At 34.8% G+C, this 72,089-nt stretch overlaps 5 protein-coding genes across 5 annotated transcripts; 3 read left to right on the top strand and 2 right to left on the bottom strand.

Moving 5' to 3' along the window:
* The first annotated feature begins 40,797 nt into the window (after positions 1–40,797).
* On the top strand, positions 40,798–41,130 carry LOC139888079 (uncharacterized). Its single transcript, XM_071871112.1, has one exon. It carries the CDS (start codon positions 40,798–40,800, stop codon positions 41,128–41,130), a length of 333 nt encoding a protein of 110 aa, XP_071727213.1.
* Positions 41,131–42,115: 985 nt separating this feature from the next.
* Positions 42,116–42,553, top strand: LOC139888078 (uncharacterized). The gene has a single exon (XM_071871111.1). The coding sequence runs from the start codon at positions 42,116–42,118 to the stop codon at positions 42,551–42,553; it is 438 nt and encodes a 145-aa protein (XP_071727212.1).
* A 702-nt stretch (positions 42,554–43,255) lies between these two features.
* Positions 43,256–43,900, bottom strand: LOC139888077 (uncharacterized). Its single transcript, XM_071871110.1, has one exon. It carries the CDS (start codon positions 43,898–43,900, stop codon positions 43,256–43,258), a length of 645 nt encoding a protein of 214 aa, XP_071727211.1.
* A 965-nt stretch (positions 43,901–44,865) lies between these two features.
* On the top strand, positions 44,866–50,619 carry LOC139891164 (glucose-6-phosphate/phosphate translocator 1, chloroplastic-like). Its single transcript, XM_071874112.1, has 5 exons — positions 44,866–45,597; positions 45,766–45,991; positions 46,080–46,302; positions 49,329–49,542; positions 50,291–50,619. Exons 1-5 carry the CDS (start codon positions 45,121–45,123, stop codon positions 50,300–50,302), a joined length of 1,152 nt encoding a protein of 383 aa, XP_071730213.1. The 5' UTR covers positions 44,866–45,120; the 3' UTR covers positions 50,303–50,619.
* LOC139891163 (tryptophan synthase beta chain 1-like) lies at positions 50,486–55,516 on the bottom strand. The gene is made up of 5 exons (XM_071874111.1): positions 55,205–55,516; positions 52,604–52,960; positions 51,628–52,070; positions 51,439–51,533; positions 50,486–50,917 (listed from the first exon to the last, which is right to left on the bottom strand). Exons 1-5 carry the CDS (start codon positions 55,514–55,516, stop codon positions 50,742–50,744), a joined length of 1,383 nt encoding a protein of 460 aa, XP_071730212.1. The 3' UTR covers positions 50,486–50,741.
* Between the last annotated feature and the right edge of the window lie 16,573 nt (positions 55,517–72,089).

The raw sequence follows: 72,089 nt of genomic DNA, 5'->3' as shown, positions 1-72,089 counted from the left end.
CAGTTGGCTTTGCAGTTCTTTCATCTCGCTGGGTGCGAGTCTATAAGGAGCACGAGCTATTGGTGCAGCTCCTGGTATAAGATCTATTTTAAATTCAACAGATCGATGTGGAGGTAGTCCCGGTAATTCTTTCAGAAATACATCGGGAAATTCTTTTGTGACGGGAACATCATTGATGCTCTTTTCTTCAGTTTGTACTTTCTCGACGTGTGCTAGAACAGCATAGCAACCTTTTCTTATTAGTTTTTGTGCCTTCAAATTACTAATAAGATGTAGCTTCATGTTGCCCTTTTCTCCGTACACCATTAAGGGTTCTCCTTCTTCTCGTACAATGCGAATTGCATTTTCGTAACATACAATCTCTGCTTTCATCTTCTTCAGCCAGTCCATGCCAACTATTACATCAAAACTCCCTAACTCTACTGGTATCAAATCAATCTTAAATATTTCACTACCCAGTTTAATTTCTCAATTTCGGCATATATTATCTGCTGAAATTAATTTACCGTTTGCTAATTCGAGTAAAAATTTACTATCCAACGGTGTCAATGGACAACTTAATTTAGCACAAAAATCTCTACTCATATAGCTTCTATCCGCACCTAAATCAAATAAAACGTAAGCAGATTTATTGTCAATAAGAAACGTACCCGTAACAAGCTCCGGGTCTTCCTGTACCTCTGCCGCATTAATATTGAAAACTCTTCCGCGGCCTTGTCCATTCGTGTTCTCCTGGTTCGGGCAATTTCTAATAATGTGGCCCGATTTTCCACATTTATAACAAACTACATTGGCATAACTTGCTCCGACACTACTTGCTCCGCCATTACTCGTTCCGACACCATTTATTCCTTTCGTTCTGTTAACTCCTGGTCCGTAGACCTCACACTTCGCCGCGCTATGACCATTTCTTTTACACTTGTTGCAAAATTTGGTGCAGAATCCCGAGTGATACTTTTCACACCTTTGGCATAGCTGCTTCTGATTGTTGTTGTTGTTGTTGTTGCGGTTGTTATTGTTGTTGGGATGATTGTTGTATTTGCTGTTGTAATTGTTGTTGTTGTTGTTGTTGTTGTTGTGGTTGTTGGGCCGTTTGTTGTAGTTGCGATTGATGTTGCGATTGTTGGGATAATTGTTGCGATTATTGTTGTAATTGCTGTTGTTGTTGTATTGGTGATTCTTATCACCGTTTTCCTCCCACTTTCTTTTGACTTGCTTCACATTGGCCTCTTCAGCCGCCTGTTCTTTAATTCTCTCCTCAATCTAGTTCACTAGTTTGTGAGCCATTCTACATGCCTGTTGTATGGAGGCGGGCTCGTGTGAACTTATATCTTCTTGGATTCTTTCCGGTAATCCTTTCACAAACGCATCGATCTTCTCTTCCTCATCTTTGAACGCTCCCGGACACAATAGGCACAATTCTGTGAATCGTCTTTCGTACGTGGTAATATCAAATCCTTGGGTTCGTAACCCTCTAAGTTCTGTCTTGAGCTTATTGACCTCGGTTCTGGGACGGTACTTCTCGTTCATCAAGTGCCTGAATGCTGACCACGGTAGTGCGTAAGCATCATCTTGTCCCACTTGCTCTAGATAGGTATTCCACCATGTTAACGCAGAACCTGTGAAGGTATGCGTAGCGTACTTCACTTTGTCCTCTTCAGTACACTTACTTATGGCAAACACCGATTCAACCTTCTCGGTCCACCGTTTCAATCCGATCGGTCCTTCGGTTCCATCAAATTCCAAAGGTTTGCAGGCAGTGAATTCTTTGTAGGTGCATCCTACACGATTTCCTGTACTGCTAGATCCAAGGTTATTGTTGGTATGTAGCGCAGCCTGTACTGCGGCTATGTTTGAAGCTAGAAAAGTACGGAATTCCTCTTCATTCATATTCACGGTGTGTCGAGTAGTCGGTGCCATTTCCTTCAAAATAGTCAAATGGAACAAGTTAATCATACAGAATATTAAGAGTAGTTAATAGTATTTTGTAGCATAATATGAACTCATTTATAAAAGCTTTTTCTTCATATTAGCGTTTTATAAGTTTAAATTCGGGTAGTACCTACCCGTTAAGTTCATACTTAGTAGCTATTATACAATTCAACTACTACAATTCTATATGAAAAACTGATTATAATAATATTTCGCGTTCAAACTTTTATACAATATTTTACAAACTTACAATACCGCTTATTTTACATAAAGCATGAAATATAGCACACAATAACTTTGATACAAGATAGTTGTGAAGATAATTCTAGCTAGTACACAAGTCGTTCAGCAAAGGCAATAAACACACGTAATTCATACGTCCAGAAACAAGTCATGCATTCTGGTTTTACTAGGACTACTTCCCATCCTTGGTCTTGTGGAACATAACCGTTATGGCCGTTGATAAGACAGCGTGTTGTAACGTCGTCAAAGGGACGAGGGTTACGTAATGACCAACAGTCTCGTAATAACCTAAAAACCTCATTTCTTACCCCAATTACCGACTCCGTCACTTGTGGGAACGTTTTGTTTAATAGTTGTATCCCGATGTTCTTTTTCTAACTTTGGTGAGAAGCGAACATTACTAACCCGTAAGCATAGCATGCTTCTTTATGTTGCATGTTAGCCACTTTTTCTAAATCATGAAGTCCTATATTCGGATACATTGAGTCAAAATAATTTCTTAACCCGTTGCGTAAAATAGCATTTGGGTTCCCCGCAATATATGCATCAAAGTAAACACATCGTAACTTATGGGTTTCCCAATGTGATATCCCCCATCTTTCAAACGAAAGTCTCTTATAAACCAAGACATTCTTGGAACGTTCTTCGAATGTCTTACAAACTGATTTCGCCGTAAATAGTTGTGCCGAAGAATTCTGACCGACTCTAGACAAGATTTCATCAATCATGTCTCCGGGTAGGTCTCTTAAAATATTGGGTTGTCTATCCATTTTGTATTTTTATACTGTAAAATAGACAAGAGTTAGATTCATAAAAAAAAATACTTATTAATACAAGCAATTTTTACATATATCATAAAGCATAAGCACACTATATTACATATATTACACCACACGAATACAACTATCTTATTCCGACTTGCTCGTTTCTTCTTCTTCGGTTTTGGTTCGTTTTGCCAAGTTTCTAGGGATATATGATGTTCCCCTAATACGAGCTGTCGTTTTCCACAACGGTTTAGAAAAACCTGGTGGTTTAGAGGTTCCCGGGTCATTGTTACAACTTAAGGACTTCGGTGGTTGACGATACATATAAAGTTCATCGGGGTTGGAATTAGATTTCTCTATTTTTATGCCCTTTCCCTTATTATTTTCTTTTGCCTTTTTAAATTCAGTTGGGGTAATTTCTATAACATCATCGGAATTCTCGTCGGAATCCGATTCATCGGAGAATTGGTAATCCTCCCAATATTTTGCTTCCTTGGCGGAAACACCATTGACCATAATTAACCTTGGTCGATTGGTTAAGGATTTTATTTTACTTAACCGTTTTATTATTTCCCCCACCGGTTCTATTTCCTCCTCCGGTTCCTCCTCTTCCGGTTCTGATTCTTCTTCCGGTTCCTCTTCGGGAACTTGTGAATCAGTCCAATATATATTCGACTCTTTGTTATTATTAGGTGAGTCAATGGGATTTGTGCTAGAGGTAGACATCTATCACACAATATCAAACATGTTAAGAGATTAATATATCACATAATATATACATGTTAATAATATATAGTTTCCAACAAAAATGTTAAGCAATCATTTTTAAAGAAAACACGGTCGAAGTCCAGACTCACTAATGCATCCTAACAAACTCAATAAGACACGCTAATGCAAATTTTCTGGTTCTCTAAGACCAACGCTCGGATGCCAACTGAAATGTCCCGTTCTTATTGATTAAAAACGTTCCATATTAATTGACTTCGTTGCGAGGTTTTGACCTCTATATGAGACGTTTTTCAAAGACTGCATTCATTTTTAAAACAAACCATAACCTTTATTTCATAAATAAAGGTTTAAAAAGCTTTACGTAGATTATCAAATAATGATAATCTATAATATCCTGTTTACACACGACCATTACATAATGGTTTACAATACAAATATGTTACATCGAAATCAGTTTCTTGAATGCAGTTTTTACACAATATCATACAAACATGGACTCCAAATCTTGTCCTTATTTTAGTATGCAACAGCGGAAGCTCTTAGTATTAACCTGAGAATAAACATGCTTTAAACGTCAACAAAAATGTTGGTGAGTTATAGGTTTAACCTATATATATATATCAAATCGTAACAATAGACCACAGGATTTCATATTTCAATAAACATCCCATACATAGAGATAAAAATCATTCATATGGTGAACACCTGGTAACCGACATTAACAAGATGCATATATAAGAATATCCCCATCATTCCGGGACACCCTTCGGATATGATATAAATTTCGAAGTACTAAAGCATCCGGTACTTTGGATGGGGCTTGTTGGGCCCGATAGATCTATCTTTAGAGTTCGCGTCAATTAGGGTGTCTGTTCCCTAATTCTTAGATTACCAGACTTAATAAAAAGGGCCATATTCGATTTCTATAATTCAACCATAGAATGTAGTTTCACGTACTTGTGTCTATTTTGTAAATCATTTATAAAACCTGCATGTATTCTCATCCCAAAAATATTAGATTTTAAAAGTGGGACTATAACTCACTTTCACAGATTTTTACTTCGTCGGGAAGTAAGACTTGGCCACTGGTTGATTCACGAACCTATAACAATATATACATATATATCAAAGTATGTTCAAAATATATTTACAACACTTTTAATATATTTTGATGTTTTAAGTTTATTAAGTCAGCTGTCCTCGTTAGTAACCTACAACTAGTTGTCCACAGTTAGATGTACAGAAATAAATCGATAAATATTATCTTGAATCAATCCACGACCCAGTGTATACGTATCTCAGTATTGATCACAACTCAAACTATATATATTTTGAAATCAACCTCAACCCTGTATAGCTAACTCCAACATTCACATATAGAGTGTCTATGGTTGTTCCGAAATATATATAGATGTGTCGACATGATAGGTCGAAACATTGTATACGTGTCTATGGTATCTCAAGATTACATAATATACAATACAAGTTGATTAAGTTATAGTTGGAATAGATTTGTTACCAATTTTCACGTAGCTAAAATGAGAAAAATTATCCAATCTTGTTTTACCCATAACTTCTTCATTTTAAATCCGTTTTGAGTGAATCAAATTGCTATGGTTTCATATTGAACTCTATTTTATGAATCTAAACAGAAAAAGTATAGGTTTATAGTCGGAAAAATAAGTTACAAGTCGTTTTTGTAAAGGTAGTCATTTCAGTCGAAAGAACGACGTCTAAATGACCATTTTAGAAAACATACTTCCACTTTGAGTTTAACCATAATTTTTAGATATAGTTTCATGTTCATAATAAAAATCATTTTCCCAGAATAACAACTTTTAAATCAAATTTTATCGTAGTTTTTAATTAACTAACCCAAAACAGCCCGCGGTGTTACTACGACGGCGTAAATCCGATTTTACGGTGTTTTTCGTGTTTCCAGGTTTTAAATCATTAAGTTAGCATATCATATAGATATAGAACATGTGTTTAGTTGATTTTAAAAGTCAAGTTAGAAGGATTAACTTTTATTTGCGAACAAGTTTAGAATTAACTAAACTATGTTCTAGTGATTACAAGTTTAAACCTTCGAATAAGATAGCTTTATATGTATGAATCGAATGATGTTATGAACATCATTACTACCTCAAGTTCTTTGGATAAACCTACTGGAAATGAGAAAAATAGATCTAGCTTCAAAGGATCCTTGGATGGCTTGAAAGTTCTTGAAGCAGAATCATGACACGAAAACAATTTCAAGTAAGATTTCCACTCGAAATAAGATTGTTATAGTTATAGAAATTGAATTAAAGTTTGAATATGATTATTACCTTGTATTAGAAAGATAACCTACTGTAAGTAACAAAGGTTTCTTGATCTTGGATGATTACTTGGAATGGATTTAGAAAACTTGGAAGTAAACTTGCAATCTTGGAAGTATTCTTGATTTTATGAAACTAGAACTTTTGAAATTTATGAAGAACACTTAGAACTTGAAGATAGAACTTGAGAGAGATCAATTAGATGAAGAAAATTGAAGAATTAAAGTGTTTGTAGGTGTTTTTGGTCGTTGGTGTATGGATTAGATATAAAGGATATGTAATTTTGTTTTCATGTAAATAAGTCATGAATGATTACTCATATTTTTGTAATTTTATGAGATATTTCATGCTAGTTGCCAAATGATGGTTCTCACATGTGTTAGGTGACTCACATGGGCTGCTAAGAGCTGATCATTGGAGTGTATATACCAATAGTACATACATCTAAAAGCTGTGTATTGTACGAGTACGAATACGGGTGCATACGAGTAGAATTGTTGATGAAACTGAACGAGGATGTAATTGTAAGCATTTTTGTTAAGTAGAAGTATTTTGATAAGTGTCTTGAAGTCTTTCAAAAGTGTATGAATACATATTAAAACACTACATGTATATACATTTTAACTGAGTCGTTAAGTCATCGTTAGTCGTTACATGTAAATGTTGTTTTGAAACCTTTAGGTTAACGATCTTGTTGAATGTTGTTAACCCATTGTTTATTATAACAAATGAGATGTTAAATTTTTATATTATCATGATATTATGATATATAATATATCTTAGTATGATATATATATACAGTTAAATGTCGTTACAACGATAATCGTTACATATATGTCTCGTTTCGAAATCATTAAGTTAGTAGTCTTATTTTTACATATGTATTTCATTGTTAATACACTTAATAATATATTTACTTATCATTTAACATAATTAACCAAGTGTATCAATATCTTAATATGATTCATATGTACCTAGTAAGACGTTGTTATAACGATAATCGTTATATATATCGTTTTCGAGTTTCTTAAATTAATAGTCTCATTTTTATGTATATAACTCATTGTTAAAATACCTAATGAGATACATACTTATAATAAAATCATGTTAACTATATATATAACCATATATATGTCATCGTATAGTTTTTACAAGTTTTAACGTTCGTGAATCACCGGTCAACTTGGGTGGTCAATTGTCTATATGAAACCTATTTCAATTAATCAAGTCTTAACAAGTTTGATTGCTTAACATATTGGAAACACTTAATCATGTAAATAACAATTTCATTTAATATATATATAAACATGGAAAAGTTCGGGTCACTACACAATTACCCTTTGACCGTGTTCGACGATTCACGAACAATTATGTGTATATAGATATGTATATATAATATATAATATTAACTGAAAACATTAACAAAGTATTAGATATATGATACTTTACATGAACGTATTTGTTTCGATATATTTATCGACAGAATTAAGAGATAATATCAAATGATTGAATTATCAGATACATTATGATATGATTACGGGCCAATGTTACGAGGTCCACTGTGATTTAAGAAATCTATTCTTTTTGACAATATTCGGAAAATGGTAAAGTGATCTATAAGTAAGAACGTGGAGTGTAAATAACTTAGATGTTGGATATCGACAAGTTAAGTAACTCGACATTTTTTATTAAGATGATTTCATACGTTTATTAAACCTTTGGACTTTATCCCATGCTTCACCAACAGACTGTAATTTAAAAACTTGAAACCTATTATGAATATATATAATTCTACATTTCTAAAATGTTTTATGATATAACGATTTAAATTAATATTAAATATATTTATACGCGTATTATACGTACATAGTTTTATACTTTTACTATACTTTAACTTTACTTTACTTTTACTTTACGTTAACTTTAATAATTCACTTTAATAATTCATACTTTAATAATTCACTTTAATAATTCATACTTTAATAATTCACTTTAATAATTCAAAAATATATTATAAATAGAATTCAATAGGTTTCATTATTTCATAGAAACTTGAAAATATATTTATCTAAACTCTCTCAATCGAATTACATATATATATTTACTTAGTATTATTTCAAGATATTATTAGTATACATAAAATACTACGACGGAGTTATATTCAGACGATTTCAAAATAAGTTTTCAAACGGGATAGAGCTAAGGAAATTATGGGTTATAGCTATGGAGGTTATGGGTATTTTTCGAGGGTATTGCTCGTGAGGTCAACCTAACATTTATCATTTTCGTTGCGTCTACGTACTTTCCTGCAATATTGAATCACAATATTGATACGTGAGCATTCATATCTTATCTTTTATATAATAATAGTGTATCCCTGACTAGTGCTAGAGTATATATGATTATGCATGTTTGTATGCTTAGTTTCGTCGTTAAATAGTTTAAGATAAATCACGAATTTGATACATATGCTACTGAGATAAGGTATATGATATGCATGTCGTTGAAAAGCTAAAGAAAAATTAATAACTTTTCATTTAGAAATCGTGTGGGTTCGATGAACGGATTAAAAGATATGGTCAACTGAATTATTATTAATTTTAATATTATTATTAAAACGATTATTATAATTGTTATCAGTTGATGTTATTACTAAAATTATCTTTATTACTAAAAATTAATATTTTTATTGAAACTATCATTTTATTATTTTTATCATTATTATTATTATCAATATTATTTTATCAAATAAATATGCATACAAAGATATTTTTACCACACATAATATAATTACATTAATAATACATATCACTATATTTTTATGATATTAAGTGAATTTTATAAATTTTATTACTTGAGATATATAAAAGTATATTTTTATCATATATGAATTTAAATATAAATTTTTATTTATTAATAAATGACTTGTATTATTTAGTATAATAAGATCTGATAAATATATTTAAATATATAAAACGACTATATATAAGTTATATAATAAACATGTATAGATTTTGGAAGTCATTTTGGGTCAAGTTGACTTTTGTTGACTTTTGCATGTCGGTCTCGAGCATTAGGATTGTGATACACTACGACCTGACCTAAATTGTTAGACAGATATTGACCAACATATAAATATATATACTTAATATAGGTTCGTGAATCCGAGACAAACCCTGCATTTGTTCAGTGCCGTCATATACATAATTGCTACGAAATACAGTATTGTGAGTTTCATTACTCCCTTTTTATATATATTTTTGGTCTGAGAATACATGCACTGTTTTATAACTGTTTTACGAAATGGACACAAGTACTAAAAACATATTCTACGTTGAGTTGTACCACTTTGTATATTTTTCCCTAATAGCTTGGTAACTACCATTTACATGCGGTATTGTAAACGTGAATCCTGTTGATAGATCTATCGGGCCTGACGACCCCAACCGGACTGGACGACCAGTATTCAACGGTTGCACAGTACTTCGTTTCAGTGACTACACTTGGTACAGTGTAGTGAGATTTCATAATAAAGGGAATATGCGACGTTGATTAAATGTGAAGTATGGTTACCAAGTACTCAACCACTTAGAATATTTTTATTAAAACGTTTATGTATATGAAATCTTGTGGTCTATTACTATTACGAAAATGGTTGATTATGATAAACTAATGAACTCACCAACCTTTTGGTTGACACTTTAAAGCATGTTTATTCTCAGGTATTAAAGAAATCTTCCGCTGTGCATTAGCTCATTTTAAGGATATTACTTGGACTCATTCATGACATACTTTGAAAGACGTTGCATTCAAGTCGTAGAGTTCATCAAGATTAATATTAAGTCAATTATAGTTGGATGTAATATGAAATGGTATGCATGCCGTCAATTTTAGATGTAAAGAAAGTTTGTCTTTTAAAAACGAATGCAATGTTTGTAAAACGTATCATATAGAGGTCAAATACCTCGCGATGTAATCAACTATTGTGAATCGTTTATAATGTATATGAACGGGTCCTTTCAGTTGATATCAGAGTGGTGGTCTTAGCGAACCAGGTCTTGCATTAGTGTGTCTAACTGATAGTTGTTAAGATGCATTAGTGAGTCTGGACTTCGACCGTGTCTGCATGTCAAAAAGTTTGCTTATCAATTCTAGTCGGAAATCATTTACTTATCATCCTTATAAAATTACCTGCTTATCATTTTAAGTCTAGACGCGTTTTCCTGCATTTATTGCATAATAGTGTATAGACGGATTCTTATCTTAGCACATCTATTACTGTGAACTTTGACTGACATCTTTTCAAAGATTCTCCGTAATTTACGGAATTTTGGTATTATATATACATATGCAAATTATGTAATTGAAGAATACCAAATCTAAATTCTACTATCTATTTCATACCAAAAATTCTTTCCCTGATCCTACGAGATGGATCCCTCAACCAGTTCGAATTCCTCAGATTCCGACAGCTATTCCGATATGGATATCTACCTGAGCTCCGAAAGTAGCATCACCGGAATGGATCAACCAATTTCCCATCATCTATTTTGGATGAATTGGGGATGGGTCCGTAGTCAACTCAACCATTGGAGACAAGAAGAAGGTGATCCCTTTCATCCACCACATTGCCCTCTTGGCGATGAAACTGAAGCACTTACCGGCGAACCTGTTCGAGACACCATTTTCTCACTCATTGCTAGAGTATCTCGTCATGATTATATACTATCTCATATTGCGAATCTTATTCATCCGCTCGTTCCAACCGCCAATCATCCCGGTGTACTAGCAGAAATTAACGAACTTCCCGCCTGAGTAGTGGCTTTGGAACACATGGTGCAAGGATTACAAACACCGTCAGCAGCACCAGCAGCATAACCAATACCGCCAGTAACATCCACATCGCAAGCCTCAATACCACAAGCTTTAGCAGCATCACCAGCAGTTACCGGCAGTATCATCAGCATCAACAATATTGTCGGCACCACCATCACCATCAGTACTGTCAGCATCATCAGCACTAACAGCACCTATAACATCACAAGTTCCGTCAGTTCAAGAATCGCCGTGGACGTCATCATTGATCAACAACGAGTATTTTGTATCAACGAGTTATGAAGTATTAACTCATTCTCCTAAAGAAATTATATATATATATATATATATATATATATATATATATATATATATATATATATTTTATATATATGAATGCTGAAACTATAAAAATCTTTCGTACTAAGCTATTGAATATGAATTGAAAAAGGGTAGATACTACTCAGTTAAATTCATATTACTAATATGCTATGATGTACATCCTTTGTTAACAACCTAACCATCATAACTACAATCTTTGATTCAATTAAATGAATTCGGTTTCATAATAAACCAAGTGTATCATTCAATAACATGTTTGATTTTACACTTTCATCTTCAATGTACTCGAAACTTACTAGAAAACAACATTCGTATCTTGTGAAGTTAGCAAGAGTTCTATGAGCATCAGCATAATTCACTAAGGAAATATCTATAAGAATAAATATTGAAGTATTGATTACATTAGCGAAATACTCCGCGAAGATTATGTAATCTCTAATGTTTTAGAGATTATTCTTTGCTAATCCAAGCTGAAAATCAAATGAGCTTAATATGATATTAACTCATTAAATCTGTATTACATCTGAAGAAAATATACATACATATATTTTCATAAAGACTGTAATGAAAAATTTTTGTTCAAAATATTATTTGTGACATTTTTTTTAACGGGTAGGTAATACCCGAGAGATATATAAATGCACAATTAATATGTTACATTCTTCGATTCTAATTCAGTAAATCATCAACTATACTCCCTATTTTCACAACAGTATACCTTCTTTTAAAAGAAATTAAAACAACCATACTCATTCAAATTCAATCACCTATTCTGATTTTTGAAATCTCAGAATGCAACTCGAGATATAAGCAAAACCATCACTCTTAGATCCTTACATTTTTTTCAAAGCTATACTTTGACTTCAAAACTGTGATAGAACATCACTTTTAACTGTAACACTCAAAAGGATATGAGAATCAATCGAGATTTATGACGAATTTATCCTTTGGATATTGACAATGACAAGCTGCATTTAAAACGCTTTGAAATTTCGGAAGACACTTCAAATAAGGAACAATCGAGATGATGATCCAATCACACATTACCCGAAGTCTTGTACTTGAAAAACTCTCGAACCCAAAGTCATAGTTTAACACGTACCCGCGTTGAATTCTTTAGCATTTATTAGCAAAAATAACCTTACGATTCTTTTCAAAGTAGCCAGTTTTGTCACAGCTCCAACAAGTCAACTTCGACTTTTCAGTAAAACTAATTTTATTATAACTTCGATAGATACGCTGCCCTTTCACCATCGTTACTGGGGAACCTTTCATATCTCACCACATTAGAAGTAAAATTATCAACAACTTCATTAACCTTCGACTTAAACCTCTCCGAAAAGTCACTATACTTATTCATTGAAACTCCATCTCTTACTCATCCGCATCTTGCAACAAGAATTGCCATACCAATTACTGAAAATCACCAATCAGTATTTTGAAATCTCGCAGCGTTTCTACTTCAATAGTTATATATACATATAACGTCTATCTCCTAAACTTACACACTTCGAACGTGAAGTTTTTGAAAAACATCTCAAACTGTGAATTAGTTCTCGAAATGCTAATGAAACAGCAGAAACTGTAAACAACTTTAACAGTCAAAAGTTTGATGACAAAGAATAATGTGTTGGTAAAGCCCAGAAAAAGAGAAGAGTTGGTACTGAACAATGGATTGAGCAGACCGTGAAGGAGACCAAGGACAAATACAAGGACCAAAGTCTGTATTTAAAGAATCTTGATGATTCTGTTTCTGACGAAGTCATTAACGAATACCTTGCTCCTGACTCTAAACCTTTGCGGACCTTATTCTTCATCATCATCTTATCTTAAATATTATAAGATATCTTCGTATCTCTCATTATACATATTCTCCATATTTCTGGAGATATTTTCACAACTATTCTTATCTGAGATCATTTATCTCTCCATAATATCTGCAACATAAAAGAAACTGTGTTGGTTTCTAAATTCTGAAAAAAATTCAAATATGAATGTTTTGAAGTAGTGTTGGGAACTGAAGCATGAGTTAGTATAATATAATGACACTTGATCAACGTGATTATATTACAGTAATTCATGCTGAGTTTCTAATAGAACGTGATGATTCACAGAATATACCGTCATCGTGTGCCATTTACACGACTCTTACATTCTACCAAATCTCCAAACATATTAAGAACATATCTTCTTGATAGTTCTATCTTTCCGGATATTCTGGTAATTTGCCAAATCAAGATCGTACCATTATGATTTCCTTCTTAGAACATTAACTATGTTCATCCAAAACTTCATACCTACTAATTCTGGACCATTATTCGCTTGACTTAAAGCCGGGAAGAGACAACAAAAGTATGAAACTCCGAAATGTAAGGGAGAATATAAAGTCCAATAACAACACATAAATTACAAACCGTGTATATCAATGTTTATCGCAACATAAAGACACGGGAGAATTAAAAACACTATAACCCCAAGGGCGAAGTAGAAGAAAACAGATTCCTCCGGTGGAAGTTGAAAAAGGAGAATGATTGTTGCGATAGTAAGGATAAGGACAAGGATTAGAACTGGATTAAGCATTTTCGCAATCTTTTGAAATTGGAATTGAGTATAGAAGTGGTAAAAACTAATGGAATGGAAAAGGTAAATATATAAGGGAAATATCAGACGTAGTAATCGGGACAGATCATCGCATTTAATTAAAGAGATCCTAATTTCCTTAAATCTTGAAGAAACAGATCTTATAGATTTCCAAGATTTTTTTTTTTGAATCCCTTGAATTCCGGAATTCAACCATGACTACGTCAAAAATTATGACGAAACTTATTTTCCTCATTCCACTATTTTGTGATAGCTTCACTCATACGCTTCGAGTAATCGGATCATTTTATCCATATTACTCTATGGTAATAAAATCCTATCTATCAACACATATTCGTCATGAAAACATTTTTATGGTTAGCCATGACGACCTCGATCAAATTTCGGGACGAAATTTCTTTAACGGGTAGGTACTGTGACGACCCGGAAATTTCTGACCAAATTTAAACCTAACCTTTATATGTTTATGTCACGATAAGCAGAATTTGTAATCTCAAAAAGTTTGGAACTACATTCATGTAATCAATTACCCTTTGACCGTGTTCGATGATTCACGAACAATTATGTGTATATAGATATGTATATATAATATATAATATTAACTGAAAACATTAACAAAGTATTAGATATATGATAATTTACATGAACGTATTTGTTTCGATATATTTATCGACAGAATTAAGAGATAATATCAAATGATTGAATTATCATATACATTATGATATGATTACGGGCCAATGTTACGAGGTCCACTGTTATTTAAGAAATCTATTCTTTTTGACAATATTCGGAAAATAGTAAAGTGATCTATAAGTAAGAACGTGGAGTGTAAATAACTTAGATGTTGGATATCGACAAGTTAAGTAACTCGACATTTTTCATTAAGATAATTTCATATTTTTATTAAACCTTTGGACTTTATCCCATGCTTCACCAATAGACTGTAATTTAAAAACTTGAAACCTATTATGAATATATATAATTCTACTTTTCTAAAATGTTTTATGATATAAAGATTTAAATTAATATTAAATATATTTATACGCGTATTATACGTACATAGTTTTATACTTTTACTATACTTTAACTTTACCTTTACTTTACTTTTACTTTACTTTTACTTTACGTTAACTTTAATAATTCACTTTAATAATTCATACTTTAATAATTCACTTTGATAATTCATACTTTAATAATTCATACTTTAATAATTCACTTTAATAATTCATACTTTAATAATTCACTTTAATAATTCAAAAATCTATTATAAATAGAATTCAATAGGTTTCATTATTTCATAGAAACTTGAAAATATATTTCTCTAAACTCTCTCAATCGAATTACATATATATATATATATATATATATATATATATATATATATATATATATACTTAGTATTATTTCAAGATATTATTAGTATACATAAAATACTACGACAGAGTTATATTCAGACGATTTCAAAATAAGTTTTCAAACGGGATAGAGCTAAGGAAATTATGGGTTATAACTATGGAGGTTATGTGTATTGATCGAGGGTATTGCTTGTAAGGTCAACCTAACGTTTATCATTTTCGTTGCGTCTACGTACTTTCCTGCAATATTTAATCACAATATTGATACGTGAGCATTCATATCTTATCTTTTATATATTAATAGTGTATCCTTGACTAGTGCTCGAGTATATATGATTATGCATGTTTGTATGCTTAGTTTCGTCGTTAAATAGTTTATGATAAATCACGAATTTGATACATATGCTACTGAGATAAGGTATATGATAGTTGAAAAGATGAAGAAAAATTAATAACTTTTCATTTAGAAATCGTGTGGTTTCGATGAACGGATTAAAAGATATGGTCAACTGAATTATCATTAATTTTAATATTATTATTAAAACGATTATTATAATTGTTATTAGTTGATGTTATTACTAAAATTATCTTTATTACTAAAAATTAATATTTTTATTGAAACTATCATTTTATTATTTTTATCATTATTATTATTATCAATATTATTTTATCAAATAAATATGCGTACAAAGATATTTTTACCACACGTAATATAATTACATTAATAATACATACCACTATATTTTTATGATATTAAGTGAATTTTATAAATTTTATTACTTGAGATATATAAAAGTATATTTTTATCATATATGAATTTAAATATAAATTTTTATTTATTAATAAATGACTTGTATTATTTAGTATAATAAGATCTGATAAATATATTTAAATATATAAAACGACTATATATAAGTTATATAATAAACATGTATAGATTTTGGAAGTCATTTTGGGTCAAGTTGACTTTTGTTGACTTTTGCATGTCGGTCTCGAGCATTAGGATTGTGATACACTACGACTTGACCTAAATTGTTAGACAGATATTGACCAACATATAAATATATATACTTAATATAGGTTCGTGAATTCGAGACAAACCCTGCACTTATTCAGTGCCGTCATATACATAATTGCTACGAAATACAGTATTGTGAGTTTCATTACTCCCCTTTTATATATATTTTTGGGCTGAGAATACATGCACTGTTTTATAACTGTTTTACGAAATGGACAAAAGTACTAAAAACATATTCTACGTTGAGTTGTACCACTTTGCATATTTTTCCCTAATAGCTTGGTAACTACCATTTACATGCGGTATTGTAAACGCGAATCCTGTTAATAGATCTATCGGGCCTGACAACCCCAACCGGACTGGACGACCAGTATTCAACGGTTGCACAGTACTTTGTTTCAGTGACTACACTTGGTACAGTGTAGTGAGATTTCATAATAAAGGGAATATGCGACGTTGATTAAATGTTAAGTATGGTTACCAAGTGCTCAACCACTTAGAATATTTTTATTAAAACGTTTATGTATATGAAATCTTGTGGTCTATTACTATTACGGAAATGGTTGATTATGATAAACTAATGAACTCACCAACCTTTTGGTTGACACTTTAAAGCATGTTTATTCTCAGGTATTAAAGAAATCTTTCGCTGTGCATTAGCTCATTTTAAGGATATTACTTGGAGTCATTCATGACATACTTTGAAAGACGTTGCATTCAAGTTGTAGAGTTCATCAAGATTAATATTAAGTCAATTATAGTTGGATGTAATATGAAATGGTATGCATGCCGTCAATTTTAGATGTAAAGAAAGTTTGTCTTTTAAAAACGAATGCAATGTTTGTAAAACGTATCATATAGAGGTCAAATACCTCGCGATGTAATCAACTATTGTGAATCGTTTATAATGTATATGAACGGGTCCTTTCACAGCAGGTAGCCAGGACCCTTTAAATCGGAAACCCACAACTCGCCACTAACAAATCCAACTATTACTACGAACCAGAAAATTTTGGATGTCTATCAATTTAACCACTTAAAATAATTTTTCGTCGAAATTTAAAGAAAATAAAGAAAATTCTAGGTCCTAAAAACTAGAGCATCGAAATGAAAAAGAAAAAGCGCGTCGAAAACAAGAAGTCGAAAAAAATAAGCGTCGAAAAATAAAAGTCGAAAAATAATAATAAAGTAGCGCGTCGAAACTTAAGAGGTACTAAAATTTATAAACAGCGTCGCAAAATTCTAAAGCACCTAAATCTTAATCTAAAGAAAAAGTACTTAAGGGATTTTACGGCAAAGCCTAAAAATCTAGAAATATAAAATAACTACAGCAAAATAATAATCTTAAAACTAATTACGAACGATAAATATATAAATGACGAATTAACGATTAAAAAGATACGAAATATAGAAATAAAACTTAAAGTTATAAAAAAAAAAAAATTTAAAAAATATTATTTTTATATTATGATTTTATAAAAGTATTAATTTATATAATTAATAATAATGAAAACACTTAATATTACAAATAAAATTAAAACTATACTAAATATATTAATTAACTAAAACCCTAATTAGGTTACATATTAATAATAATAAAATTATTAACCCTAATCTGTAATTAATGAGTACTAGGTTTGCTGCCAGAGCAGGCTCCGCGAGTGCGGATGTCTGCTGCCCAAAAACTCCGCGAGTACGGAGGATGCAGATTCAAATTACGCAGGTTCAGTTTTTTTTTTTTACTTTTTTACTTTTAATTTTTTTTTTAAATTTTATATTGTTTTTCTAAAAATATATTTATACAAATATATATTAAAAATATAGCGTTTCGCCGAGTCCCCGACAGCGGCGCCAAAAACTTGATGTTGTGCGAGGTGTATACGAAATATTGTTATTTTTATTATGAAATACGATGAAATATAATACTAGTTACACAAGTTTTAATTATTTATTTACAGATGGGATATACCTAAACCTTGCTACAACACAATAGGTAGTGTACCTAATCGTAGAGTAGTATAGTTTTTAGTAAGTCCGGTTCGTTCCACAGGGAGACGGCTTTTTTACACTATATTTTTATATAACTATATTTGTACAAAATATAAATATATATATTACAATTATTATTATTATAAAAAGGGGGGTTTTACCGTTTAATGACCGGTTTGTCGATTTTAAAACTTAAGTCACAATTAAAACCTAATGCAAAATATTAAAAATAAATATAACTTAATTTAAAGCGTAAAGTAAATGACGATAATTAAAGTGCGATAATTTAAAGTGCGATAAATAAAATGACGGTAAATAAAATTGCGATAATTAAAAGTGCGATGAGATATAAAATAAAGAAATTATGCTTATTTAAACTTCCGTAATCATGATGTTCGACGTGTTGATTTTAATTTATTACCATGGGTTAATTGTCCTTTGTCCTGAATTATTCGATATGTCCATCTGGTTTTGTCCATAATAGTCCATCGGACATAATTATAAAGTGCGAGTGTCTTCGTCAAATTAACCTTATACCCGAAGTCAAATATTCCAACTAATTGAGGATTCGAACTGTAACAAGGTCTTAATACTTTGTTTAATGAATACACCAGGTTATCGACTGTGTGTAATCCAAGGTTTTACTACTTTGTTAACAATTACACCAATTACCCTTGAATGTAATCCACCCCTGTTTCAACGAGTCCATTAACTATTAATCCATCCCCGTGTTCGGTCAAATGAATAATTATTGGTATTTATAGATATCCCGCCCACCGTACCCAGTCAAGCGTATGTGGTTATATATAACTACGCCAAATTATAAGTCTATATATTAAATTAACAAGATATCATGTAGTTAATTAAATATAAAGCCCATTAATAGCCCATAGTCCAATTTCCACAAGTGTCGGTCTTTTGTCCAAACCCCAATTATGGTCCAAAGCCCAATAACCCCGTCTTAATATTTAGCCAACATCACGATTACTTCAGCTCAAATAAGCATAATAATAACTTAGTTATGAGACATTAATTTAAAAAGGAGAACATAACTTACAATGATTATTTATCGCGTAGCTTTACAGGGGCAGAATTTCGACTTTAAAACCCGTAAAATAACCGTTACATAACCTAAACTAATCTAATATAAACCTAAATTATATTATATTATATTTATATATATTATATATATACAGAGAGTAATAGAGAGATTGAGGTTGGATGGTGTGTTCTCTCGGCTGAATTCGATGGCTTTTATAGGCCATTTCTGAAACAGACAGCTCCACGAGTGTGGAGTTTTTACCCTTTACAGCTCCGCGAGTGCGGAGCTTCAGATTCCAGCTCACCAAATTTTGGATCCTAGCTTTGTCGACATATTTATTATATATATATATATAATATATAAATAATTTATATAATTATTTAATATTATATTTTATTCTTGTGCATAGTTGACTTGTAATTTTAGGTCCATTGCATCGCGCATTTACGCCCGGTTTATGTCCCGGTTCCGGATTTTCGAACGTCCTTTCGTACGCGTTGATATCTTGTACTTTGCGTTTCGCGGCTTGTACTCTTGTAATTTTTAGACGTTTCTCATCAATAATTTGAACCACTTGAATTGTATCTTGTACATTTGAGCTTTTTGGATGTTTGCATCTTCAAATCATCATTTTCGCCTTTTGTCTTCGCACTTATTTATTTAAACGAATATTACATAAAAATATAACAATTGCAACTAAAAGCTTTACATATTGGAAGGATATTGCTACTAAATATATGTTCATTTGGAGCACTATCAGCTGTACTACATATCTTAGACTTACACTAGTGTTATTATGGTTAAACCTTGGTTAAGATGATGCAAACCCATCAACGAGTTGTACACTTGAAGCTATACGCATCAAGGATGAGAACCGTGATGAGCATCAAGCACCAAGAACCCACCGGAACACCTTTACTTACTATTTTTGGAACTGATCAGACTACCTGGGCTACTGTAAAGTTTATTTTCAGTTAGTTCGGTTCGAGTAGATAATTTTCCGTTTAGACCTAGTCTTAATCCGAGTTACGCTTTAGGATCTATTGCCTCCCGAAAGTCACTACACCCTATTAACGTTGTGCTGAAATTTCTGACCTACTCCCACTTAAACCATCACCACGGTCAAACAAAGAATAGTTTGGTTTTGTAAATTGATCAAACTCTAGGGGACTCATATATGGAGCCATGGCCACTGGTCTCACCTCATTTCAGTTTGTATAGAGGCCGTGGCGACCGAACGAAGTTAGCCTTTGTTTTAAACCCTAGTCTTGACTTAAAACTTACTTTACACTTTTTGTTTAATGATGAATGATCATGGTACATAAGATCTAATTTACATACTTTTAAACCTTTGGGAACGATTTACTGACTTAGTAACTTTTGACTTAGGTTGAGGACCTTTCGGACCAACCACTTGCTTACTATTCCCGCGTATCGACTTTTACTACTTTCCACTGTGAGTTATAGCATCCCTTTTTACTTTAACTATTTTGGGAACTGAGAATACATGCGCATTTTACATTTTACATACTAGGCACGAGTACTTAAACTTATTATATGTGTGGGTTATACAACGGCATAAACTTTACCCTTAGCTCGGTAACGTTTAGTCATTGGTCTTTGAACCGGTGAACGCGAATCTTAGATGTGGATCTATAGGGTTTGACATCCCCACTCGGGCTAGTAGCGCTAGCATTTAATGGGTGTTTAATACTTCGTAAACATACGCACTCGCCAAGTGTACCTTTAGGGGGTTATAAACGTTAAGTTAGTTACCAAGTGCCCACGGTTATACATATACTTTTCATACTGTTTTGAAACGCTGTTTGAACCACTGAAATCTCGTGGCCTACCTTAGATTACCGTTATACTTAAACTATAGCTCACCAACCTTTGTGTTGATGTTTTTAAGCATGTTTTTCTCAGGTGCTTAAGGTTTGCTTGCTTCCGCTGTACTAGTCATGCCTTGTAGACTCCCGCTGCGCTTATTAGAGATGTCATCGCATGAAACATTTTATCTTGCATTCAAACTTTGTTACTTTTGAAACGATGTATTTGTAACGACCTATGGGTCACGTACTATTATTGCTTGCTATTCGTAGAAGCATACTTTTGTTTGTTAAACATTTGACGTTGGTTAAAACGTCACCTTTATTCATGAATGCAAACTTATTTTGAAACAGCATATAGTAGTTGACCTTGTAATAATCCTGTTGTTGATGATTCGTACACGATGGTTTTGTACGGGGCATCACAAATGGTCCCAATTTCTGACGGCCGTTTATTTCTTCCGTCAAGTGGAAACACGTGACAAACACGTGATGGGTAAAATCGTCCGTTTACATTCTTATTTTAAGAGAAAATTGGACCATTGGTCCCTGTGGTTTACATGAAATGAGGTATTTGGTCCATGAACTTCAAAATTAAAAAATGAAGATTTTTACCCATTTTATTCGTCATTTTTACCCATCACATGTTTTAAATTTTTTTTTTTTTAAAAAAAAACATCAATCAATCGAAAAGTTTATATTCAAATCCAAATCGGAAACTAAAAATTAAAAAATGCAACTTGATATCCTGTAATTTATATATCGTAAAATAAAACATCGAATAAAATGAATTTAATATACAACACAAATAAAACCTTTCAAAACCAAGAATTCAGAGCGGTGGTGGTGAAGTCTTCAGCGAAATCATGAGTTCTTCACAAATTCAATATATGGACTTGGTGAAATGAAATCATGACTTCTATTGGTAAAAAATGAAGGTTAAAAAAATATAATTATAAGAAATGAAATCAAGCTGGTTACGGATTAAAAATGGTGTGCAGATGGGGATGTATGTTTATGTTTAACTTCATCATCCCTCATCTACTATCATCGTCATCTTCATGGGGATTCATTGACGTATCATAAGTGGATTTCCTTTGCAGATCTAGTTTCCTTTGTAGAGCTGTGTTTCCTTTGCAGATCTGTATCAGGTGTTTGATTAGGGATGATTAGGGTTCCTTCGTAGATCTGTACTTGAGGTATTTGATTAGGGATGATTTTGGTTTCCTTTGCAAATTTGGAAATTACTAATAAATCTGCCTATGATTTTGGTTTCCTTCTACATATTCAAATTTAATTCCGACACATTCAAGCTCAGATTCCGACGAAACGCATTCAAACCCAAACTCCGATGCATAAAATTCAATAAATTAACAACCTTCCGATTCAATAAATTGATGTTAGTGTTTTTTTATTTTATGTTGAAGTTCATGGACCAAATACCCCATTTCATGTAAACCACAGGGACCAATGGTCCAATTTTCTCTTAAAAGAAGAATGTAAACGGACGATTTTACCCATCACGTGTTTCTCACGTTTTCCCACTTGACGGAAGAAATAAATGGCCGTTAGAAATTGGGACCATTTACACCGGACATGTAAACCACAAGGACCACGAACCTCGAAAATGAAAATCAGGGACCATTTACTCCATTTCATGTAAACCACAAGGACCATTTATCCAATTTTCTCATTTCATAATGTAATTTGAAGGATCTAAGGCTGCTTTCTTTCTGTTGGTCAATCATTCACCAACCCACACAACACTTTTCTTTTTAATTGTTACAGTAAATTAATAAATAAACAGATATATTATATTATATTATATATACTATATACTAAAATCTTTAATTTCACTAACTCCTCCTCCTAGGACTTCACAAGGTGTCTATTCTGAGGCTTAGGAGAATGAAGCACTTCATTTGTGTTCTCATTACGTTGTACAAGGTTAACTAAGTATATTCCAACATCGGGTGGAGATCAATTCGATTGCTTATGTCACAGATTTATTATATCAGTTTTATTATGGTGAAATTTCAGAATATTGAAGATGAACCGACACCTTCCCCAACTCTCCGATCAATAATCCGGTAACTTTTCAATCATTCCAGCTATCTCTTTAATCAATTAAATCGATCTCTTTCCAATCAATCTTTTTTTCATCTGCAATCTTTTTTTTTTTTAATCAAAACCTTTTCCAATCTATCTCCAATCTAATATGTCGTTTAAAATTCCAACATCGCCTTTTACTCCGGCCACTGTTGGCCACCGCCGTCATCTTCATCCACTACCTGCGCAATCATCCTGTCAATACAACCACCATAATAATCACAATCCCCCACCGACTGATGAGGTTTGGACTTTGGTTGAAAGAAGGCGAAAAGGCAATACAAAACTCACTACTAATCACTCGTTTGCAAGAAACCTGATCCACCGTTTTGGTAATCCAAACACACTGAAATGTCCCATTCTTATTGATTAAAAACGTTCCATATTAATTGATTTCGTTGCGAGGTTTTGACCTCTATATGAGACGTTTTTCAAAGACTGCATTCATTTTAAAACAAACCATAACCTTTATTTCATCAATAAAGGTTTAAAAAGCTTTACGTAGATTATCAAATAATGATAATCTAAAATATCCTGTTTACACACGACCATTACATAATGGTTTACAATACAAATATGTTACAACAAAATAAGTTTCTTGAATGCAGTTTTTACACAATATCATACAAGCATGGACTCCAAATCTCGTCCTTATTTAAGTATGCGACAGCGGAAGCTCTTAATAATCACCTGAGAATAAACATACTTAAAACGTCAACAAAAATGTTGGTGAGTTATAGGTTTAACCTATATATATCAAATCATAATAATAGACCACAAGATTTCATATTTCAATACACATCCCATACATAGAGATAAAAATCATTCATATGGTGAATACCTGGTAACCGACATTAACAAGATGCATATATAAGAATATCCCCATCATTCCGGGACACCCTTCGGATATGATATAAATTTCGAAGTACTAAAGCATCCGGTACTTTGGATGGGGCTTGTTGGGCCCGATAGATCTATCTTTAGGATTCGCGTCAATTAGGGTGTCTGTTCCCTAATTCTTAGATTACCAGACTTAATAAAAAGGGGCATATTCGATTTCGATAATTCAACCATAGAATGTAGTTTCACGTACTTGTGTCTATTTTGTAAATCATTTATAAAACCTGCATGTATTCTCATCCCAAAAATATTAGATTTTAAAAGTGGGACTATAACTCACTTTCACAGATTTTTACTTCGTCGGGAAGTAAGACTTGGCCACTAGTTGATTCACGAACCTATAACAATATATACATATATATCAAAGTATGTTCAAAATATATTTACAACACTTTTAATATATTTTGATGTTTTAAGTTTATTAAGTCAGCTGTCCTCGTTAGTAACCTACAACTAGTTGTCCACAGTTAGATGTACAGAAATAAATCGATAAATATTATCTTGAATCAATCCACGACCCAGTGTATACGTATCTCAGTATTGATCACAACTCAAACTATATATATTTTGGAATCAACCTCAACCCTGTATAGCTAACTCCAACATTCACATATAGAGTGTCTATGGTTGTTCCGAAATATATATAGATGTGTCGACATGATAGGTCGAAACATTGTATACATGTCTATGGTATCTCAAGATTACATAATATACAATACAAGTTGATTAAGTTATGGTTGGAATAGATTTGTTACCAATTTTCACGTAGCTAAAATGAGAAAAATTATCCAATCTTGTTTTACCCATAACTTCTTCATTTTAAATCCGTTTTGAGTGAATCAAATTGCTATGGTTTCATATTGAACTCTATTTTATGAATATAAACAGAAAAAGTATAGGTTTATAGTCGGAAAAATAAGTTACAAGTCGTTTTTGTAAAGGTAGTCATTTCAGTCGAAAGAACGACGTCTAGATGACCATTTTAGAAAACATACTTCCACTTTGAGTTTAACCATAATTTTTGGATATAGTTTCATGTTAATAATAGAAATCATTTTCTCAGAATAACAACTTTTAAATCAAAGTTTATCATAGTTTTTAATTAACTAACCCAAAACAGCCCGCGGTGTTACTACGACGGCGTAAATCCGGTTTTACGGTGTTTTTCGTGTTTCCAGGTTTTAAATCATTAAGTTAGCATATCATATAGATATAGAACATGTGTTTAGTTGATTTTAAAAGTCAAGTTAGAAGGATTAACTTTTGTTTGCGAACAAGTTTAGAATTAACTAAACTATGTTCTAGTGATTACAAGTTTAAACCTTCGAATAAGATAGCTTTATATGTATGAATCGAATGATGTTATGAACATCATTACTACCTTAAGTTCCTTGGATGAACCTACTAGAAAAGAGAAAAATGGATCTAGCTTCAATGGATCCTTGGATGGCTCAAAGTTCTTGAAGCAAAATCATGACACGAAAACAAGTTCAAGTAAGATCATCACTTGAAATAAGATTGTTATAGTTATAGAAATTGAACCAAAGTTTGAATATGATTATTACCTTGTATTAGAATGATAACCTACTATAAGAAACAAAGATTTCTTGAGGTTGGATGATCACCTTACAAGATTGGAAGTGAGCTAGCAAACTTGAAAGTATTCTTGATTTTATGAAACTAGAACTTTTGGAATTTATGAAGAACACTTAGAACTTGAAGATAGAACTTGAGAGAGATCAATTAGATGAAGAAAATTGAAGAATGAAAGTGTTTGTAGGTGTTTTTGGTCGTTGGTGTATGGATTAGATATAAAGGATATGTAATTTTGTTTTCATGTAAATAAGTCATGAATGATTACTCATATTTTTGTAATTTTATGAGATATTTCATGCTAGTTGCCAAATGATGGTTCCCACATGTGTTAGGTGACTCACATGGGCTGCTAAGATCTGATCATTTAAGTGTATATACCAATAGTACATACATCTAAAAGCTGTGTATTGTACGAGTACGAATACGGGTGCATACGAGTAGAATTGTTGATGAAACTGAACGAGGATGTAATTGTAAGCATTTTTGTTAAGTAGAAGTATTTTGATAAGTGTCTTGAAGTCTTTCAAAAGTGTATGAATACATATTAAAACACTACATGTATATACATTTTAACTGAGTCGTTAAGTCATCGTTAGTCGTTACATGTAAATGTTGTTTTGAAACCTTTAGGTTAACGATCTTGTTAAATGTTGTTAACCCAATGTTTATAATATCAAAAGAGATTTTAAATTATTATATTATCATGATATTATGATGTACAAATATCTCTTAATATGATATATATACATTAAATGTCGTTACAACGATAATCGTTATATATATGTCTCGTTTCAAAATCATTAAGTTAGTAGTCTTGTTTTTACATATGTAGTTCATTGTTAATATACTTAATGATATGTTTACATATCATAATATCATGTTAACTATATATATAACCATATATATGTCATCATATAGTTTTTACAAGTTTTAACGTTCGTGAATCACCGGTCAACTTGGGTGGTCAATTGTCTATATGAAACCTATTTCAATTAATCAAGTCTTAACAAGTTTGATTGCTTAACATGTTGGAAACATTTAATCATGTAAATATCAATCTCAATTAATATATATAAACATGGAAAAGTTCGGGTCACTACAGTACCTATCCGTTAAATAAATTTCGTCCCGAAATTTTAAGCTGTTGAAGGTGTTGACGAATCTTCTGGAAATAGATGCGGGTATTTCTTCTTCATCTGATCTTCACGCTCCCAGGTGAACTCGGGTCCTCTACGAGCATTCCATCGAACCTTAACAATTGGTATCTTGTTTTGCTTAAGTCTTTTAACCTCACGATCCATTATTTCGACGGGTTCTTCGATGAATTGAAGTTTTTCGTTGATTTGGATTTCATCTAACGGAATAGTGAGATCTTCTTTAGCAAAACATTTCTTCAAATTCGAGACGTGGAAAGTGTTATGTACAGCCGCGAGTTGTTGAGGTAACTCAAGTCGGTAAGCTACTGGTCCGACACGATCAATAATCTTGAATGGTCCAATATACCTTGGATTTAATTTCCCTCGTTTACCAAATCGAACAACGCCTTTCCAAGGTGCAACTTTAAGCATGACCATCTCTCCAATTTCAAATTCTATATCTTTTCTTTTAATGTCAGCGTAGCTCTTTTGTCGACTTTGGGCGGTTTTCAACCGTTGTTGAATTTGGATGATCTTCTCGGTAGTTTCTTGTATAATCTCCGGACCCGTAATCTGTCTATCCCCCACTTCACTCCAACAAATCGGAGACCTGCACTTTCTACCATAAAGTGCTTCAAACGGCGCCATCTCAATGCTTGAATGGTAGCTGTTGTTGTAGGAAAATTCTGCTAATGGTAGATGTCGATCCCAACTGTTTCCGAAATCAATAACACATGCTCGTAGCATGTCTTCAAGCGTTTGTATCGTCCTTTCGCTCTGCCCATTAGTTTGTGGATGATAGGCAGTACTCATGTCCAGACGAGTTCCTAATGCTTGCTGTAATGTCTGCCAGAATCTTGAAATAAATCTGCCATCCCTATCAGAGATAATAGAGATTGGTATTCCATGTCTGGAGATGACTTCCTTCAAATACAGTCGTGCTAACTTCTCCATCTTGTCATCTTCTCTTATTGGCAAGAAGTGTGCTAATTTGGTGAGACGATAGACTATTACCCAAATAGTATCAAAACCACTTGCAGTCCTTGGCAATTTAGTGATGAAATCCATGGTAATGTTTTCCCATTTCCATTCCGGGATTTCAGGTTGTTGAAGTAGACCTGATGGTTTCTGATGCTCAGCTTTGACCTTAGAACACGTCAAACATTCTCCTATGTATTTAGCAACATCGGCTTTCATACCCAGCCACCAAAAATGTTTCTTGAGATCCTTGTACATCTTCCCCATTCCAGGATGTATTGAGTATCTGGTTTTATGAGCTTCTCTAAGTACCATTTCTCTCATATCTCCAAATTTTGGTACCCAAATCCTTTCAGCCCTATATCGGGTTCCGTCTTCCCGAATATTAAGATGCTTCTCCGATCCTTTGGGTATTTCATCCTTTAAATTTCCCTCTTTTAAAACTCCTTGTTGCGCCTCCTTTATTTGAGTAGTAAGGTTATTATGAATCATTATATTCATAGATTTTACTCGAATGGGTTCTCTGTCCTTCCTGCTCAAGGCATCGGCTACCACATTTGCCTTCCCCGGGTGGTAACGAATCTCAAAGTCGTAATCATTCAATAATTCAATCCACCTACGCTGCCTCATATTCAGTTGTTTCTGATTAAATATGTGTTGAAGACTTTTGTGGTCGGTATATATAATACTTTTGACCCCATATAAGTAGTGCCTCCAAGTCTTTAATGCAAAAACAACCGCGCCTAATTCCAAATCATGCGTCGTATAATTTTGTTCGTGAATCTTCAATTGTCTAGACGCATAAGCAATCACCTTCGTTCGTTGCATTAATACACAACCGAGACCTTGCTTTGATGCGTCACAATAAATCACAAAATCATCATTCCCTTCAGGCAATGACAATATAGGTGCCGTAGTTAGCTTTTTCTTCAATAACTGAAACGCTTTCTCTTGTTCATCATTCCATTCAAATTTCTTCCCTTTATGCGTTAATGCAGTCAAGGGTTTTGCTATTCTGGAAAAGTCTTGGATGAACCTTCTGTAGTAACCAGCTAGTCCTAAAAACTGGCGTATGTGTTTCGGAGTTTTCGGGGTTTCCCACTTTTCAACAGTTTCTATCTTTGCCGGATCCACCTTAATACCTTCTTTGTTCACTATGTGACCGAGGAATTGAACTTCTTCCAACCAAAATGCACACTTTGAAAACTTAGCGTACAATTCTTCCTTCCTCAATACTTCTAACACCTTTCTCAAATGTTCACCGTGTTCTTGGTCATTCTTTGAGTAAATAAGTATGTCATCAATGAAAACAATGACAAACTTGTCAAGGTATGGTCCACACACTCGGTTCATAAGGTCCATGAACACAGCTGGTGCATTAGTTAAACCAAACGGCATGACCATAAACTCATAATGACCGTAACGTGTTCTGAAAGCAGTCTTTGGAATATCATCTTCTTTCACCCGCATTTGATGATACCCGGAACGTAAGTCAATCTTTGAATAAATAGACGAGCCTTGTAGTTGATCAAATAAGTCGTCGATTCTCGGTAGTGGGTAGCGGTTCTTGATGGTAAGTTTGTTCAACTCTCGGTAGTCGATACACAACCTGAATGTACCATCTTTCTTCTTGACAAACAAAACAGGAGCTCCCCACGGTGATGTGCTTGGTCGAATGAAACCATGCTCTAAAAGTTCTTGTAATTGGCTTTGCAGTTCTTTCATCTCACTGGGTGCGAGTCTGTAAGGAGCACGAGCTATTGGTGCAGCTCCTGGTACAAGATCTATTTGAAATTCAACGGATCGATGTGGGGGTAATCCCGGTAATTCTTTCGGAAATACATCGGGAAATTCTTTTGCAATGGGAACATCATTGATGCTCTTTTCTTCAGTTTGTACTTTCTCGACGTGTGCTAGAACAGCATAGCAACCTTTTCTTATTAGTTTTTGTGCCTTCAAATTACTAATAAGATGTAGCTTCGTGTTGCCCTTTTCTCCGTACACCATTAAGGGTTTTCCTTTTTCTCGTATAATGCGAATTGCATTTTTGTAACAAACGATCTCTGCTTTCACTTCTTTCAACCAGTCCATACCGATTATCACATCAAAACTCCCTAACTCTACTGGTATCAAATCAATCTTAAATGTTTCGCTAACCAGTTTAATTTCTCGATTTCGACATATATTATCTGCTGAAATTAATTTACCATTTGCTAATTCGAGTAAAAATTTACTATCCAAAGGCGTCAATGGACAACTTAATTTAGCACAAAAATCTCTACTCATATAGCTTCTATCCGCACCCGAATCAAATAAAACGTAAGCAGATTTATTGTCAATAAGAAACGTACCCGTAACAAGCTCCGGGTCTTCCTGTGCCTCTACCGCATTAATATTGAAAACTCTTCCGCGGCCTTGTCCATTCGTGTTCTCCTGGTTCGGGCAATTTCTAATGATGTGGCCCGGTTTTCCACATTTATAACAAACTACATTGGCATAACTTGCTCCGACACAACTTGCTCCGCCATTACTCGTTCCGACACCATTTGTTCCTTTTGTTCTATTAACCCCTGGTCCGTAGACTTCACACTTCGCCGCGCTATGACCATTTCTTTTACACTTGTTGCAAAATTTGGTGCAGAACCCCGAGTGATACTTTTCACACCTTTGGCATAGCTGCTTCTGATTGTTGTTGTTGTTGCGGTTATTATTGTTGTTGGGATGATTGTTGTAGTTGCTGTTGTTGTTGTTGTTGTTGTTGGGCCGTTTGTTGTAGTTGCGATTGATGTTGCGATTGTTGGGATAATTGTTGCGATTATTGTTGTAATTACTGTTGTTGTTGTATTGGTGATTCTTATCACCGTTTTCCTCCCACTTTCTTTTAACTTGCTTCACATTGGCCTCTTCAGCAGTCTGTTCTTTAATTCTTTCTTCAATCTGGTTCACTAGTTTGTGAGCCATTCTACATGCCTGTTGTATGGAGGCGGGCTCGTGTGAACTTATATCTTCTTGGATTCTTTCCGGTAATCCTTTCACAAACGCGTCGATCTTCTCTTCCTCATCTTCGAATGCTCCCGGACACAATAGGCACAATTCTGTGAATCGTCTTTCGTACGTGGTAATATCAAATCCTTGGGTTCGTAACCCTCTAAGTTCTGTCTTGAGCTTATTGACCTCGGTTCTGGGACGGTACTTCTCGTTCATCAAGTGCTTGAATGCTGACCACGGTAGTGCGTAAGCATCATCTTGTCCCACTTGCTCTAGATAGGTATTCCACCATGTTAACGCAGAACCTGTGAAGGTATGCGTAGCGTACTTCACTTTGTCCTCTTCTAAACACTTACTTATGGCAAACACCGATTCGACCTTCTCGGTCCACCGTTTCAATCCGATCGGTCCTTCGGTTCCATCAAATTCTAAAGGTTTGCAGGCAGTGAATTCTTTGTAGGTGCATCCTACACGATTTCCTGTACTGCTAGATCCAATGTTATTGTTGGTATGTAGCGCAGCCTGTACTGCGGCTATGTTTGAAGCTAGAAAAGTACGAAATTCCTCTTCATTCATATTCACGGTGTGTCGAGTAGTCGGTGCCATTTCCTTCAAAATAGTCAAATGGAACAAGTTAATCATACAGAATATTAAGAGTAGTTAATAGTATTTCGTAGCATAATATGAACTCATTTATAAAAGCTTTTTCTTCATATTAGCGTTTTATAAGTTTAAATTCGGGTAGTACCTACCCGTTAAGTTCATACTTAGTAGCTAATATACAATTCAACTACTACAATTCTATATGAAAAACTGATTATAATAATATTTCGCGTTCAAACTTTTATACAATATTTTACAAACTTACAATACCGCTTATTTTACATAAAGCATGAAATATAACACACAATAACTTTGATACAAGATAGTTGTGAAGATAATTCTAGCTAGTACACAAGTCGTTCAGCAAAGGCAATAAAGACACGTAATTTATACGTCCAGAAACAAGTCATGCATTCTGGTTTTACTAGGATTACTTCCCATCCTTGGTCTTGTGGAACATAACCGTTATGGCCGTTGATAAGACATCGTGTTGTAACGTCGTCAAAGGGACGAGGGTTACGTAATGTCCAACAATCCCGTAACAATCTAAAAACCTCATTTCTTGCCCCAATTACCGACTCCGTCACTTGTGGGAACGTTTTGTTTAATAGCTGTAGCCCGATGTTCTTTTTCTCACTTTGGTGAGAAGCGAACATTACTAACCCGTAAGCATAGCATGCTTCTTTATGTTGCATGTTAGCCGCTTTTTCTAAATCATGAAGTCCTATATTCGGATACATTGAGTCAAAATAATTTCTTAACCCGTTGCGTAAAATAGCATTTGGGTTCCCCGCAATATATGCGTCAAAGTAAACACATCGTAACTTATGGGTTTCCCAATGTGATATCCCCCATCTTTCAAACGAAAGTCTCTTATAAACCAAGACATTCTTGGAACGTTCTTCGAATGTCTTACAAACTGATCTCGCCTTAAATAGTTGTGCCGAAGAATTCTGACCGACTCTAGACAAGATTTCATCAATCATGTCTCCGGGTAGGTCTCTTAAAATATTGGGTTGTCTATCCATTTTGTGTTTTTATACTGTAAAATAGACAAGAGTTAGATTCATAAAAAAAAATACTTATTAATACAAGCAATTTTTACATATATCATAAAGCATAAGCACACTATATTACATATATTACACCACACGAATACAACTATCTTATTCCGACTCGCTTGTTTCTTCTTCTTCAGTTTTGGATCGTTTTGCCAAGTTTCTAGGGATATATGATCTTCCCCTAATACGAGTCGTCGTTGTCCACATTGGTTTAGAAAAACCTGGTGGTTTAGAGGTTCCCGGGTCATTGTTACAACTTAAGGACTTCAGGGGTTGACGATACATATAAAGTTCATCGGGGTTGGAATTAGATTTCTCTATTTTTATGCCCTTTCCCTTATTATTTTCTTTTGCCTTTTTAAATTCAGTTGGGGTAATTTCTATAACATCATCGGAATTCTCGTCGGAATCCGATTCATCGGAGAATTGGTAATCCTCCCAATATTTTGCTTCCTTGGCGGAAACACCATTGACCATAATTAACCTTGGTCGGTTGGTTGAGGATTTTCTTTTACTTAACCGTTTTATTATTTCCCCCACCGGTTCTATTTCTTCATCCGGTTCCGATTCTTCTTCCGGTTCCGATTCTTCTTCCGGTTCCGACTCTTCTTCCGGTTCCTCTTCGGGAACTTGTGAATCAGTCCACGAATCATTCCAATTTACATTTGACTCTTCATTATTATTAGGTGAGTCAATGGGACTTGTTCTAGAGGTAGACATCTATCACATAATATCAAACGCGTTAAGAGATTAATATATCACATAATATTCACATGTTAAAAATATATAGTTTCCAACAAAATTTGTTAAGCAATCATTTTTCAAGTAAACACGGTCGAAGTCCAGACTCACTAATGCATCCTAACAACTCGATAAGACACACTAATGCAAAATTCTGGTTCTCTAAGACCAACGCTCGGATACCAACTGAAATGTCCCGTTCTTATTGATTAAAAGCGTTCCATATTAATTGATTTTGTTGCGAGGTTTTGACCTCTATATGAGACGTTTTTCAAAGACTGCATTCATTTTAAAACAAACCATAACCTTTATTTCATCAATAAAGGTTTAAAAAGCTTTACGTAGATTATCAAATAATGATAATCTAAAATATCCTGTTTACACACGACCATTACATAATGGTTTACAATACAAATATGTTACAACAAAATAAGTTTCTTGAATGCAGTTTTTACACAATATCATACAAGCATGGACTCCAAATCTCGTCCTTATTTAAGTATGCGACAGCGGAAGCTCTTAATAATCACCTGAGAATAAACATACTTAAAACGTCAACAAAAATGTTGGTGAGTTATAGGTTTAACCTATATATATCAAATCATAATAATAGACCACAAGATTTCATATTTCAATACACATCCCATACATAGAGATAAAAATCATTCATATGGTGAATACCTGGTAACCGACATTAACAAGATGCATATATAAGAATATCCCCATCATTCCGGGACACCCTTCGGATATGATATAAATTTCGAAGTACTAAAGCATCCGGTACTTTGGATGGGGCTTGTTGGGCCCGATAGATCTATCTTTAGGATTCGCGTCAATTAGGGTGTCTGTTCCCTAATTCTTAGATTACCAGACTTAATAAAAAGGGGCATATTCGATTTTGATAATTCAACCATAGAATGTAGTTTCACGTACTTGTGTCTATTTTGTAAATCATTTATAAAACCTGCATGTATTCTCATCCCAAAAATATTAGATTTTAAAAGTGGGACTATAACTCACTTTCACAGATTTTTACTTCGTCGGGAAGTAAGACTTGGCCACTGGTTGATTCACGAACCTATAACAATATATACATATATATCAAAGTATGTTCAAAATATATTTACAACACTTTTAATATATTTTGATGTTTTAAGTTTATTAAGTCAGCTGTCCTCGTTAGTAACCTACAACTAGTTGTCCACAGTTAGATGTACAGAAATAAATCGATAAATTTATCTTGAATTAATCCACGACCCAGTGTATACGTATCTCAGTATTGATCACAACTCAAAATATATATTTTGGAATCAACCTCAACCCTGTATAGCTAACTCCAACATTCACATATAGAGTGTCTATGGTTGTTCCGAAATATATATAGATGTGTCGACATGATAGGTCGAAACATTGTATACATGTCTATGGTATCTCAAGATTACATAATATACAATACAAGTTGATTAAGTTATGGTTGGAATAGATTTGTTACCAATTTTCACGTAGCTAAAATGAGAAAAATTATCCAATCTTGTTTTACCCATAACTTCTTCATTTTAAATCCGTTTTGAGTGAATCAAATTGCTATGGTTTCATATTGAACTCTATTTTATGAATCTAAACAGAAAAAGTATAGGTTTATAGTCGGAAAAATAAGTTACAAGTCGTTTTTGTAAAGGTAGTCATTTTAGTCGAAAGAACGACGTCTAGATGACCATTTTAGAAAACATACTTCCACTTTGAGTTTAACCATAATTTTTGGATATAGTTTCATGTTCATAATAAAAATCATTTTCTCAGAATAACAACTTTTAAATCAAAGTTTATCATAGTTTTTAATTAACTAACCCAAAACAGCCCGCGGTGTTACTACGACGGCGTAAATCCAGTTTTACGGTGTTTTTCGTGTTTCCAGGTTTTAAATCATTAAGTTAGCATATCATATAGATATAGAACATGTATTTAGTTGATTTTAAAAGTCAAGTTAGAAGGATTAACTTTTGTTTGCGAACAAGTTTAGAATTAACTAAACTATGTTCTAGTGATTACAAGTTTAAACCTTCGAATAAGATAGCTTTATATGTATGAATCGAATGATGTTATGAACATCATTACTACCTTAAGTTCCTTGGATGAACCTACTGGAAAATAGAAAAATGGATCTAGCTTCAATGGATCCTTGGATGGCTCAAAGTTCTTGAAGCAAAATCATGACACGAAAACAAGTTCAAGTAAGATCATCACTTGAAATAAGATTGTTATAGTTATAGAAATTGAACCAAAGTTTGAATATGATTATTACCTTGTATTAGAATGATAACCTACTGTAAGAAACAAAGATTTCTTGAGGTTGGATGATCACCTTACAAGATTGGAAGTGAGCTAGCAAACTTGAAAGTATTCTTGATTTTATGAAACTAGAACTTTTGGAATTTATGAAGAACACTTAGAACTTGAAGATAGAACTTGAGAGAGATCAATTAGATGAAGAAAATTGAAGAATGAAAGTGTTTGTAGGTGTTTTTGGTCGTTGGTGTATGGATTAGATATAAAGGATATGTAATTTTGTTTTCATGTAAATAAGTCATGAATGATTACTCATATTTTTGTAATTTTATGAGATATTTCATGTTAGTTGCCAAATGATGGTTCCCACATGTGTTAGGTGACTCACATGGGCTGCTAAGATCTTATCATTGGAGTGTATATACCAATAGTACATACATCTAAAAGCTGTGTATTGTACGAGTACGAATACGGGTGCATACGAGTAGAATTGTTGATGAAACTGAACGAGGATGTAATTGTAAGCATTTTTGTTAAGTAGAAGTATTTTGATAAGTTTCTTGAAGTCTTTCAAAAGTGTATGAATACATATTAAAACACTACATGTATATACATTTTAACTGAGTCGTTAAGTCATCGTTAGTCGTTACATGTAAATGTTGTTTTGAAACCTTTAGGTTAACGATCTTGTTAACTGTTGTTAACCCAATGTTTATAATATCAAAATAGATTTTAAGTTATTATATTATCATGATATTATGATGTACGAATATCTCTTAATATGATATATATACATTAAATGTCATTACAACGATAATCGTTACATATATGTCTCGTTTCAAAATCATTAAGTTAGTAGTCTTGTTTTTACATATGTAGTTCATTGTTAATATACTTAATGATATGTTTACATATCATAATATCATGTTAACTATATATATAACCATATATATGTCATCATATAGTTTTTACAAGTTTTAACGTTCGTGAATCACCGGTCAACTTGGGTGGTCAATTGTCTATATGAAACCTATTTCAATTAATCAAGTCTTAACAAGTTTGATTGCTTAACATGTTGGAAATATTTAATCATGTAAATATCAATCTCAATTAATATATATAAACATGGAAAAGTTCGGGTCACTACACACACATCATCCGGTATACAAATAGAAATGGGTGCCATCTTCATCGGCTAACCCTAACCCTAACCGTACAGAGAATACTACAAACCCTAATACCACAAACCCTAAACAAGCAACCAAACCTACAAACCCTAAAGGTGCAGCCACCTTTCCTAACAACATTCCACTAAACCAACAATCTAGTTCTCGTGTTCATGAACCTTTCTCCCCAAAACCTGTCCCGATATCAGCGTCTATCACATCGGTTTTGGTTTTTGGATTCCCAGATTCATGGAGCAAGATTGATCTTCGTTGCTTCATTAGCAGGTATGGGAATGTACACGACATCTTCATACCCTTCACGAAAAGATTAAGAAATGGTAATAAATTCGCTTTTGTTAAATTCATTGATGTTACTGACCTTAATTTCTTGCTTAAATGACTAAACTCCATATATCTTGGTAATGGGTGGCTAAAGGCTTATAAGGCCCTTGATCGAAAAGCTTCTGCCTCGAATGATAAACCTATACAACCCCCTTCTATAAAACCCGTTTCATCATCTTTACCTAATAATCATACCATTCCGAATAAGGGGTTCACTGATGGGCGTCCTTTTAACAAGGTGGTTGGGAATATGGACGGATACACTAGTGATATTACGAAAGAATTAACTAGCATCGGGTGGTTTAATCGTTGGGACTGCAATGGTAAATTTAGAGAAATCTCTGTTGTGGATAAACATAATGACACTGAAATCCTGAATAAAGCTATTATCGGTACCATCCTTAAACTTGAATATCTTGAGCATATCTTATTTCTGTGCGAAATGGAGAATCTGGATAATGTTCAGGTAAAGTACCTTGGTGGGATGGAAGTTATGTTCATCTTTGAGTCCGAGGAGCAAGCTTCATCCATTCTTAATGCAAAACACCATTGTATAAACAAATGGATGTCCAACATTCGTAAATGGGATGAAAAACACACATACCAAGGTTGAATTACATGGTTAAACATCGCGGGTATTCCTGTCCAGTTTTGGAACGGAAACACATTTACTGCCATCGCAAAATGGTGGGGTGAACCTATTGACTTCTCAAATTGCTCTTTAAAAGGTAACCAAAATCTCGTTGTAGCAAAAGTATTAGTTAAGTTACGCGATACACACTTGGTACATGACATTGTGCGTGTCACATCCGATAGTTCCATCTTTTTTGCTTATGTAATGGAAGAAACCAATGGGATTTTTGAAGTTAATGTTAACCCAGATCACGTGGAAAGTGATGGAAGTGATGTGATATCGGAGTCTGAGTTACCGGGTAATGTCGAATATGCAAATATAGATGATGAATCAAAATCAGATTTCTCCAATGACTTCTTTGGTCTTAACCCGAATTTAGAGTCTAATGAGGTTGAACCAGGTGACAACAACTCAAAATGTTGGGTGGCCAAAAGCTCATTTGTTGGTCCTAATAAAGAACAGGTGAATGGTACATCCTCTGTTAACAATTTCGATAATCATGTAAAGGATTCTGTTAATGAACATGTAAATGAGGTTGACCAAAAAATGACTGATATTGAATTAGCCCAAATGTCTGCTGAAGGGCTGGCCCAGAAGGATTGCGGTGATGTTACAGGTTCCAGAAATGTTACTGTCAACGATAATTTTGTGTTGGAACAAATAATATTCGATAATGTTCCAAAAGGTGGTGAGAATATCGCAACTGTCCAGCCCAACAGTTCTCACGGGCCTGAAATTCAAGACGGGCCTCCTCCCATTCCTAAGTTCACACTCGACTCACCATATGTGTTGTACGTTGAAAAGAAGGACACTTCTATCCCTAATCCTACAGGTGATAACGATAACATTCATGGTAATGCTGTGGGACATGTGGATGTTGGCTGCCCCCCGGGTCTTCAACCAACCCCACGATATACGCACGAATTACATAAGTGGTTCCCGGCACAACGAGATAAAGAAAGTGACAACGAGATCATTGACACCATGAATAATAAAGATGTCGACAACACTACTCCAACTGATATTAATTGTGTTCCAGCCCAGGCTGAGCCGAATGTTTCTGTCATGGGTCCTGTTGATCAAAATCTAGCAAAGGACTGTAATGGGTGTTCCAATATGACCGGTTCAATTAATTCTGAGAAGGAATGTAAGGTTTCAAGGATCAGGGCTCCAAACAATCCTACTTCTAGCAACGAACAATTAATATCGAATTGTAGCTTGGGCTTAAAAGAATTTGGCCACGATATTGGGCTTGAGTGGATCGGGGCTCCGTCAGGGAAGTAACTTTACCCTTTTTACGTTTTCTCTTTATTTATGTGTTTAAAATGAAGATAATATCGTTAAACGTACGTGGGCTCGGGAAACTTGAAAAAGAAAAATTTAATTGGATTAAAAAATTAATTCGTTTTCATAATCCGGACATCTTTTCAATTCAAGAATCCAAAAGAAAACGGGTTACTGATTTTATGATTGAGTTGTTATGGGGAAATAAAAATTTTGAATATATCTTTAAACCATCGGTGGGGTTATCGGGCGGGTCAATTTTAATTTGGAACCCTACTAGATTTTGTGTGTCCGGGGCGGTTGAAAGAGAATTTTTCTTGGGAATACGTGGTCGATGGGTGGGCAAAATGGCGGAATCTATTATATTAAACGTTTATGGGTCACATAATGATCAATTGAAACATAAATTTTGGGATAGTCTTGATAATAATATGCAGGTGGATATTGATGATTGGGTTATCTGTGGCGATTTTAATGAAGTAAGGCGAAGAGCGGAAATGAAAAATTGCGAATTTATCGAAAGTAGAGCAAAGATGTTCAACGATTTCATTGACAAGGCTAATCTCATTGAAATTCCATTGGGGGAATGAAGTTTACTAGGATTAGTGACGACGGTTTGAAATATAGTAAACTTGACAGGTTCTTAGTCTCGGAAGCGTGTTATGCATCATGGGATGGAATTTCTGCATGTACTCTAAATAGGGATTATTCCGACCATTGCCCCATCGTTTTGAAGGATATGAATAATGACTTCGGGCCGAAACCTATTAGGATTTTTAACAATTGGTTCGAAGATGAAAAATGTGATGATTTGATAAAAGATGCATGGAAAGTTACCATTTGTAATCCAAGGGCCGATTGTATATTTCGTGATAAACTTAAGAACGTAAAAGGGGTGTTGAAGGAAAAATGTAATCCTAAATATAATAGTCTAAATGCCGAAATCGACTCACTTCATAAAGAGATTTCTGAGTGGGAAAACATCATCGGTACTCGTGACCTCTCGGAAGTTGAAATTGCATCTTGGTTAGATTAAAAAAAAAGTGGTTTCAAAAAGATAGGGAGAAAGTCGATATATTGAAACAAAAGGCAAGGATTAAATGGGTTACGGAAGGGGATGAAAATAGCAAATTTTTCCATTCGTGTATCAAAAGGAGGCAAAACAAAAACAACATAAGGGGTATAAATTCAAATGGCTTATGGATCGAGAACCCGGAGGACATCAAAATGGCGGCATTCACATACTTCAAAAATCGTTTTAGTGAACATAATTCTCGTATCTTCAAAATTCGTGGCCCCCTGAGCAAACGACTTAATAATGAGGAGGCGTCGAACCTTGAATCTCCTTTTACACTCTCCGAAATCCATGATGCTATATTAGATTGTGGTGGTGAAAAGGCTCCGGGACCCGACGGTTTTAACATGAATTTTTTTGCAAAATATTGGGTCATTGTCAAAGAAGACCTTCTCGCGGTATTCACTCATTTTTGGGAGGTTGGTGAGATCTCTAAAGGTTGTAATTCCTCTTTTGTTGCATTACTCCCGAAAAAGAATGACCCACAAGGATTTGGGGATTATCGTCCTATCAATTTAATTGGGAGCCTTTATAAAATTCTATCTAAAGTTTTGACCAAAAGGCTACAAAGGGTTATTTCTTCGGTTATCGGTTTCGAACAAAGTGCATATATTAAGAATCGATATATTCTTGATGGCGTGTTAATTGCGAATGAAGTCCTGCATGATATCAAAGTAACCAAAAGAAAAGGCTTCCTATTTAAAGTTGACTTTGAGAAGGCTTTTGATAGCATTAGTTGGGACTTTCTAATGGAAACCATGGAGTTAATGGGATTCGGTCTCCGATGGAGACAATGGATCTTCGCATGTATTTCATCCGCTTTCATTTCGATTTTGGTCAACGGTTCCCCAACTAAAGAATTTTCTCTTTAGAAAGGCGTGAGGCAAGGAGATCCCCTCCCCCCTTATCTTTTTTATCATGGTAGCCGAAGGTTTCAACCATCTAATTAAATCTGCTGCACTTCATAGCCGCTTTTATGGGATCTCAATTGGGCGGGGGGACTTACGGGTCACGCATTTGCAATACGCGGATGACACTATATTTTTTGGTGAATGGGATAGGCGTAATGTGCAAAATCTTACTAAAATTCTTAAGTGCTTTGAATTGACACCGGGATTAAAAATCAATTTTCATAAGAGCTGTGTTTATGGACTTGGGGTCTCAAAAGTAGAAACGGAAAATATGGCGGCCTGGCTTGGGTGCGCAGCAGGTACACTCCCTATTACCTACCTTGGGCTTCCACTTGGATAGTCGATGAAACTCTCGAAATCATGGGATCCGATATTTGACAAGTTTGGTAAGAGGCTGGCGAATTGGAAAGCTAGATCCCTCTCGTATGGTGGTAGACATACATTAATTAAATTGGTATTATCTAGTCTACCTCTTTATTTCTTTTCGCTTTACTTATCCCCGTCTTGTGTTATTGAGAAGCTTGAGGGTTTGAGACGTCGGTTTTTTTGGGGCGGATCTTCCGAGGTCTCAAAAATGGCATGGGTTAAATGGGATACTTGTCTTAAGCCTCGTGAATTTGGTGGGTTAGATATTGCCCCTCTTGCCTTTAAAAATCGTGCCTTACTTGCAAAATGGTGGTGGCGGTTTAAACATGAAAATGACCCACTTTGGGTGTCTATTATTAAAAATATATACGGTGAGGACGGGGGCCTTAGCACTTCTTTTTCCCCTCCTTCCTCACGTGCTTCTTCCACTTGGGCGGGTATCCTTAAGGTGGGTAAAAATATCTTTAATGAAACTCCGCTTTCGCTAATTCTTTCAAAAAAGAGTCGTAGATGGGTCTAGTACACATTTTTGGGATGAATTATGGCTTGGGGAAATGGTTCTTAAAGACAAATTTAATAGGCTTTATAGACTTGATACAAATAAATTTGCCACAATTCTTGACCGGGCTCGATGGGAGGGCGGGAACTTTCATGCCACATGGTGTTGGTCCCGCGATATCTCGGGGAGATTGGAAGGGGACCTCACCACTCTTACTAATCTTTTATCTAGTTTTGTCCCGTGCAGCTCAGGTCGAGAAGAATAGTCATGGTCTTGGAGTAAGGATGGCTTGTTTTCGGTTCACAAGCTTACGGATATTCTCGTCCGGAGCAGCCCTGACAGCGGACCCGTGAACATAAAGTCGCTCTGCAACAAACTGGTCCCCCTCAAAGTTGAGTTGTTTATTTGGCGTACTCGACACAAATGGTTACCTACAAGAGTTGAACTTGACAAGAGAGGTATGAACCTGGGTACGGTACGTTGTCCGGTTTGTGACAATGGTTTGGAATCAGTAGAGCACTCCATCATCTTATGCACGTTCGCTTCTGACATTTGGAATCGAGTCTATGATTGGTGGAAGCTTGGCCCTTTTACAAACTTTGGTATAAATGAATCTTTTCTTGGGAATGGATATAACTTCACCTCCGACTTGGGAAAACAGTTGTGGCAAGCTACGGAATGGGTTACGGGATACATGATTTGGAAAAGTAGGAACGCTTTCACTTTCAGTAAGATAAAACTGACATGCGCAATGGTTTTCAAAGACATCCAACTTAAATGCTTCGAATGGTTCTCTAATAGGATCAAAGGTACCAATATTGAATGGGATGTCTGGCTTGCAAATCCACGAGTTTATGATTTGCTAGCTTTATCGTCTAGGAGATCCGAGATAGGTTAATTAATTGTTCTCCACGCAGGTTTTTTGCCCCACTCCTGGAGTAGTCATTTTGGTCGAGAGAATTTGGGGTGGATTTGGATGCTTTGTCGTTGAATTGCCAACACTGTACTCTGTCCCCACTCCAGCTTGTTTAGTTAATTCTTTTCAAGTCCAATCTCGACCTTAATGATAATGAACGAACTACGGCGTTTTCCTGCACACTTGTGGAGTCTTACTATCTCGGTTATATATTTGTCGTTTTGTTTTCCTAGATGTAGTTCCGTTTTTGTAAGTGTGACATTACTGTAATTATTTCGTGTTGATATATATAATACATACTTTCTTTGCCGTTAAAAAAAAAAAAGTATATTCTAAATATTTCAATGTTACTATTGTTTGTCTTTACACATTGGTAAGTAGATCTTATAAGTTACTCCGTATAAGTTATAACTAACAATCCACGACATTTATTGTGTCATTTACCTACATACTAATAGTGACTGCACTGGGTGTCGTTTGAAGATTTGGGCACACAACGTATTGTTGGTTTTTTTTTTTGAAAGGCATATTTATTTCATAGAATAAAGGTTACAGCAACAGACCATCAAACATTGAAGGCCTACACACGTCCGAGTACACGATTACATCACAAAAATAAAAGGATGTTGAGCAAACATCCACTACAAAGAAGAATTACAATCAATGCAACATATCAAAGGAACATTACAAAACACACGACTTTGGATTTGATAACCACGTTAGCCAATCTATCGATTTCCCTTTAATCCTTCTTGAAATCCACTCAAATGATATAACTTGGATTTCGTTCAACGCCATGGGACCACTCCACGATTTATCTTTGAAAACTTTTTGATTCCGGTTTTTCCAAATGAGGTATCCGGTTGACCATTCTACCGCTTGCCAAATTAAGATTTGAAGAGGCGATAGATGTTGAGACGATTTCCCAAGAAACGCCTCGCTAATGCTAAGACTTACCACATTTGCGAAGCCCCACCATTTGCATACTCTCTCCCAAACTTCCATTGCAAATTTACACAAGATCAAAGAATGCTCAACCGACTCCACTACATCATTGCATATTGGGCAAAGGACCGAATGAAGGTTCACCCCACGTTTATCTAATTCTACTCGTACCGCTAACCTTCGGAGTCTTGCTCTCCATATAAAGATTTCAATCTTTTTTGAAACAAGGGGATTTCGATGAGTTTCAATATGTAAAGAATTACCTTCGTTAATTTTTTCTTCGATTATTGAATGCAGCTTCTTTGTGGTAAGTTTGCCATTAGGTGCTAAAGTCCATCTCCATTCGTCCACGCCGCTATTGTTAAAAACAAAACCACTAATCATGTTAGAGAGTTCTTTGAGTTCTCCTATTGCACGGCCAGTCGGGTTGCGAGTCCAACGTATTGTTGTTTGATGCTTCGTATTCACTGTTCATCCCGTTCCTCCAAATTCGTATAAATTCATTAATAACTAACACTTAATGAATCTTAAATTATATAACTTGATATGCAGTTTACATAACGGGTAGTAACAAAACTTATGAATTAATTTGTAAAATAAGTAACCCCAAGTGGTGGCGTAGCCTAGTGTTGCACTTGAAAATCTCTTTTGGTAACTTAAGTTCTATCCTCATGAACTACATTTTGAGACTTGCATTTCAAAATAATAATTATGAAATAAGAAAATAAAGTTTTCTCCCTCAAATTTTTTTTTTTCTGAAAAAACTTTGGGCACTATTGAAGTGTATTCTATCATTAAATTTCAATTTTTCATATACCATAAAGCAAGAAAACATTACATATGTGTATGCTATATGCTATTGTTGACTTGTTAATATTAATAGTCAAATACTGACGAACATACTTATACACATGACACATGACACAACTTGATCAACTAAATGTAGCTAAAACAACTTTGCATTGAATGAACATGACTTCACGAGTTATTACACATGTCATTGCATAAGACTTAATTGAAGCAAATTTCAGCTGCAAAATATGGACTCAAAACATCAAGAAAACTCATAAACACTATACGGAGTATATTCCAATGAAAAGCCAACATAAAACGCACTTATGCCATGTGTATTTATACGTCATTATCTTTTAATTTAGAATCACAAATCACAATCTACATCAAGATTTTTGGTACACCAATTCTGATTGTTAAATAGTGTACACGTGGAAGCCGCTGATAGGATTATAAATTAACAAGAAAAGTGTAAGCTTGGAAGAATAAGCAAGCGTTTTAAGGCCGTCCTTTTCACCTTTAATAATATTTATATTTTAATTTTATATAGGAGTATTTATATTTATTTATTTATTATTATTAAATTAAAAAGTCTTTCACAGATCTTTATACAATGAACACATGAAACAGTTGGGGTGGCTTGATTACCAATTTATATCATCACACTCTATATTTGCACGTAACCCATATTAAAGATCAGAACATTTTCATATAAAGTTTCAATCTTTTTGTCGAACCCCAAACTTGATCTCACAAGGGTTTATATAATAAAAAAAAAAAAAAAAAAAAAAATCAATTTTTGATCATACACAATGATATGTTCTATAAAGCAGTCTCAGTTTCTGGGTTGTAATCCAAATCTTAAAAGAAACCCTTTTGTTCAATTATCAGCTTCACCATCAATTTCTATCCCTAAAATGTCAAAAGTTTCTGCTATGTCTGTCAAAAAACCTTTACATGTTTCTTCAATAGAGACTTTAGGATTACACAAGAGGAAATCATTGATCACGTGCAAGGCACATGATGCTGATAAATCAGAAGGTGAAGGTGTTGTTGAAAAAGCTGAAGCAGCAAGAAAAGTAAAAATTGGATTTTATTTTGCAACATGGTGGTTTTTGAATGTGATTTTTAATATTTATAATAAAAAGGTTTTGAATGCTTTTCCATTTCCATGGTTGACATCAACTTTGTCTCTTGCTGCTGGATCTCTCATTATGTTGATTTCATGGGCTACAAAAGTTGCTGAAGCACCCAATACTGATCTTGACTTTTGGAAATCTTTGTTCCCAGTAAGCAATTTAGGGTTTTATTTCCATAAATTTTTTTTTTTTACTGTTAACCAATTCTGTGATCTGGGTTTTGTGTAATTATCTATTCTGTATATGGGTTTAGGTTAAAGTTTTGAAATTTTTGGGTGTGTTAATGTATTTATGAATCTTGATTATGTTATGTTTTAGGTTGCATTGGCACATACAATTGGTCATGTGGCAGCAACTGTGAGTATGTCAAAGGTGGCTGTATCTTTTACTCATATAATTAAAAGCAGTGAGCCTGCTTTCAGTGTATTGGTTTCAAGGTTCATTTTGGGCGAATCGTTCCCATTGCCGGTTTACTTGTCTCTCGTACCGATTATCGGTGGTTGTGGTCTTGCTGCTCTTACTGAACTCAATTTCAACATGACTGGTAATCACAAGTTTCTTGCTTTATGAGCTATTAAGGAATATTTGTGCAGGCTTTGAGTAATTTGTTTATCTGTTTTTTAAAATTTCAGGATTTATGGGAGCAATGATTTCTAATTTGGCATTTGTGTTTAGGAACATATTTTCAAAAAAAGGGATGAAGGGGAAATCTGTTAGTGGGATGAATTATTATGCTTGTTTATCAATGCTTTCTCTGTTGATTCTTACTCCATTTGCAATTGCTGTTGAGGGCCCACAGCTTTGGGCTGTTGGGTGGCAGAAAGCCATCACTGAAATTGGACCCCATTTCATTTGGTAAATTCATATGACATCTACCTACTCTTTTGACCATTCTAATTTGTTGGCTCATGTATATACTATATAGTCTAATTTGTATCCTATATTAACAAGTTTTGTTACTTCAGCTCTTCACAAATGAAACTTATAGGACTTTTTTGTGCAGCCCTTGTTATATATTGATCTAAGGTATTTGGATATGCTAATTAAAGCTGATTAAGGTGACTTGAATACTTACAACTAGAATTGATAATATATCAGTTGAAACTGTGGACTGATAGGCGGTACCTAGTTCTACAAGTATTTCAATAGGCGTGAAAGTTAGGCACACATCCTTTTCTGTTTTAATAATATGTTTACTTACAACGGTTACTTGCCTTCTAATAAATAAAAGATCAGAATTGTAATCAGCTTAATCAATTCGACACTATTACTCCAACCCGGTTGATAGGCATATAAGCTAAAATAAGTTGTATAATCTTCCGATTTAAGTTTCTTATACTCAGTGGCGAATGTAGGTGTGAGCATGGATGCAAACGACGGTTGCGGCGGCTGTTGTGACGGCCGTTGCAGCGGTTTGGTGACTAGCCCGCCCCGTTTCGCCTAAAACCGTCTTATTAGTCGGTCAACGCTAAAAGTCAGGTCAAAGTCGGGAAAGTCGGTCAACAATCTTTCAAAAGTTGATTCTTTGTCTGATCTTGTTCTAGTGTAAACGAAAATCCCAAGCCTATTTAAAAATTAGCTGGGAAAGATGATGTAATCCCTATGTCGAAGCCAAATGGCTTTTCGCCTACAAAGTCGAGTGATAGTCGTGTTACATCGTTTTTGATTTTCAACTTTCCGGATTCTTGGTCTCGTGATGATTGTCGGAGAGTTTTCGAGAATTATGGGGCTCTCAAAGACGTGTACTTTGCTCGGAAGAGATTGTCGAGCGGCCAACGCTTCGGGTACGTCCGATTCGATGGCATTTCCGACATCGATTCCTTCACGAAAGTTTTAAACAACATACATGTCAACGGGAGGTGGATTCGTGCCTATAAAGCTTTAGAGAGAAATGTGACCAAACGAGTACTGAATAATGGTCGTATTTCTAACCTGAATGCTGATGTTTATGGTCGTGCTCCCAATCTAAATGTCGATGATTATGATGAATTTCCACATGCTCCTTGGAGTCGTGCTTCGTCAAACCCGTCAAATCCAATTAGCCGGGAAGGTAATTCCTTCGCAGATTCTGTTGTTGGGTCTAACCAACAACCCAATGTGTCTCAGCATAATAATTCAAATCGTATCGAGATAAAAGTCGGAGGTAAATGGATCGATTTTGATCTTCCGGAATCGGTGAGCAATCATAATCTTGTTTTTAGTTTTAACAAGGATCGGATTTCGTGGTCTCTAATCGAAGTTAATAAGTTCCGATTCGAAGATGCTGATAGTGGGATTCAATCGAAGCAGGCCAAGGGTTATAATTTGGGTGATAATAAATCGTCAGATATGGATTCAGTTTCGTCACGTGAGCTTAATGTAACGGCAGAGGGGGATGTGCATTGTGAAGAAGTTAAGATGGAAGTTCACGGTGATAATCTTACTGTGAATGTCGATGTTGTCGTTGATGATGAGGTTGAAGAGGGAGAGATCACGATGGTTGATTTTGGTGATGACGTAGTTCCGCCACAATCCGACGACCCTCTCGCCTCGACATCTGCACCGGATTTCAAATTAGGCGGCGACTCACTGCCCAAAAATTTACAGTCGCCGATGTCTTCTGATGCAATTTCCAATGTTGATGGTGCTGTGTTCGAGGAAAGCAGGGGCACGCGTGTGCCTGTTTATCCGATTCCCCATTCGTGCAGTTCCCAAAATCAACATCAAACTGGGCCAGTTCCTCATACTGGGCCAGTTCCTCATGTTGGGCCAGACTCTTCAAGTGAATTTGCTATGGATAATCAGGACATAAACGGGCTGGGCCTAGGCTTAGATGAACTTGACGTGGGTGACCCTAGCCCAATAGGAAATGTTCATGCCGAGTTGCAGGACGTACCCCTCTGTCCTGCTTTTACCGCGGTAGCTCGGTTTCGTGTTAAAAGGAAAAAAGCTCCTCCTTTGATCAAAAGTCATTTTATTAAACATGTGTGGGGTAGGAATAATATGAAGCATAACCGACGTCGAGATAATTTTCGGTGGCACGATAGATATTTTATCGAGAATGTGATGAATGACTCGGAAGAGGATATTGGTTGTTGTTCGTGTTGCTCTTCTTGCGCGTCATCGGACTCGGAAGCATAGTTTTTTAGTTGTCGTGTCGTGTCCTCGTGATTGTGTATCTTCTTTAGTTTCGTGCCTTTGTGTGTGCGTGCGTCCTTTTTATGCGGTTGTGTGTTGGTTCGTGTAATTGTCTAGCTCCTTGCTAGTCTTTTTTCGTGTACTGTTTTATTCTTAATAATAAAATCTGCTTGCCTTTCAAAAAAAAAAAAAAAAAAAAAGCTGGGAAAAGCACCGACTTAGTATCTCTTGAAGATAAATTAATAAGTACACTATAATAATTATACAAAACATTATAAAAAACATATATATTCTTTTAAAGTCAACGCTAGTCAACGTCCTTCTCGACCGCATCTTGACTATTTTGACCTTTCAAGGTCCTGACTTACTCGTCCCCATCTCGCGTCCTTTTCAACCTTGGGTGTGAGGTCCAAGGACCACCTTATTAATTTTTTTTTTTCAAATTACCACTCAAATTGTATAGGATACTACTAAATTCGAAGATATGACCCCGTTGATTTTTAAATTTAGTGGTTTTATGTAAGTAAACAATCATTATAAAGTGCCACTCAAATTGTATAGGACTCATTTGAGTTTTGAAGCTATAATTGCCACTGCTTTTTTTTTCTTTTTTTTATATAATTGCCCCTGCTTATACAATACTTATATGAATATATGATATACGATGATGTTCTTTTAGATGCTGATATGATCTCATGTTGTTTGTTGTTATTGGCTGAATGCTAAAGGTGTGTCCTTTTATGGTTTATGTTTTTGTTTGATAGGTGGATGGCTGCTCAAAGTATCTTCTACCACTTGTACAACCAAGTTTCCTACATGTCACTTGACGAAATCTCGCCTTTGACATTTAGCATTGGAAACACAATGAAACGTATATCTGTCATCGTCTCATCGATTATAATCTTTCATACACCTGTTCAGCCTGTCAATGCTCTTGGAGCCGCAATTGCTGTCCTAGGAACTTTCTTGTATTCTCAGGTAACATTCCGGCTGGTTTTCATCTAAATTTGTTTATTTTGTCTTGTTTTTGTCTTTTGAGTGCTGACCACATGAAAACAAATTGCATGTAGTAGCAAAGATTTGCCCTAATTTTAACCGTCCGTGTCATTCTGGACCACATATTTAACAGATAGTTTTTTGATATTGATGTTTGGGAGTAAAACAAAAAAGTTTTTGTAGTTTACCATGATATGACCTTTTTTTTTGTAGTTTTTATATGATCAATGTACAATGAAGTAACAAATCTGGTTCAATTTCTGTTTTGAGCAACATGCTTTCGTTATCACTCAAAAAATGATCAAATTTACAAAACTTCTCTTTCAGGTCAATTTGTAAGCTAACAAATTCCACAAATCATCTGTGAATAAGTCAATATGGTCAAAGTTACCAAATTTTTAAGTAACAATTTTAAGTTGTAAATTATTCCTATTTGTTAGAATAAAAAGTCTCTAGTCAGGACTAGTCGGTAAGGACCTTGTATAGTCAGCCTAGTTGGAGACGAACGTTGACCAACTTTGACTGTAACTGCATTTAACCAACTTTCACCAATTTAACCTAATAAATCCAACCATGAACTAATGAATCCGACTAAATTAGACTTTTGACAATTTTTAGTCGTCGGCCAACATTAAAATCCTGGCTAGTTGAGGACTCTTCACACAACCGAAAAGACACCAAAGTTTGGAACTGTAATAACTCGCGTCTTATAAATCTCTTTTCTTTTCAGGCAAAGCAATAAAGTTGGACGACGATGAGCTTTTTTGTTTGTACCATAAACAAGAGGCAAAAACACTTCTAATTTTGTAGATAATAAAGAATGATAATAATGAAATGGCAAGTAGTTGCATGCCAATGAAAAGTGCAGTAAACAACTGTGAAGCTTTTTTCTTTGAAAAAAACAAAGACAAGATAAGCATCCTCTTTTCACAGCACAACAATGTTATATTTTTCATCTATATATATGCAAGAGATTGGTTTGTATTTTTAACCCTCATCTATTCATGTAAACAATAAAGTGAACAAGCAATTGTAACTTGTTCTCCACACAGGTATACATGATGATAACTTTATTAATCTTAGAAAGAAAGAAAAAAAACATATGTCGCATTTAGTTCAAGAAAATCTTGAAAACTTTCATACCCTGAACTAAAAGCTCCGAAATCTTTCTGATTTTTACATCAAACCTTCAAGTGTTTAATGGCAGTATGAACATCTTTGTCACCTCTTCCACTGCAATTAAGAACAACCTTGGTTCCATCTGCAAGTGTCGGACATAGTTTCTCGAGATAAGCAAGTGCGTGTGATGTTTCCAGAGCTGGGATTATGCCCTCTAGTCTAGATAGTCTCTTAAAGGCTGCATATATAATCAATCATCCAAAATTCATAAAACAGACTTTTTTTCTTTTCTTTTCTTTTCAAATATATAGTCAAATATGATACAGGTCAGCTGACTCCAATATGTTTCATAGGCAATATTATACAAAAATCCTTATAACCGAATAATGATTATAAGGATTTCCTAACAAAAGCCCTTAGGGTTGTTGTTAAAACCAAATCTTTGATATAAAGTGTTGTACACGACGGTTAATTATTATCTTAATAGTGACAATTATTCAGATGTACAATACTTTTAAACGTGTTAACAACAACCCAATAACTTTTAAGTGTGTTAACGAGACATCCTTAGGGCTGTCATTAAAAAAATCCTTATAATAATAAGATACATTAGTACGTAATTAGTAATTATTGTAGTAGTTTAGTACAGGGAAAGATAATGTCTAAAAACCCAAATATTTATACGGGTATGCATACATTATACAACATTTCTTAATCACAAATTCCACTTATTGAAATATGAAATCAGGCTTAACATACCTTCCAATGCCTCTTCATCAGTGACACTATAATATTCCGCACGACCTATATCCTTCAAATAGCTGTGTTCCGGTCCAACTCCAGGGTAATCCAACCTTAAATGACAAAGACAAAACATATTCAATGTGAGAAAAACATTCAATCGAACGTATTAAAGTGGACCGGGCAGTAAAAAGTTCATTACTTTACCCTGCACTTATAGAATGAGGCTCGATTATCTGGCCATCATCGTCCTGTAACAAATAGCTCATAGCACCATGCAACACCCCAACCTCTCCTTTAGTCAATGTAGCTGCATGTTTTCCACTGTCTAACCCAAAACCCGCAGCCTCTACACCGATTAATCGAACGTCTTTATCGTCAACAAATTCATGAAAGATTCCCATTGCGTTCGACCCTCCACCGACACAAGCAACCAACACATCTGGCTTCCCGCCCCATTTTTCCATTGCTTGTTTCCTTGTTTCTTTACCAATTACTGCATGGAACTCCCGAACCATCATCGGGTACGGATGTGGGCCCGCAACCGAACCCAAAATGTAATGTGTTGTTTCAACGTTCGTCACCCAGTCCCTTATCGCTTCTGATGTAGCATCCTTCAATGTTGCTGTCCCAGAATGAACTGCTCTAACCTACATATGATGCAACAACTGAATGTGTCAACTTGGCATTTACATTTTGTTAAAAAAACAAAAAATAAACAAAAGGGTATTATACAAAAAGCTGGCTTAAAAGGGAAATGGGTCAGATATGTTGCAACTTGGGAAAAGTCTATCTAATTCATAAAACCTTCTGATCGTTGTATTCAAACATTTAGAAGATCATCGCCATATAAAGTAGTTTGTACTCATATAAAAGTGTTTACGTCCAAAGAGTAAAAAATTAGAAAAATGGACTAAGTAGTGTATGTGGGTGAACCTGGACCTCGATTGTTTTTTTTTTCTTTAAGCAATCACACAATTCATATATTATAGATTTATAGGGTTGCATAACTCGGAATTACTCGGCGAGTACTTGGTCAAACTTGGTCAAAATTAAAGTCATACTTGGTCAATCTGAGTACTCTTCGAGTTGCCGAGTACTCTCTAAAAAGTCCCGACCGAATACTCCCCACCCAGTAGCGATTTTTGCAACCTTGCATGTATAAGAAGAGTGACAAACAAACCTCTGCTCCAAGTAGCTTCATTCGAAACACGTTAAGTGCTTGCCTTTCCATATCTTGAGCACCCATATATATAATACACTTCAACCCGAAACGAGCACATACAGTAGCAGTTGCAACTCCATGTTGCCCAGCCCCAGTCTCGGCAATAATACGTTCTTTACCCAACTTCTTAGCCAACAATGCTTGAGCAACTGCATTATTAATCTTATGTGCACCCGTATGGTTAAGATCTTCCCTCTTAAGGTAAATTTCAGGTCCTTCACCGTTTGGACGCTTATAGTGTTCTGTAAGTCTTTCGGCAAAATAAAGAGGACTTTCCCTACCCACGTAGTCCTTTAGTATGCAATTCAACTCCTCCTACACTTGCATAAATCATTGCAAACTCACAATTATTATATTAGTTACATAACACAAAAGTAAACGCATCGACATAACCGACAATTTGCAACTTTTCTTTCCATAGCAATTTTTTTTTTCTTTTTGTTATTTTTACTAAGATTATATTATAAGCGGATGTTCGGATCTTATTCACAAGTTTATAGCTTGATTACCATATTTTAATGTCAACGGTAACCTACTTATACTTCTATCTAATCATTTATCAATTTATAAGTATCAAGTTATAACTATCTGTTCATTTAGCCCAAAACCCATTTTAAACTTGGTTAAATAGGCTTTTTACTGCACATAATTACTAAAGGTACTAAATTTGTAAAATCGGTTACAATTGTACCATGAATCAGTCATATGACATATACATGCATGACCAATTTCATTGAATCTTAACTGATATAGATCAGAAATCAAATAAAGGTTAGTTCTTTTTTCTCCCACTCAAAATTAATAACTGCAACTTGACTGAATCATTAACAAATTGGGTCATTTAGTATGTAAAATCAATTATCTCCATTAAATGAGAAAATTGCGCGGTTGGTCCCTGTGGTTTACATGAAATGGGGTGTTTGGTCCCTGAACTTCATTTTCGGGGTTGTTGGTCCCTGTGATTTTCAAAACACGCGTGGTTGGTCCCTAACAGGGACCAACTACACCAGTTTTGAACTTTCATTTTCGGGGTTGTTGGTCCCTGACAGGGACCAACCACGCGTGTTTTGAAAATCACAGGGACCAACAACCTCGAAAATGAAGTTCAGGGACCAAACACCCCATTTCATGTAAACCACAGGGACCAACCGCGCAATTTTCTCCCATTAAATACATATAGTTCCATATTCTATTAAGATGTTTTGTAGTTTCTTTGGGTCCAGTAATTAAGTTAAAATCAGAAGGGTTCTTTTTTTATGGTTGAACAAGTAAAGGCCCAACCTACTCTTATCTTCACAAAGTTAATATTTCTCCGTAGTATTTTTAGTGCAAATGGCCCGAAAAGGTAATCTAAGTTACCAAAACTGCCAAAGAAATACATTCATGTATTTGACTGAGTATCTAAATAGCATGTAGACTTTTCCAGATGCCCGAAAAAGATTTTGTTTTTTTTAATTTGGAACTCGAGAAGGATTACAATTTTAAAAAGTGTTAGATTGAGGTAATTCGTGCTGACGTGGCCTTTTTTTAACTTGATACTGCCAATCTGTAAATCCACGTATACATATTATTTAAATCCTCAATCCATGTGAATAAATCAATTATCAATTATAACCCATCAAAATTGGGTCAAATCGTCCCATATAATAAGAATATGATCACAACCCTAAATCATAATAACTATTTCTCACAACCCTAACTCATTCACATCGATTTTTTCTCAAATCCCAAGTAAATACTCTGAAATCTTGAGACGAACCTCTACGGTCTTTTCATGTGACAATGTTTTCCAACTTATTTCGAACAACCCCAACTCAATTTTGCGATTGGTAAGTAATCCTCCATGGTTGCCGATAATAACAATAAACTTTGTACTATTAGGGTTCATTTTGGTTATTTTAGAATGGATACTATGACGTATGGTGGTGGTGCTTTACTGACTTTCAACGATTATGATTTTACTAAAAACAACGTTAAAGAGTTCTCATAACATTAAAGATGTTCTCGACATGGTATGTCGAATACGAGAAGGTGGTCTTAAGTATTTGAAAACTGATAAGGACATGAGAAAATTGGTTAACCTAGCCACAAAGACTCTTGTTGATGTGTTTTTGGATCATAATGTGTTTTTGGAACATGTTGATGAATCATGTTCCACATATTGAGCCTAATTGTCCTTTTAGATTGTAGGCCTCAGAGATAGTAGATAAAGGAACAATTCAAATCAAGTCTTTAAAGCAAGTCAATAGATTATAATTTAGGGTCATTGGTGACCATTGAATGAATTAGTAACAAGTTAGCAGATATGATTAGAGAGAATCTTAAGATAAAACTAAGTCAAGTGCAAGACATCAGTTAAGAATCTAATTTAATTTATCAGTTTAAGACTTAACGGAACTTAGTCATGTGCTAGTCACGTGACTGAGTTAAGGCAAAGCTTAACCGAGTTAGCAGAATCAGCTTCCAATCCAACATATATTACAATAATCAATCAATACAAATTTCGAAATCTACAAATTGAATGAAAAAGATAATTAATTTACTTAACAAAATAAAAACCTGGAAATCATGATCGGTGGCGAGTGCATGAAATGCAGATTCAAGTTCAGAGAGAGCATACATTAGGGTTTCAGGTACGTATTTCCCCCCAAATTTACCGAACCGCCCGAGTGAATCGGGCCGAAGTTGAACCACTGCCGGTTCATCATCATGAACCGCCGCCGATAGGTTATTGGTCATTACACAAGAAATGGAAAACGGTTTCGGGGATAAAGATGTAATTTTGTTGAATGTGGAGGGCAATTGTGAAGGGTAGGGTTTGGGTTTTGCAATGGGGTTAGTAGTTCTGTAGATTGAAGAAGAAAATGCCATTTTTATTTTGCAAATTTTGAGGGTGATTGTATTGCTGAAGAAGGCTTATTTATAGAATGTAGGCGTCAGGTGTGAGTGACTCATTGGTGACGTGTCAAACCATACACCTTTCCTCACAGGTTTTATTTATAGTTTGACTAATTTTGGACCATCATATGATATCTCCCTGTCAAGTTAAATCTAAATTGGCCCAGTGGATCAAACGAAAGGGAAGTTATTTGGGCCGTTTGGGCTTATAACCAGGCTTTGACCTTTTCTCACCTCCCATATTCTAAGGGTGCGTTTGATATAACTGAATGATTTAGTGCTGAATGGTTCAGAATCTGAATGGTTGAGAGCCTATGAATAAAGTTTGATCTGAATGAAAATAAGTTGTTTGATAATCATTTAGAATGAACGATATGAACTGAGTAAAACTACCTTATTAACGTGTTACATTAATAAAAAAATTAATATACTTGTTGGTTAAGTGATCAGGATATGATTTCAGGACAATATTACAGAAAATTTAGACTCTTAATTGTAACATCCCAAACCAATAACCAATTGATTTCGCGAAACAAATTTTTTTTTTTATACAGAGGAGTGCGCCACGCGCACCACCATAGGGTGCGCGGCGCGCACAGGCCCCAATTCAGTTCTGTCCGAATTTGCAAATTTTCAAATAAAGATCTCCCACTTCCCAACATAATTAGACGAAACGCTATTCACAACATGTTCTAATATGGAAAACTCATACGATTCAAACATAAAATGAGTTTTACAAAACGGGGCCCACATCGGTCGTTTTACGAGTTTCATACAAAAGTTCGAGTTTCGACCACACTAGTTTAAATTCCAAACGACACTATGAGCATGGTGTTTGGGGTTAAACTACCCAAATCTCGGTCAAACTCCAAAAGCTATCACATCCCAAAAGCGTCCCCTAAACAACAAGCGGGATCTCTAATCCAATCGAAGGCCCTTACCCTTGTCAACGCCGGAGCCTATAAAAAGATAAACAACGAGAGGGTAAGCAAAGTTTAGTGAATGCAATAATTATACCCATATATATATAACATACCTACTTGCAATCACTTACACATATACCGCATACACGCTAGCAATACAATTAGCATATCATCTCAAGTACAAAGCTAATAATCTCCAACAAATCGCTACTAGCGTAATCAATAACATATAATCGACATAATATAATATGCTACAAAACAAAATACACAACCATGGTTAACCATTCTCGCGTCATGGTGCTACCGGCTCTTTGGTTCACACCATACGCATTTGTCATGATGCTACCGGCTCTTTGGTTCACATCACAATTCGAGTCATACTCACGCTAGAGTGCTACCGGCTCTTTGGTTCACACTCTAACAACGCTAAGGTGCTACCGGCTCTTTGGTTCACACCCTAACAAATCGTGCTATAGCGCTACCGGCTCTTTGGTTCACACTATAACACACGTACTATGACACTACCGGCTCTTTGGTTCACATCATAGCACGCTCGCACATACTATGGCACTACCGCCTCTTTGGTTCATACCATAGCATACAAATAAATACATTACATACATATGCATATAATCATTCCACTCACCTTAACGATTTGGTGAAGATTTATACCTCCACAAGCTTCAAAGCAAGGTACCTAATATAATAAGTACTCGATCAACAAACAAACTTGTTGGACTAAATACCAACACTTCACTCATGTGCATTTAATGACTTAAATGCATTAAATGCCCCATTTTCACCAAAACCGCCCTTTAAGGGTCAAGACCATCATTAATCACTTAAAAGCTAGTGATTAAGGTCCAACAACACTAACCATTACACAATTAGGGTATTTCATGCCCATATTTCCCAATTAGGTCAATCATTAGCCCTTTGACTAATTTAAAGTCAACACACCCATTTCGGATTATCTACTAACCCATCTAACACCCATTTACTAATTAATTAGGTGTGCTAGTGATTAACTAACCAATTAGATCTCATAAACATCAATTAACATTTTGAAACCCTAGATTAGTTACCATTGAGTCTTTATGACTCTATCTTACCCAAGAACACCCAAAATCACCAAATATGGGTTTTATGTTCTTCATTTACCCAAACCCTAACCCTTACACATAATCAAAGTAAGGAAATTAAAAACATACCACTACAATCACAACGGAGCTAGAGAGGAGATGAACAACTTTAATACCCGCACTTTGGTCCGAGAACAACTTCTTCCTCTTGGATTTAAGCTTTCTCACTCAAGAATCACACTCTCTCTCTAAAATTTAAGTGAAGAGGATAAGGTTGTTGATAATGGAGTTAATGATACTCCACAAACTGACCATCTGGCCTTTAACTCGTCCATAAGTGAAATTACCAAAAAGTCCATCAAAATATCTGAATAAAAGAGCTGGATCCGGCTACAGTGAACAGTGCGCGACGCGCACCATTTGGTGTGCGCTGAGCGCACCTAGTCCAGCTCAGCTTCTGACTTCTGTTTGATTACACAACTTCACCCACACGCTATGTACCATATATACCCTGCTGTACGATGAAGATTAGGGTCTTACATTAATGGTTAAGAGAGTGTTTCGGCTCGGAATGGTTCAGAGCTTAATTCTGAACCATTCAGCACCATCAGTGGCGACTTTAGGTGAAGGGAAGCGGGGTCCCGTGACACCACTAGTTTTTCGAATATTATCATAAATTTTTTATTTTTTACGTATAGGACACCACTAAATTTAATAATGGGACCCCATAAATTTATAGAGATTATAGTTTAATAGTTTGGACTAGTAAAGTGTTTGAAATTAACCCACTTATGATATGATTTTTATAGTATGAGCCATTGAATATATTAGATATAAAAATAAAAAAACTTTTGTCCAATTCCAATTCTAATTCTTTTTGACTTCTTTCTACATCACATTTTTTTTACGGTTCTATCTTTAATCCTTCATCCTAGGGATGTCAATGGATGAGATATGGATCGGGTGAGGGCGTGAAGCCATATTCATATCCATTTAGTTTTTGTTTATCCATATCCATATCCATTTAAATTTAGTTCATCAATCTATATCCATATTTTGTGGATTAAGCGGATTAATGGATATTCATTGGATATTTAAGAAATCTTACAATATTTTCAAATATATAATGAAAATAAAGGCGTAATATAACATGACATAATTTACAATTCTTCCACCAGAATGTGTAATATTTGTTTAAGAATGAACAATATTTGTTAAATTTACTATCAAACATATATTATGACAAATTACGTGTAATATTTATGTTGAGATATACATGTTTATTGTGAATACTCATGGTGAATGCATTATATGGTTGCAAGTACGATGTATGTGTAACGGTATATATATTTGTAATAGTTATTGTATATGAATCCCTAATCTCATCACTCATAACTACCTAATTTATTCTTTTTAAAAAAGTAAGGAGAAATTGCAATTTTAGAGCTAATGTTAATGTTATGCGATTCATATTGATAATAGGTTATAAAATTGCAATTTAAAATTGCTACTGTAAAATTGCTACTCTATATAGGTCATTGGATAAAATAATATTTTAAAATTGCTACTGTATAGGTCATTGCTACTTTAAAATTGATACTGCATGTGCAATTAATTGCTAAACAACCTTATATTTTGCGAGTATTATTCAATTTATGTTTGTGTTTTGGGCGCGACCCGACCCGACCCAATTTGACCCGACACATTCAATATTTTGTGCAAGAATGTTATCAAATAATTTTTTGGGACCCCATTGAGTTTTGATCCTAGAATCGCCACTGAGCACCATATGTCATTCAGAGGTCAGAAACAAACGCACTGAATGCTGAATGGTTCAGCATTCAGTGCTGAACCATTCCATTAAGAGGTAAACAAACGCACCCTAATTTGTGAAATTAGGTATGATTGTTGTTATTGTGTTCTATTTTTGATTCTTTAGAAAGATAACACACATATACGTACACATATATCAAAGGATCTTCACGAGCTAGCCCCCCAAAAGTCTACAACACAAATATCAAGCTAATTAAGTGGCATTGGAAGAATTTTCAAGTCCCTAACAAGAAAAAGCTGCACGTTCGATTATTGCTTTCAAAAATTGGCCTTTCAAAAAGTTTATTTAAGATCCGTCATTTGAATTATGTTTAAGATCCGTCTTGCATAACTGCGTGTTCCTTATGTCAGAATACAACAACAAAAAGAGATTACCATAATTAGTAATCTGATTTTAGGATCAGAAGGAGTCAACTTCATCACTTCCCAATATAGAGGTCACAAGTCAAAGCTTCAAACGGCTAGTAACAATCCTGCTCAACAGCCTGCACACTTAACTTTTTCCGTATTTGAAAAAGGGGTTCCAAAAGATGAATTGGATCCTCCCTTATTTAGAATTAGCTGTTAGAGCTATCTATGTATAAAGCTCTTCACAGATTGTAATTTAGAAATTAATTCAAGTTCTAAAAACATCAAAACTGATCAATACAAATTACAATTACAATCTTTAATTCTTAAATTTATCATCGTATCAAGAGCTTAAGGATTGCAGATCCGAAATCAATGCAACCAATTTATGGCTCAATCATCATTTACCAAAAATAAAGCTACCATGTCCAAAATTGACGGTAGCTCAAACCAAGCTGCCATGTCAAAATTGGACGGCAGCTCAAAAATCACAGCTGCCATAAGGTTACCGGCAACGGCGTCTTCAAACTCTCTCTGAATCATAAAAAAGGTAATCCAAACTTTAAATCCTTGAATCATTCATACAAATCGACCAAATGGGTGAGGATTCAACCCTCAAACCCTAATTTCACAAAACCCTTGTATTCGATTGAAAAAGGGAAATCGATCCCAATGAAAAGGAGAAAGTCGGGTGACTATACTCGTAGTTCATCGAATAATCAATTTCAATGTCTTGAAGAAATAATTGAAGATATATTAGAACCTCCAGATATAAATAAAGTGGAGAGGAAAATCTGTAACCCTAAATGTGTTACAGATAAAGTGATGATGCCTACGGATATGAAAAAGGGAAAAGAAAGTGGGCTTATACCCGAATCTTTTAACCAAGTAATGGGAGCTGGGCTTTATAATTCGGCCCAACAAGAAAATAGGGGTGGGCTTAATGGGATTATTCAGGCCATGACCCAATATAATGATATAAATAAAAAAGGTAAATCAGCCCGAAACCTATGTGAGAATAAATATTTAACTAATGATTCGTTTTTAAAAGGAAAAGCTAATATCATTTCAAACAATGTAAAAAGTAACGAATGGATTTTTGACTGTGGTGCTACTCACACCATGACTTTTGAAAAATCAAATTTTTGTTCTCAATCAGAACCACGGGTTAATAAAATTCAGACAGCCAATGGGGACATCGTTCAAGTTGAAGGGGGTGGAAGAATCGATATTACTCCGACTATGAAATTGTCAAATTGTTTATATATCCCAACATTGTCTCATAAACTTTTATCAATTAGTCACGTTACAAAAGAGTTAAATTGTTCCGTTTTATTACACCCTACTTTCTGTATCCTTCAAGACATTAGGACTGGGGTAATTATTGGGCGTGGTACCGAACGGGGTGGGTTTGAAATGTCCCGTTCTTATTGATTAAAAACGTTCCATATTAATTGATTTCGTTGCGAGGTTTTGACCTCTATATGAGACGTTTTTCAAAGACTGCATTCATTTTTAAAACAAACCATAACCTTTATTTCATAAATAAAGGTTTAAAAAGCTTTACGTAGATTATCAAATAATGATAATCTAAAATATCCTGTTTACACACGACCATTACATAATGGTTTACAATACAAATATGTTACATCGAAATCAGTTTCTTGAATGCAGTTTTTACACAATATCATACAAACATGGACTCCAAATCTTGTCCTTATTTTAGTATGCAACAGCGGAAGCTCTTAATATTCACCTGAGAATAAACATGCTTTAAACGTCAACAAAAATGTTGGTGAGTTATAGGTTTAACCTATATATATCAAATCGTAACAATAGACCACAAGATTTCATATTTCAATACACATCCCATACATAGAGATAAAAATCATTCATATGGTGAACACCTGGTAACCGACAATAACAAGATGCATATATAAGAATATCCCCATCATTCCGGGACACCCTTCGGATATGATATAAATTTCGAAGTACTAAAGCATCCGGTACTTTGGATGGGGTTTGTTAGGCCCAATAGATCTATCTTTAGGATTCGCGTCAATTAGGGTGTCTGTTCCCTAATTCTTAGATTACCAGACTTAATAAAAAGGGGCATATTCGATTTTAATAATTCAACCATAGAATGTAATTTCATGTACTTGTGTCTATTTTGTAAATCATTTATAAAACCTGCATGTATTCTCATCCCAAAAATATTAGATTTTAAAAGTGGGACTATAACTCACTTTCACAGATTTTTACTTCGTCGGGAAGTAAGACTTGGCCACTGTTGATTCACGAACCTATAACAATATATACATATATATTAAAGTATGTTCAAAATATATTTACAACACTTTTAATATATTTTGATGTTTTAAGTTTATTAAGTCAGCTGTCCTCGTTAGTAACCTATAACTAGTTGTCCACAGTTAGATGTACAGAAATAAATCGATAAATATTATCTTGAATCAATCCACGACCCAGTGTATACGTATCTCAGTATTGATCACAACTCAAACTATATATATTTTGGAATCAACCTCAACCCTGTATAGCTAACTCCAACATTCACATATAGAGTGTCTATGGTTGTTCCGAAATATATATAGATGTGTCGACATGATAGGTCGAAACATTGTATACGTGTCTATGGTATCTCAAGATTACATAATATACAATACAAGTTGATTAAGTTATGGTTGGAATAGATTTGTTACCAATTTTCACGTAGCTAAAATGAGAAAAATTATCCAATCTTGTTTTACCCATAACTTCTTCATTTTAAATCCGTTTTGAGTGAATCAAATTGCTATGATTTCATATTGAACTCTATTTTATGAATCTAAACAGAAAAAGTATAGGTTTATAGTCGGATAAATAAGTTACAAGTCGTTTTTGTAAAGGTAGTCATTTCAGTCGAAAGAACGACGTCTAGATGACCATTTTAGAAAACATACTTCCACTTTGAGTTTAACCATAATTTTTGGATATAGTTTCATGTTCATAATAAAAATCATTTTCTCAGAATAACAACTTTTAAATCAAAGTTTATCATAGTTTTTAATTAACTAACCCAAAACAGCCCGTGGTGTTACTACGACGGCGTAAATCCGGTTTTACGGTGTTTTTCGTGTTTCCAGGTTTTAAATCATTAAGTTAGCATATCATATAGATATAGAACATGTGTTTAGTTGATTTTAAAAGTCAAGTTAGAAGGATTAACTTTTGTTTGCGAACAAGTTTAGAATTAACTAAACTATGTTCTAGTGATTACAAGTTTAAACCTTCGAATAAGATAGCTTTATATGTATGAATCGAATGATGTTATGAACATCATTACTACCTTAATTTCCTTGGATAAACCTACTGGAAAAGAGAAAAATGGATCTAGCTTCAATGGATCCTTGGATGGCTCGAAGTTCTTGAAGCAGAATCATGACACGAAAACAAGTTCAAGTAAGATCATCACTTGAAATAAGATTGTTATAGTTATAGAAATTGAACCAAAGTTTGAATATGATTATTACCTTGTATTAGAATGATAACCTACTGTAAGAAACAAAGATTTCTTGAGGTTGGATGATCACCTTACAAGATTGGAAGTGAGCTAGCAAACTTGAAAGTATTCTTGATTTTATGAAACTAGAACTTTTGGAATTTATGAAGAACACTTAGAACTTGAAGATAGAACTTGAGAGAGATCAATTAGATGAAGAAAATTGAAGAATGAAAGTGTTTGTAGGTGTTTTTGGTCGTTGGTGTATGGATTAGATATAAAGGATATGTAATTTTGTTTTCATGTAAATAAGTCATGAATGATTACTCATATTTTTGTAATTTTATGTGATATTTCATGCTAGTTGCCAAATGATGGTTCCCACATGTGTTAGGTGACTCACATGGGCTGCTAAGAGCTGATCATTGGAGTGTATATACCAATAGTACATACATCTAAAAGCTGTGTATTGTACGAGTACGAATACGGGTGCATACGAGTAGAATTGTTGATGAAACTGAACGAGGATGTAATTGTAAGCATTTTTGTTAAGTAGAAGTATTTTGATAAGTGTATTGAAGTCTTTCAAAAGTGTATAAATACATATTAAAACACTACATGTATATACATTTTAACTGAGTCGTTAAGTCATCGTTAGTCGTTACATGTAAGTGTTGTTTTGAAACCTTTAGGTTAACGATCTTGTTAAATGTTGTTAACTCAATTTTTATAATATCAAATGAGATTTTAAATTATTATATTATCATGATATTATCATGTATGAATATCTCTTAATATGATATATATACATTAAATGTCTTTACAACGATAATCGTTACATATATGTCTCGTTTAAAAATCATTAAGTTAGTAGTCTTGTTTTTACATATGTAGTTCATTGTTAATATACTTTATGATATGTTTTCTTATCATAGTATCATGTTAACTATATATATATATCCATATATATGTCATCATATAGTTTTTACAAGTTTTAACGTTCGTGAATCACCGATCAACTTGGGTGGTCAATTGTCTATATGAAACATATTTCAATTAATCAAGTCTTAACAAGTTTGATTGCTTAACATGTTGGAAACATTTAATCATGTAAATATCAATCTCAATTAATATATATAAACATGGAAAAGTTCGGGTCACTACAGTACCTACCCGTTAAATAAATTTCGTCCCGAAATTTTAAGCTGTTGAAGGTGTTGACGAATCTTCTGGAAATAGATGCGGGTATTTCTTCTTCATCTGATCTTCACGCTCCCAGGTGAACTCGGGTCCTCTACGAGCATTCCATCGAACCTTAACAATTGGTATCTTGTTTTGCTTAAGTCTTTTAACCTCACGATCCATTATTTCGACGGGTTCTTCGATGAATTGAAGTTTTTCGTTGATTTGGATTTCATCTAACGGAATAGTGAGATCTTCTTTAGCAAAACATTTCTTTAAATTCAAGACGTGGAAAGTGTTATGTACAGCCGCGAGTTGTTGAGGTAACTCTAGTCGGTAAGCTACTGGTCCGACACGATCAATAATCTTGAATGGTCCAATATACCTTGGATTTAATTTCCCTCGTTTACCAAATCGAACAACGCCTTTCCAAGGTGCAACTTTAAGCATGACCATCTCTCCAATTTCAAATTCTATATCTTTTCTTTTAATGTCAGCGTAGCTCTTTTGTCGACTTTGGGCGGTTTTCAACCGTTGTTGAATTTGGATGATCTTCTCGGTAGTTTCTTGTATAATCTCCGGACCCGTAATCTGTCTATCCCCCACTTCACTCCAACAAATCGGAGACCTGCACTTTCTACCATAAAGTGCTTCAAACGGCGCCATCTCAATGCTTGAATGGTAGCTGTTGTTGTAGGAAAATTCTGCTAACGGTAGATGTCGATCCCAACTGTTTCCGAAATCAATAACACATGCTCGTAGCATGTCTTCAAGCGTTTGTATCGTCCTTTCGCTCTGCCCATCAGTTTGTGGATGATAGGCAGTACTCATGTCTAGACGAGTTCCTAATGCTTGCTGTAATGTCTGCCAGAATCTTGAAATAAATCTGCCATCCCTATCAGAGATAATAGAGATTGGTATTCCATGTCTGGAGACGACTTCCTTCAAATACAGTCGTGCTAACTTCTCCATCTTGTCATCTTCTCTTATTGGTAGGAAGTGTGCTGATTTGGTGAGACGATCAACTATTACCCAAATAGTATCAAAACCACTTGCAGTCCTTGGCAATTTAGTGATGAAATCCATGGTAATGTTTTCCCATTTCCATTCCGGGATTTCGGGTTGTTGAAGTAAACCTGATGGTTTCTGATGCTCAGCTTTGACCTTAGAACACGTCAAACATTCTCCTACGTATTTAGCAACATCGGCTTTCATACCCGGCCACCAAAAATGTTTCTTGAGATCCTTGTACATCTTCCCCGTTCCAGGATGTATTGAGTATCTGGTTTTATGAGCTTCTCTAAGTACCATTTCTCTCATATCTCCAAATTTTGGTACCCAAATCCTTTCAGCCCTATACCGGGTTCTGTCTTCCCGAATATTAAGATGCTTCTCCGATCCTTTGGGTATTTCATCCTTTAAATTTCCCTCTTTTAAAACTCCTTGTTGCGCCTCCTTTATTTGAGTAGTAATGTTATTATGAATCATTATATTCATAGATTTTACTCGAATGGGTTCTCTGTCCTTCCTGCTCAAGGCATCGGCTACCACATTTGCCTTCCCCGGGTGGTAACGAATCTCAAAGTCGTAATCATTCAATAATTCAATCCACCTACGCTGCCTCATATTCAGTTGTTTCTGATTAAATATGTGTTGAAGACTTTTGTGGTCGGTATATATAATACTTTTGACCCCATATAAGTAGTGCCTCCAAGTCTTTAATGCAAAAACAACCGCGCCTAATTCCAAATCATGCGTCGTATAATTTTGTTCGTGAATCTTCAATTGTCTAGACGCATAAGCAATCACCTTCGTTCGTTGCATTAATACACAACCGAGACCTTGCTTTGATGCATCACAATAAATCACAAAATCATCATTCCCTTCAGGCAATGACAATATAGGTGCCGTAGTTAGCTTTTTCTTCAATAACTGAAACGCTTTATCTTGTTCATCATTCCATTCAAATTTCTTCCCTTTATGCGTTAATGCAGTCAAGGGTTTTGCTATTCTGGAAAAGTCTTGGATGAACCTTCTGTAGTAACCAGCTAGTCCTAAAAACTGGCGTATGTGTTTCGGAGTTTTCGGGGTTTCCCACTTTTCAACAGTTTCTATCTTTGCCGGATCCACCTTAATACCTTCTTTGTTCACTATGTGACCGAGGAATTGAACTTCTTCCAACCAAAATGCACACTTTGAAAACTTAGCGTACAATTCTTCCTTCCTCAATACTTCTAACACCTTTCTCAAATGTTCACCGTGTTCTTGGTCATTCTTTGAGTAAATAAGTATGTCATCAATGAAAACAATGACAAACTTGTCAAGGTATGGTCCACACACTCGGTTCATAAGGTCCATGAACACAGCTGGTGCATTAGTTAAACCAAACGGCATGACCATAAACTCGTAATGACCGTAACGTGTTCTGAAAGCAGTCTTTGGAATATCATCTTCTTTCACCCGCATTTGATGATACCCGGAACGTAAGTCAATCTTTGAATAAACAGACGAGCCTTGTAGTTGATCAAATAAGTCGTCGATTCTCGGTAGTGGGTAGCGGTTCTTGATGGTAAGTTTGTTCAACTCTCGGTAGTCGATACACAACCTGAATGTACCATCTTTCTTCTTGACAAACAAAACAGGAGCTCCCCACGGTGATGTGCTTGGTCAAATGAAACCACGCTCTAAAAGTTCTTGTAATTGGCTTTGCAGTTCTTTCATCTCGCTGGGTGCGAGTCTGTAAGGAGCACGAGCTATTGGTGCAGCTCCTGGTACAAGATCTATTTGAAATTCAACGGATCGATGTGGGGGTAATCCCGGTAATTCTTTCGGAAATACATCAGGAAATTCTTTTGCAATGGGAACATCATTGATGCTCTTTTCTTCAGTTTGTACTTTCTCGACGTGTGCTAGAACAGCATAGCAACCTTTTCTTATTAGTTTTTGTGCCTTCAAATTACTAATAAGATGTAGCTTCGTGTTGCCCTTTTCTCCGTACACCATTAAGGGTTTTCCTTTTTCTCGTATAATGCGAATTGCATTTTTGTAACAAACGATCTCCGCTTTCACTTCTTTCAACCAGTCCATACCGATTATCACATCAAAACTCCCTAACTCTACTGGTATCAAATCAATCTTAAATGTTTCGCTAACCAGTTTAATTTCTCGATTTCGACATATATTATCTGCTGAAATTAATTTACCATTTGCTAATTCGAGTAAAAATTTACTATCCAAAGGCGTCAATGGACAACTTAATTTAGCACAAAAATCTCTACTCATATAGCTTCTATCCGCACCCGAATCAAATAAAACGTAAGCAGATTTATTGTCAATAAGAAACGTACCCGTAACAAGCTCCGGGTCTTCCTGTGCCTCTATCGCATTAATATTAAAAACTCTTCCACGGCGTTGTCCATTCGTGTTCTCCTGGTTCGGGCAATTTCTAATAATGTGGCCCGGTTTTCCACATTTATAACAAACTACATTGGCATAACTTGCTCCGACACTACTTGCTCTGCCATTACTCGTTCCGACACCATTTGTTCCTTTCGTTCTATTAGCCCCTGGTCCTTAGACCTCACACTTCGCCGCGCTATGACCATTTCTTTTACGCTTGTTGCAAAATTTGGTGCAGAACCCCGAGTGATTCTTTTCACACCTTTGGCATAGCTGCTTCTGATTGTTGTTGTTGTTGCGGTTATTATTGTTGTTGGGATGATTGTTGTAGTTGCTGTTGTTGTTGTTGTTGTTGTTGTTGTTGGGCCGTTTGTTGTAGTTGCGATTGATGTTGCGATTGTTGGGATAATTGTTGCGATTATTGTTGTAATTACTGTTGTTGTTGTATTGGTGATTCTTATCACCGTTTTCCTCCCACTTTCTTTTGACTTGCTTCACATTGGCCTCTTCAGCAGTCTGTTCTTTAATTCTTTCTTCAATCTGGTTCACTAGTTTGTGAGCCATTCTACATGCCTGTTGTATGGAGGCGGGCTCGTGTGAACTTATATCTTCTTGGATTCTTTCCGGTAATCCTTTCACAAACGCGTCGATCTTCTCTTCCTCATCTTCGAATGCTCCCGGACACAATAGGCACAATTCTGTGAATCGTCTTTCGTACGTGGTAATATCAAATCCTTGGGTTCGTAACCCTCTAAGTTCTGTCTTGAGCTTATTGACCTCGGTTCTGGGACGGTACTTCTCGTTCATCAAGTGCTTGAATGCTGACCACGGTAGTGCGTACGCATCATCTTGTCCCACTTGCTCTAGATAGGTATTCCACCATGTTAACGCAGAACCTGTGAAGGTATGCGTAGCGTACTTCACTTTGTCCTCTTCAGTACACTTACTTATGGCAAACACCGATTCAACCTTCTCGGTCCACCGTTTCAATCCGATCGGTCCTTCGGTTCCATCAAATTCCAAAGGTTTGCAGGCAGTGAATTCTTTGTAGGTGCATCCTACACGATTTCCTGTACTGCTAGATCCAAGGTTATTGTTGGTATGTAGCGCAGCCTGTACTGCGGTTATGTTTGAAGCTAGAAAAGTACGGAATTCCTCTTCATTCATATTCACGGTGTGTCGAGTAGTTGGTGCCATTTCCTTCAAAATAGTTAAATGGAACAAGTTAATCATACAGAATATTAAGAGTAGTTAATAGTATTTCGTAGCATAATATGAACTCATTTATAAAAGCTTTTTCTTCATATTAGCGTTTTATAAGTTTAAATTCGGGTAGTACCTACCCGTTAAGTTCATACTTAGTAGCTAATATACAATTCAACTACTACAATTCTATATGAAAAACTGATTGTAATAATATTTCGCGTTCAAACTTTTATACAATATTTTACAAACTTACAATACCGCTTATTTTACATAAAGCATGAAATATAGCACACAATAACTTTGATACAAGATAGTTGTGAAGACAATTCTAGCTAGTACACAAGTCGTTCGGCAAAGGCAATAAAGACACGTAATTCATACGTCCAGAAACAAGTCATGCATTCTGGTTTTACTAGGACTACTTCCCATCCTTGGTCTTGTGCAACATAACCGTTATGGCCGTTGATAAGACATCGTGTTGTAACGTCATCAAAGGGACGAGGGTTACGTAATGTCCAACAGTCCCGTAATAATCTAAAAACCTCATTTCTTACCCCAATTACCGACTCCGTCACTTGTGGAAACGTTTTGTTTAATAGTTGTAGCCCGATGTTCTTGTTCTCACTTTGGTGAGAAGCGAACATTACTAATCCGTAAGCATAACATGCTTCTTTATGTTGCATGTTAGCCGCTTTTTCTAAATCACGAAGTCCAATATTCGGATATATTGAGTCAAAATAATTTCTTAACCCGTTGCGTAAAATAGCATTTGGGTTCCCCGCAATATATGCGTCAAAGTAAACACATCGTAACTTATGGGTTTCCCAATGTGATATCCCCCATCTTTCAAACGAAAGTCTCTTATAAACCAAAACATTCTTGGAACGTTCTTCGAATGTCTTACAAACTGATCTCGCCTTAAATAGTTGTGCCGAAGAATTCTGGCCGACTCTAGACAAGATTTCATCAATCATGTCTCCGGGTAGGTCTCTTAAAATATTGGGTTGTCTATCCATTTTGTGTTTTTAAACTGTAAAATAGACAAGAGTTAGTTTCATAAAAAAATACTTATTAATACAAGCAATTTTTACATATATCATAAAGCATAAGAACACTATATTACATATATTACACCACACGAATGCAACTATCTTATTCCGACTCGCTCGTTTCTTCTTCTTCGGTTTTGGTTCGTTTTGCCAAGTTTCTAGGGATATATGATGTTCCCCTAATACGAGCCGTCGTTGTCCACATTGGTTTAGAAAAACCTGGTGGTTTAGAGGTTCCCGGGTCATTGTTACAACTTAAGGACTTCGGGGGTTGACGATACATATAAAGTTCATCGAGGTTGGAATTAGATTTCTCTATTTTTATGCCCTTTCCCTTATTATTTTCTTTTGCCTTTTTAAATTCAGTTGGGGTAATTTCTATAACATCATCGGAATTCTCGTCGGAATCCGATTCATCGGAGAATTGGTAATCCTCCCAATATTTTGCTTCCTTGGCGGAAACACCATTGACCATAATTAACTTTGGTCGGTTGGTTGAGGATTTTCTTTTACTTAACCGTTTTATTATTTCCCCCACCGGTTCTATTTCTTCATCCGATTCCGATTCTTCTTCCGGTTCCGATTCTTCTTCCGGTTCCGACTCTTCTTCCGGTTCCTCTTCGGGAACTTGTGAATCAGTCCACAAATCATTCCAATTTACATTTGACTCTTCATTATTATTAGGTGAGTCAATGGGACTTGTTCTAGAGGTAGACATCTATCACATAATATCAAACACGTTAAGAGATTAATATATCACATAATATTCATATGTTAAAAATATATAGTTTCCAACAAAAATGTTAAGCAATCATTTTTAAAGAAAACACGGTCGAAGTCCAGACTCACTAATGCATCCTAACAAACTCGATAAGACACACTAATGCAAATTTTCTGGTTCTCTAAGACCAACGCTCGGATACCAACTGAAATGTCCCGTTCTTATTGATTAAAAACGTTCCATATTAATTGATTTCGTTGCGAGGTTTTGACCTCTATATGAGACGTTTTTCAAAGACTGCATTCATTTTTAAAACAAACCATAACCTTTATTTCATAAATAAAGGTTTAAAAAGCTTTACGTAGATTATCAAATAATGATAATCTAAAATATCCTGTTTACACACGACCATTACATAATGGTTTACAATACAAATATGTTACATCGAAATCAGTTTCTTGAATGCAGTTTTTACACAATATCATACAAACATGGACTCCAAATCTTGTCCTTATTTTAGTATGCAACAGCGGAAGCTCTTAATATTCACCTGAGAATAAACATGCTTTAAACGTCAACAAAAATGTTGGTGAGTTATAGGTTTAACCTATATATATCAAATCGTAACAATAGACCACAAGATTTCATATTTCAATACACATCCCATACATAGAGATAAAAATCATTCATATGGTGAACACCTGGTAACCGACAATAACAAGATGCATATATAAGAATATCCCCATCATTCCGGGACACCCTTCGGATATGATATAAATTTCGAAGTACTAAAGCATCCGGTACTTTGGATGGGGTTTGTTAGGCCCAATAGATCTATCTTTAGGATTCGCGTCAATTAGGGTGTCTGTTCCCTAATTCTTAGATTACCAGACTTAATAAAAAGGGGCATATTCGATTTTGATAATTCAACCATAGAATGTAATTTCACGTACTTGTGTCTATTTTGTAAATCATTTATAAAACCTGCATGTATTCTCATCCCAAAAATATTAGATTTTAAAAGTGGGACTATAACTCACTTTCACAGTTTTTTACTTCGTCGAGAAGTAATACTTGGCCACTGTTGATTCACGAACCTATAACAATATATACATATATATTAAAGTATGTTCAAAATATATTTACAACACTTTTAATATATTTTGATGTTTTAAGTTTATTAAGTCAGCTGTCCTCGTTAGTAACCTATAACTAGTTGTCCACAGTTAGATGTACAGAAATAAATCGATAAATATTATCTTGAATCAATCCACGACCCAGTGTATACGTATCTCAGTATTGAT

Source organism: Rutidosis leptorrhynchoides, chromosome 2 (assembly GCF_046630445.1).
Source record: "Rutidosis leptorrhynchoides isolate AG116_Rl617_1_P2 chromosome 2, CSIRO_AGI_Rlap_v1, whole genome shotgun sequence".
Classification (NCBI taxonomy): Eukaryota; Viridiplantae; Streptophyta; class Magnoliopsida; order Asterales; family Asteraceae; genus Rutidosis; species Rutidosis leptorrhynchoides.
Note: the sequence above shows the minus strand (reverse complement) of the source record. Positions and strands in the feature narration are given on the sequence as shown.

What these genes read in the sequence shown, in the direction of transcription:
- LOC139888079 (XM_071871112.1), top strand. Translation starts at nt 40,798, where the DNA reads ATGGTAGCCGAAGGTTTCAACCATCTAATTAAATCTGCTGCACTTCAT.
- LOC139888078 (XM_071871111.1), top strand. Translation starts at nt 42,116, where the DNA reads ATGAACCTGGGTACGGTACGTTGTCCGGTTTGTGACAATGGTTTGGAA.
- LOC139888077 (XM_071871110.1), bottom strand. Translation starts at nt 43,900, where the DNA reads ATGATTAGTGGTTTTGTTTTTAACAATAGCGGCGTGGACGAATGGAGA.
- LOC139891164 (XM_071874112.1), top strand. Translation starts at nt 45,121, where the DNA reads ATGATATGTTCTATAAAGCAGTCTCAGTTTCTGGGTTGTAATCCAAAT. An exon ending in ACTCAATTTCAACATGACTG is followed by an intron (nt 45,992 to 46,079) that starts GTAATCACAAGT and finishes TTAAAATTTCAG; the next exon opens with GATTTATGGGAGCAATGATT. An exon ending in ATTGGACCCCATTTCATTTG is followed by an intron (nt 46,303 to 49,328) that starts GTAAATTCATAT and finishes TTTGTTTGATAG; the next exon opens with GTGGATGGCTGCTCAAAGTA.
- LOC139891163 (XM_071874111.1), bottom strand. Translation starts at nt 55,516, where the DNA reads ATGGCATTTTCTTCTTCAATCTACAGAACTACTAACCCCATTGCAAAA. An exon ending in TGAAGCTACTTGGAGCAGAG is followed by an intron (nt 52,071 to 52,603) that starts GTTTGTTTGTCA and finishes CATCATATGTAG; the next exon opens with GTTAGAGCAGTTCATTCTGG. An exon ending in CCTCATTCTATAAGTGCAGG is followed by an intron (nt 51,534 to 51,627) that starts GTAAAGTAATGA and finishes TTGTCATTTAAG; the next exon opens with GTTGGATTACCCTGGAGTTG.